At 36.6% G+C, this 62,209-nt stretch overlaps 3 protein-coding genes and 1 non-coding gene across 5 annotated transcripts; 3 read left to right on the forward strand and 1 right to left on the reverse strand.

The window, feature by feature from the left end:
- Nucleotides 1–21,341: 21,341 nt before the first annotated feature.
- Nucleotides 21,342–21,448, forward strand: LOC116143165. The gene has a single exon (XR_004130090.1). It is a non-coding gene; the product is annotated as a small nucleolar RNA R71 (small nucleolar RNA).
- A 5,555-nt stretch (nucleotides 21,449–27,003) lies between these two features.
- On the forward strand, nucleotides 27,004–49,308 carry LOC116143099 (mediator of RNA polymerase II transcription subunit 13-like). 2 transcript variants are annotated; one of them, XM_031428508.1, is made up of 22 exons: nucleotides 27,004–27,108; nucleotides 27,334–27,434; nucleotides 28,675–28,748; nucleotides 28,867–29,015; nucleotides 29,235–29,321; nucleotides 29,515–29,602; nucleotides 29,688–29,768; nucleotides 30,052–30,129; nucleotides 30,254–30,336; nucleotides 30,982–31,060; nucleotides 31,180–31,509; nucleotides 37,786–37,845; nucleotides 37,965–38,208; nucleotides 38,829–39,065; nucleotides 40,994–42,367; nucleotides 42,932–43,308; nucleotides 43,920–44,007; nucleotides 44,141–44,219; nucleotides 44,748–45,043; nucleotides 45,608–46,709; nucleotides 47,477–47,848; nucleotides 48,307–49,308. In XM_031428508.1, exons 2-22 carry the CDS (start codon nucleotides 27,411–27,413, stop codon nucleotides 48,915–48,917), a joined length of 5,913 nt encoding a protein of 1,970 aa, XP_031284368.1. In that variant the 5' UTR covers nucleotides 27,004–27,108; nucleotides 27,334–27,410; the 3' UTR covers nucleotides 48,918–49,308. The 2 variants fall into 2 exon arrangements, with proteins under 2 accessions (XP_031284368.1, XP_031284369.1); XM_031428509.1 differs by having other exon boundaries at nucleotides 28,876–29,015.
- A 1,634-nt stretch (nucleotides 49,309–50,942) lies between these two features.
- On the forward strand, nucleotides 50,943–55,337 carry LOC116143152 (mediator of RNA polymerase II transcription subunit 13-like). The gene is made up of 4 exons (XM_031428571.1): nucleotides 50,943–51,258; nucleotides 51,823–52,924; nucleotides 53,692–54,063; nucleotides 54,522–55,337. Exons 1-4 carry the CDS (start codon nucleotides 51,016–51,018, stop codon nucleotides 55,130–55,132), a joined length of 2,328 nt encoding a protein of 775 aa, XP_031284431.1. The 5' UTR covers nucleotides 50,943–51,015; the 3' UTR covers nucleotides 55,133–55,337.
- A 2,545-nt stretch (nucleotides 55,338–57,882) lies between these two features.
- LOC116143155 (arabinogalactan protein 14-like) lies at nucleotides 57,883–58,534 on the reverse strand. The gene has a single exon (XM_031428576.1). The coding sequence runs from the start codon at nucleotides 58,417–58,419 to the stop codon at nucleotides 58,240–58,242; it is 180 nt and encodes a 59-aa protein (XP_031284436.1). The 5' UTR covers nucleotides 58,420–58,534; the 3' UTR covers nucleotides 57,883–58,239.
- Between the last annotated feature and the right edge of the window lie 3,675 nt (nucleotides 58,535–62,209).

Below are 62,209 nucleotides of genomic sequence, written 5' to 3' on the forward strand. Positions count from 1 at the left end.
CATACCACAATTCAAATGGGGATTTTAGGAGCACAACAAAACAAACCCCGACCCAAAATGCATAGTATGTGATTTTTTACGATTTTCCAGAGTTTTAATCTTCAAAAAATCTATCATGCTAATTGCTACCTTTTTTTTGCGTTTGGTTCCTTGCATTTTTCTCCACCACCATGAAAAATATTTGATCGAAAGGACAACCTTCGAAAAGATCGTCCCTTGGTATGCTGCACGCCCCTGCCATGCACCAAAGGAAGGTTTTTGCTTCACACCAAGGGCGTGCACACTAACTCTACACACCAGAATTCAAATGGGGATTTTAGGAGCACAACAAAACAAACCCCGACCCAAAATGCATAGTATATGATTTTTTACGATTTTCCAAAGTTTTAATCTTAAAAAATTCATTAAAAAAAATTCGCTCGTGCGAATTGCTTCCTTTTTTGCGTTTGGTTCCTTGCATTTTCTCCACCACCATGAAAAAAAAAAGATCAAAAGGACAACCTCCGAAAAGATCGTCCCTTGGTGTGGTGCACGCCCCTGCCATACACCAAATGAAGGTTTTTTCTGCACACCAAGGGCATGCAAACCAATTGTACACACCACAATTCAAATGGGGATTTTTGGAGCATAACAAAACAAACCCCGACCCAAAATGCATAGTATGTGTTTTTTTACAAGTTTCCAAAGTTTTAATGTTCAAAATATCATTTAAAAAATTCGCTCATGCGAATTGCTTCCTTTTTTTTTTTTTTTGCGTTTGGTTCCTTGCATTTTTCTCCACCACCATGAAAAAAAACAGATCAAAAAAGACTATCCCTTGGTGTGCCGCACACCCCTGCCGTGCACCAAAGGAAGTTTTTGCTACATACCAACTGTACACACCACAATTCAAATGGGGATTTTAGGAGCACGTTTCTCCTCAAGGTACCATTCTTACTCTGATTTGCTTACATCTTGTAACTCTGCCTCCATCTCTTCCACATATGCATCTGTGCGTTTGCTACATGCTTTTGGTTGGTCCACAGGCGCATGTCTATCAGCACGATGCTTGTACATGTTAGAAAACTCTGATACAGTATTATGTAAACTGTTTTATAAGATTTACGTTTTTTGATTTACATTTTGAGTTGTATGACTGTCATTAAAGTTTTATGAATGGAGTTTCATAACTTGTTTTTTGAAAAAATTTCACCCTCCTCTCAAGATCATGAGTCCTTTGGCGCACCTGAACCCAACATAATAGAGACCACCGGGAGGGATGTGACATAATCCATATGTGTTGTTCTCTTAATACTCATAAATTGAAAATAACAAGACTGTTTAGTTATTTTTAAACTAGGCATCTATCCATATATAGAGGAAAAAAATAAAGCTTTCAATTGAACAAAGATCCCAAGCATCATAGTTTGAGAAGGAATGGGCAAAACATCCCTCAGATCCTACAGTGCAAGGCACCGTATGCACCCATACAATTAATGGGGAAACCAACCCAATAGCCTAAGCTAGTAGGTGGAAAGGTTGAAAGGGATAACCTTATACAAACTATAAAAACTAAAGATTTTAAATATGTGGTATTTCCAAACGAGCCTTCTAAGATGCAGGCCCAGATTAAAGACATATCTAACATATATAGCATACAATAAGGGAATATTTATCTATGAAATGTGTTTAACAAAAATGATAACATGATGGAGCAACCAATCAAAGTATTCAGTTATAAAGCCTTAGAACACCAATTATAACTATATATAGAAGTTAATACATATACATATATATGTTCTAAGACATGAAGACCTTAGAACATCAGTTATGAACCTGTCCAGAGTTCCCGTGGACAGACCACATCAGTATTCAGTCATATGTTTTTATTATGCCTAAAAATAAATAAAACTTCACAATAACCACACATTAACCGCTCCAATAATTGCCTTCCCAAGGAAAAGCAGATCATCCAATTGCCACTCCATCATCTGGACCAAGGGCACGAACATGGATAATGTAATGCTAGGTCCACAACTCATCTCACAACCCCCGATGTGGCAACTCGTTTGGTCATTCTTCACAAAATGGGTCCCACTTGCTTGTATGGGTCCACGTCAAGTTGTTGTAGTAGGGGTGAGCGTTCCGAGTACCTTGTATTTTTAGGGAATCAGAACCAGAAACGGAACCGCACAGTACAGGTTCCCAAAAAAGGAACTGGAACTGGAACCGACAAGTTTTGGTTCTTAAATTAAAAGAACTAGAACCTGAATGCAGGTTCTGGTTCCTTACCCAAGTACCCTGTAAAAATCAATTACCCCCTATTAGTTTAAAAAAATGACAAAAATACCTAAAAGTTTACAAATACACCACCTAAATTAAGAAAACCTACATTTAATAGTTTTTCAACTTTTGATTACTCATTCATTTGTGTCCAATGTGACTCATAAATCCTCTAATCTCTAGGCAACACTTGTTCATCAATTCACATCAATTCACATAAAATTTCTCAGTGAAAACCAAAACACAATAGTTCCAATAGGTTCCAAGCCAGGTACCAATTCAGGTTCTTTTCCTAGGTTCTGGTTCCAGTTTTGAAACCTGTAGGAACTAACCCGAACCACACAGTGTCATTCCAATAAAAGGGAACCAGAACCTATTCTCACAGTATTGGTTTCGAGTAGGTTTGATCTACCTGCAGGTTCCAGTTTTACCCCATTCCACCCCGTACTTTATGTCTCTGATTAGTTTGAGAGAAAGTTGTGAGATTAGTTTGGCCCTACATTATGAGGGATATATGGTCATCCACCTGCAATGAATTCAAACAATTAGTACTCAAACCAAATGAAATCTTAGAAAAGGTGTAGTAATCTAAAAACCCAGTAAGAACAGAACAAATTACAAGTAAATATCAAAAGAAAAGCATTACCCAATAACACCAAAATAAAGTATTCTTATAAGAAAAAAACTTGATTAGATTTATGAGAGATTACCAAAGGGAGTAACCTATCTAGAAAAACCATGATCATGTTAGCAAAAAACACATCTGACAAACCTAATCAAAATAAAAACCCAATAAAATTTTTTTAATTCTATTCATACCTCGTTGGAGACAATAGCAAACTGGACGACACATGATATGAAGAATGCTAAAATGACGAACCGAATGGGAAAATCTAGACAAGGTGGACGAAGAACGACGAACACTATAATATATATATATATATATATTATATATATTATATATATATATATATAGATATATATATTAGTCGTCGTTCTTCGTCCACTCTGGAGAGAATATATATATATATAATAGGTTCGTCGTTCTTTTCGTCCACTCTGCCTAGATTCTCTCCCATTTATTATATATCTATATATTTATAGTTTTTTTCCGCGTTCTTCGTCCACTCTGGGAGAGATATATATAATATATATAGGTTCGTCGTTCTCTCCACTTCGCCTAGATTCTCTCCATTTATATATATATATATATATATATATATAATTATATATATATATATATATTTGTTTTTCCCAAATGTTAATCGAATTCAGAAACCCCCATTTTAATATATTTTCATTTAGTCTCGAATTAAGGGTTCGGTCTGGTCTGATCTAACACTGATGGAACCGGTATCGGACCTGCATAGTACAATTCCACCAATAGGAACTAAAAGCTGACCACGGTGGGCCATTCTGGGTAGGAATCGGAATCAACACCCGATACTAATCGGTTCCGGTTCTACCCCATTTTCATGCCAACCCCTAACTGGAAGCATATTGCTTGCATTTTTACTAAAATGGAATCATTCTTTGCAACAGAACAATTGTTTGGGGGAAGAGTTACGATCTCAATAGTGACATTATTAGCTAGCAAATTTTAGAGTAAAATATGTCCTTTTTAAGTCATTATACATTTTTTTTTTTTTAAATACCTTTTAAGATTATGGTTATCAAATATATTTTAAATTATTTCTAAACTATTTAGTTTCACTACAAATATCTCAATTAGTAGCCAAAGGCTAATTATATTCTTTATAAACATATCAAACTACCCTGAAGGATAAGTCAATTGTTTACAGCATATGACATCTGTCACTTATTAAAACCCATACATTAAAATTTTGAAACGTTGTATATAGGCATGGAGTTTGAATTTAACACATACAGACACCCCTAAAAGCCAATCCCTCTTCTTAATTATGAGACTAGGGATGACATAGGTGGGACAAGGCCAAATTTCCCATTCCCCGTCCCTGTCCTTGTTACCTTAACCCATTCCTCGTCCCCCAAGGGGTAGCCAAGCACACTCAGTGGGTCACTTGACCCCACTAAATTATGAATTATTTAAAATAGTATATATTTTACAGTAATTAATAATTTTGACTCCACTAAAATTTATATTGACCATAAAAATTACTTATATTTTATGAACGCCACTAAGATATTTTCATTTTTATGATCTCGAGATTCGAAAATACCCATTTTTTTTTTTTTTTTTTTTTTTATGTTTTCTTTCTTTCTCAGTTCCTCTCTTTTCTCCATACTTTCTTCTTTCTTTGGTTGGATTAATCAAGAAAGACTACTCTTTTGGGTTACAAGATAAATGATGCTCATTTTTTTTTTATTTTTGCTTAAAATGTCTTCTTCTCTCTACCTTTCTTAATTAATAAAGATCATGAGCTATGTTTGCATAGTTCTTTTATCATTTTGGTATGTAATTGACATAATTGTATGTTGAATGATTTGTTTTAGTTAATTTTGCATATATTTTGTTTTTGTTGAGTTTAATAATATGGTTTGAATTAAGAAGAATTCTTTCCTCGATTTTGATATGAGTTTTGATTTAATCTTGTTATGTTGAGTATGGATTTATTAGTTGTTGTTTAAGTTGATGTTTGATAAATTTTGGTTATTTTAGTAAGTTATTTTAATGGGTTTAAAGAACTGACAAACCCTAAGTTGAAAGATTAGATTTGGTTTAATTTTGTATTATGTTAATTGCTTGATATTTAGAGTTGGATTGAGAGTTTTCAAAGGGTTTTGAGTTGATTTTATTGGGCTAGTAGCAAATTGTTGAAAAGCCAACTTATATTTTTGGGGCTCTTTTCGGTTTAATTGTTGTTGATTTGATAAATTAAGCTTGTAATTGTGTTTTTAAAGTGAGGATTGGAGGTTTTAAATATTCTTGATTTGTGTTGGTTTTTTGGATTTGTAATTGCAAATTAATTATTTTTCTGATAATAAAAAATCTTTTCTTTTTTTAGTTATGAACAAGTTTGTGGTCAAAATAAGGTTTTTTTAATGAGGAACCATTAGTTGGACAAAACATAAGGCATCACGATAGTGTTCACAATGAGCCTATGGAATCTAGCTCAAGACAAAAATATGTTGACTTAACTTGAGTGGTCTTCCTTATATGTTGAGTTTAACTTGAGTAGTTTTCCTGCAGATCATGGATTAAGGATTAAAATTTTAGAATATCATCTTAATGATAGAGAAAAAGTGAGAAGGGTCTACTTGTAAAAAGGACCTTGCCAAACACACAATCATAATTTTAAAAAACAAAAAACTGGGAATTTAATTCGTCATTTTAATCCTAATCAGTATAAAGAATATGCAAATTGGTTGGAGTGCAGTGAGGAAAAGGAGGTTGCTTTTTGTTTGTGTTGTTATCTTTGTAGACCTGAGATTGGAAAACAAGCAGACGGAGACTATTTTATTAGTGAAGGTTTTGATGCTTGAAATAAAAAAGGCAGATTGGATAGGGGTGGGAAAATCCGGTTAATTGAACTAGTTTGGGCATTTTCCAAACCTAACCAAAAGCCGGTTCAAGAAAAAATCCAATCCAATCCAATCCAAATCGAACCGAACCAAATTATTGATTGAACCGATTTTAAACCGAACTAAATAACCAGTTTGGAAGACCGGTTAACCGGTTTTGAATAAATTTTTAAATAAAAAATTAGTTTCTAATTTTTTTATAGAAGATTGGTTAATTTATATAGTGACAAAACTTAGAGAGTAAGCTTTTAAATAACTTGTAAATTAGTAAGGAAGAAAACACAAATGAACGTGTTTGCTTGAGAGGTTGAAAGGGAAGACTTCACATAAGAGTGCGTGCGTTCAAACCCCACAACTTGCATTTTTTTTGAAAAATCAGTTTTTAAAATCGGCTTCAGTTAACTGGTTTCAAAAAATGACTGAACTGATAACCCAATCAGAAAATCGATTAAGCCAGTTTTTTGAACTGATTTTCAAAAAAACTGGTTTTTTGGTTTGGTCTCGGTTTATTTTTCTAGTTCGGTTTGGCTTTCGGTTTTTTTTCCCACCCCTAAGATTTGATATTCATGTCGGAGGTCCTAATAGTGCCCACAATCAAGCATAGAAAAAATGTGAAGCTTTCATGAGGCAAGATCAACATATTGAAGTGGCTCTTAATAGGCATTCCAACCAAATGAGAAAAAAATATTGACTTCGTTTAGGTGCCTCAGTCGATTGTCTTCATTTCCTTTTAAGGCAAGGTCTTGCTTTTCATGATCCATGATGAATATGATGATTTAAAAAATTAGGGAAATTTCCTTGAGCTTTTAAAGTTTCTAGCTATGCATGGTGAGGAAATTGATGGTGTTCTTGGATGAAATGCTCTAATTAATTTTAATCTAACTCCCATGATATTCAACATGACATTATTAATGCTTCTGTTGTTGAAACTATTAATGCTATTATTCATGATCTAGGAGATGATTTGTTTGCAATTTTGGTGGATGAATCTCACNGGGATGTGACATAATCCATATGTGTTGTTCTCTTAAAACTCATAAATTGAAAATAACAAGACTGTTTAGTTATTTTTAAACTAGGCATCTATCCATATATAGAGGAAAAAAATAAAGCTTTCAATTGAACAAAGATCCCAAGCATCATAGTTTGAGAAGGAATGGGCAAAACATCCCCCGGATCCTACAGTGCAAGGCACCGTATGCACCCATACAATTAATGGGGAAACCAACCCAATAGCCTAAGCTAGTAGGTGGAAAGGTTGAAGAGGTATACCGTATACAAAACTATAAAAAACTAAAGATTTTAAATATGTGGTATTTCCAAACGAGCCTTCTAAGATGCAGGCCCAGATTAAAGACATATCTAACATATATAGCATACAAATAAGGGAATAAATTATCTATGAAATGTGTTTAACAAAAATGATAACATGATGGAGCAACCAATCCAAAAGTATTCAGTTATAAAGACCTTAGAACACCAATTATAACTATATAATAGAAGTTAATACATATACATATTATATGTTCTAAGACATGAAGACCTTAGAACATCAGTTATGAACCTCAAGTCCAAGATTCCCGTGGACAGGACCACAATCAGTATTCAGTCATATGTTTTTATTATGCCTAAAAAATAAAATAAAACTTCACAGTATACACTACACTTACAAAGCTCCAATAATTGCCTTCCCAAGGAAAAAGCAGAATCCAATGCTCACTCCAACCTCTGGACCAAGGGCACGAACAATGGGATAATGAGTAATGCTAGGTCCACAACTCAATCTCACAACCCCCGATGTGGCAACTCGTTATTGGTCAATTCACAAAATGGGTCCCACTTGCTTGTATGGGTCCCACGTCAGAGGTTGTGAGTAGGGGTGAGCGGTTCCGAGTACCTTGTATTTTTAGGGGGAATCAGAACCAGAAACGGAACCGCACAGTACAGGTTCCCAAAAAAAGGAACTGGAACTGGAACCGACAAGTTTTGGTTCTTAAATTAAAAGAACTAGAACCTGAAATGCAGGTTCTGGTTCCTTACCCAAGTACCCTGTAAAAAATCAATTACCCTCCTATTAGTTTAAAAAATGACAAAAATACCTTAAAAGTTTACAAATACACCCCTAACAAATTAAGAAAACCTACATTTAATAGTTTTCAACTTTTGATTACTCATTCATTTGTGTCCAATGTGACTCATAAATCCTCTAATCTCTAGGCAACACTTGAATTCAATCAATTCATCACAATTCACATAAAATTTCTCAGTGAAAACCAAAACACAAATAGGTTCCAAGTAGGTTCCAAGCCAGGTACCAATTCAGGTTCTTTTCCTAGGTTCTGGTTCCAGTTTTGAAACCTGTAGGAACTAGACCCGGAACCACACAGTGTCAGTTCCAATAAAAGGGAACCAGAACCTATTCTCACAGTATTGGTTTCGAGTAGGTTTTGATCTACCTGCAGGTTCCAGTTTTACCCGCTACTCGTGCTCACCCCTAGTTGTGAGAGAAAGTTGTGAGATTAGGTTGTGGACCTAGCATTATTGATGGGATAATATGGTCATCCACCTTGCAAGTGAAAATTCAAAAAGCAATTAGTACTCAAACCAAAATGAAATACTTAGAAAAGGTGTAGTAATTTCTAAAACCCAGTATAGAAACAGGAACAAATTACAAGTAAATTATCAAAAGAAAAGCATTACCCAATAACNAGAGAGAAATTGAGAGAAGAGAAAAGAGGTGTTAATTGCTAAACTAAATGTTAATGGGAGAAGAAAGGGGCAATTTTGTACAAATTGAGACACTAAATATGTGAAAGGAATATTTTGCGAGAGACTTTCTTTGGGCTATTTTTCAATTTAGTCCGTCAGTTAGGGACGTGTAATATAATTTCTCTATTATAAATAATAATGACATTAGCATCATATGTTCAAAATCATATATGAATATCTCCAGCAAATAGTATCTTTGTTGATATAATTGTACGAGATTTTTATAAATGACATTGACGTCGAAATTGCCTTTTTTTTTTTTATGTGCAAATTAGCTTATTGGAATCTTCAGTGCACCATAAATAGACTTGCCTCTCCTCAGTATATGAACAAGCAGGTGGTTGCCTTAAGAGTCCTCTCTAAAGCAAATATGATTGACGTATGATTAGCATTAATTAGGCAAGCTGAGAGAATCGACTTCCCAAGAGTTTCCCATTAATATTAGTGTTATGCCAAAAATACACACTAATGTCAGCACCATCAATTAGAGCTCAACAAGCACTTAAAGGCAAAGTGGTATTAGTTGTCAAAACCCAAACCGCCTCAAAGAGATATTATATAAAATATGTCCCACCTTTATCAAAATAAAGGATTAGGATGAATAAGAATTCTCCATGTGTCAAGGCAACTTGCAAAAGCACTCATTACATTGAGCTCAAAGGTATAAATAAGTACCTCTTTTAATGAAATGAAGAGGTTGGATATATGTGAGCTGAGCATACATTCGAGCTTCAACCTTTATTTTGATTTGTAAAAGAAGTATTACTCCATCTTTGTACGCCTCAAAGGCAATATCAGAAAAATAATCAGAGAATAATAAAATCACAGTGGATGTAGAATTCGCTTAAGCATCCAAACCACTATATCCCAACACTATAATCAACTCTCATAATCATTTCACGTGTAATTTCTAAGACTTTCATAGCACTTTCCACATGCGAAGTCGTTGGTGTCAAAATCCACCATCAACAGTTTGATACTAGAAGGAGGGTATATGATTCACATCAGCTCTCCGTGTTTTTCCAGCAAGTCTCAACTTCTTTCAGTAAGTTTCGACTTCTTTAGCAAATTTCAGTTTCTTTTTCTAGAATCACATTATCAGATGTGAAAATTTGAGTAGGATAAAGTCTGAATCTAAAAACGCAGTAAACACAAGAATTGTAGCTCTTCAAGTTAGCTTTCCAATAGTCTAATAATCATCCAAATCCGAGGTCTACAGCTCAAGTTATTGTCAAAATACTGAAGCCTATACCGTATTAGCTCTCAGATCTCTCAGATCGCGTGCATCAGATCGCTCAACTAGATTGCCCAAATAGCGTGCAATAGAGCTCTTAGTTCGCGTGGTCAAATCGCCTAAATCACGCGCATCAAATCTCACAGAACACGCAGGCAAATGCTGAGATCACATGCATCAGATCTCCAAAATTGTGCTTCCGAGTGCCTAGATCGTGTGCTTTCAATCGTTCAGATCGCATACTCAAATCACTTAGATCACGCATTCAAGATCATTCAGATTACGTGCCTTATACTTTCTAATTCGAGCTCCTTGTGCTCTTTGATCGAGATCCGTGAAGGTTAGTTGAGGATTTCCTTTTTCATGACTAACTCGTGATCGCTTTCTATTCTATAGGCTTCTTGTGCCTTGAACGTTTACTTCAACAAGACAAAGCTCGATGCTTGAGAGAAGAGCAGCGAGGAGTTCATGGAGGAAGAACTCATGAAGCTGAGAGGAGCTCTCACAACAACTAACATGGTCGCGAGAGAGGCTCAGGATCTGACCAGGAAGCGACTAACAGAAAACATTTCTCTTGCCTCAAGCTCTCAAATCAAGCCCCTATCAGAAAGTGATAAGCTCTTAGCTCTCAAATCACGATCAACTCTCAGCTCTCAGACTGTAAACATCCCCGGATCGTGTTCTTAGCTCTTAGATAGCGATCAGTCCCCAGTTTTCATATTGTGATCAGCCGCCAGCGTTAGAAAAAAGTCGTAGAAAACTTGAAACAGCCCCAAAACATGCCAAAATGATGGATTTTGGCCCCGAAAACAACCTTAACTAAGGTCCCTAGTTGCCACAATATAGAGCTCAGAACGAGCTTTCCGTGGATATCTTACGGGCTTTAAAACTCCTCCCGAATCAAAAGTTATGGTTGTTTTATGTTGGCATGTCCATTTAGGACCTTTGAGCTATGTGCTTGGGCTTATCTGACGCTCTACTCTCTCTAAGAATTTATCTACTTGACGGTTTACTCAGTTATTAGATCACGCTCAGCTTCAGATCGCTCCTAGCTCTCAGATTGCAATCCTAACTTTCAGATCGTTATAGCAGATCGAGTCTTAGGACCCTATCACGCCAAGCATAATTCAAGCTCAAGACTGCAGCTTATAGTGCAACAACCATTCAGACCGAAGACATGAGTTTTTTAAGTGCAATTATGCACTCCAAAAACTGAGGGGGTTCTATTGATAAAAGCTTGAAAATACATATTTTGTTAGTTATTCAATTGGATTATTTGTGGAAAAATGTGTTTTTAATGTGAAATTTCAATTAATTATTTCATAAAAAACTTTGGTGGGGGGGGGAGGGGTGTTTGGGTTGGGTTGTGTTATGCCAAAAATACACTGATACTAGCACCAACAATTAGAGCTCAACAAGTGATGCGTGTTTCCTACAACATGTAATATGTTGCAAGTATACTAGTCGCACAAGTAATATAATGATGAATAGAGTATCGTTCCCACGAGGATTGTTAGCTAAGTACTAAGTATTCTATTATTCTCAAGTTGGAGCAATCGACTTCTTTGGATAATGGGAGCAATTTTAACTAAACTGAACGACAGATTTTAAACTAAAATTTAACTAAGAATGCAAGATGAAAATCAAGGATAATCAATTCAAGTAAAACGGCTACGGTTTTGACTTCATTCGGATTTTATGGGTTAAAACTAAAAATTACACTACATTCACATTCATCTGCATTGATTGTAAACCGAACTCACTAAGGTGTAAACATACCTTCTCAGGCTATGTTTTCCTATTCTTCCTTTTTAACTTTCCACACCCAACAAATTGAAAGTTAACAATTCCAAACTCATTAAGCATAAGAATCCTACAATGATTTCATTAATTCTTGAATCTATCTCTAGCATCCAATACTATAATGGTGATTACCCAAGAAGCCTAACATGATTCATTTCTCAATCTCATCATGTTCATCACATAAAGCATTAAAACTCAGAGCAAACACACAATTAAAGCATAATCATATGAACATAACATGATCAATAATTTAACCCATTAGAAATCCGAATTACAATCAAAACCCTAACCCAAAACAGGTTAGTTCATAGCTAAATTAACACTACAAATAATAAAAACGATAATAATCAACTTCAACATAATGAAAAGTAAGAGAGAGGACAAGAAATCTCCCCAAATGATGAATCCTTTGGTTCAAAATCCAATCTTCACCCTCAAAATCGATCAATCTCTCCAAGCTAACTCAAAAACAATGCAAAAGTTGCTAACCCTACTTCCTGGACGACCCCCCGGGCAAAAAGGTTAAGTGTTTCTTTTATACCTCGCCCCAAATTTCTAAGAAAAACACGCACAAAGTAAAACTGTGCGTTTTACAAAACTGAAATTTACGACCGTCGCCGCGGCGAAGAAAGAAGCAGACTTGTTCATGTCTGGCGTACTTCGCCATGGCGAAGGACAAATCTTCGCCGGGGCGAAGCTACTTGAAAAGTTCTGAATTTACAGAACTGCCACTCTGCTTGCATCTTCACTTGATTTTTCGATTCTCGGCGCTCTCTCTTTGGAACAAGCCTCATCGTGCTTTATCCTGCTTCAGAATTCTCCTAACTTCTCAGATCCGCTAACTTCTGAGTCAAAGATTTCCAATTTTGTCCTTATTTGCTCAAAAATGTCCATTTTAACCTGAAACACAAAATGTAAAGAATTAAACAACAATTCAGGTCAAAATGCACCAAAAAGTACCTGAAATCCAAATAAAAAGACTAATGAAATCTGTATAATCTACGGATTATCAAAAATACCCCCAAACTAAAGATATGCTCGTCCCCGAGCATACGGTACAAAACCAACGGAAACAAAAACACAGACAACGAATGAAAACACAAAACACACATAACAAAACTGAAAAATGAACAAAACCAACAAGACTCAAATTCAACAAACAAATTGCCTAGAAATTGCACAAGTCTCAAAAGTTGTTGAAAAATTATTATAAGGAAATTTTCAACACTCCAAGAAGTTATAAGCATTATCGACTGTCTTCCTCAATCAGTCCACCAAGTAGGTGATCCCTACTTCAATCCACATTTCAACTTCCCGGATTATTTTATGCAAAAATGTAAAGTTTATCAAATGGTGACGGACTCCATAAGCCTAAATATCAAACTACTCTCCACTAATGAGGACTAAACAAAAATGAGAATCAAAAGGTCTTTAAAAGGTTGTAACGTTAGGCTCGGGTAGTGGGTTCCAAGAAAAGGATAGGATAAACAAAGTAATAAAACTCGGTTTTCCTAATGCAAACACTAACATCAAATCGAACTGCATTTCTTCTTAACCACCAATTGAAATGTCCACTAATTCACCACCCTCAAAACTTTCATTTTTCTTATTCCCGAAACCATAAATGTGGGGGAGTTTCGTTTAAGGTGTACGTCGCGTTGTTACACCAGAGGTTGCCAAGTACTGCTAGGCAGTTTTTAAGGCGGGTTCTGGTTTCCAACCGGTATACCTTTAAACTAGGCAGACTTCATTTTTTTTTTTTTTTACACAAAACACGTAACAACAATTCAATTGAATTGAGGTGACTACCTCTTTTGTTTTTATTTCTCTTCTCCCAACTCCCAATTCTCTTCTCCCAACCCCCAAACTATTCTTTTGGCTTATTCGTACAACTCTTCTATTTGCATTAGGACCGAATTCTCCTAAGGGTACGATAAAGTATTTAGGGTATAAGGATTGGACAATTTTGTTGTTTTCCAAGAAAAATAAAGCAATAAAAATTAAATAGCTCAAATGGGTGACTAGGGACAATTTCCTTCATGGGTCGGCTAGAAAGGCTCAAACGTTTCGAAAAATGCCTAAATCATCTTCTCAACCATGTCTAATCCTAGAATTTCACCTCAAGCACTTCTCTACTAGGTTCTAAAGTCCACCAACATCATCAAACTTCGCCTAATCACATAAAATGAATCTAAGTATGCTGAAATAAATGAACATTGTGGCTTGAACCACCACAAACCTCAATAAAAATCCAGTCAATACACAAAACTTAAAGCAATGCTTAACATTTCTCAACAATAAGTTTCAACTACCTAATCTCATCATTGATTTTTACAATTCTTATCGGCAAACAAACAAAACTAAAGAAGAATAACTAAAATATAAATTTTTTTTTTTTTGAACAGTTTAAGGTGACGTGGCGTTATTATACCAGAAGGCCAAGTATTGCTAGGCAGTTTTTAAGGCATACGGGTTTTCCAGCCAATATACCCTTAAACTAGGTTTTAAATTCTATTTCCTACCCCCAAACTAAACATGACATTGTCCCAATGTTCATTATGCATAAATCAGGAATAGAGAATAATAAAAACAACAAAGGTACGAGAATGCTCCCTGGTTAATCCGTGAAGTGTCGCTCCACAATGAACACCCGGTCTCGGACTTTCATCACACCATAATCTGTCAACACATTGAAACTGTGGTGTCCCTTATGTTGCACAAATTCACAACAACTTGAAAATATTAAATCCTAATCTCATCCTTTCAACAACTACACATTAAAAGCAACAAACTAAACACACAAACCAATCTAAAACCAAAACAAAACTAAGTTTAATCTTTAGAATGAACAACAAAACCAAATGAAAACAAAAAACAAAAAGACAAACAAAAAAATACGTCCGGCTCAGTCTTCTTCTTCTTTCTTCTTCCTCATCTTCCTCCTCTTCCTCGAGTCCATGTACTCATCTGAGTTCTGTCGGCCCATTGGTATGTGAAGTGTCAATGTTGAGCTCCTTAAAGCCATATCCTCAGCAGCTCATGCATCATCTGAGTTGCTCCACACACCCAATCCTGACGTCTTTTCATATATTTCATTAAACCCATCATTTGCTGCATCATTTCTTTTGTGTAGCTGTGGAGCTGGAGGATGTGGCAGGGCCTTGTGTGGTTCTCTACCTTTTGCCCTACTCTGGTTGTGTAATTTCTGGACGGTCAAGGTGCTTTCGTATAATACTGAATCTAGAACTGGGGCAGCATGAATACGGTGCTCATCATCCTGAACCTCGAATCCAGCTCTAAGGCACAAAGCTATGATGAGATGTGGGAAACCGTAACTTGTTCGCCCTGGTTTGATGCTAGCTTAATGCTATTCAAGATAATGTCTCACATCGATACTCTTCCCTGTGGCAATAGAGTAAAGCAATATGCTTTGTGAGTCACTGTGCTGTAGTGCGATTCTGGCATCAATTTCACACAGACAAAATATTGTCACAGCCGAGCCATCGGTGTCAATGCGTTCCTTGAGCGTCTTCTTCTATTTCTTTGACACTTCCCACTCTGCACCCGGTTTTGCAATGACCGAAGGATGATACTGTCTCTCAATTGTGACCTCTTAAACCTTATGTATTCATCCTGACCAAGGTTAGGCAGGGTGTAGAACTGATGATCTCCATGTCCGTAAATGGCACATCAACCCTTCTCACAAAAACGTACTTCCTGACAATTCGGGAGATTGGCATAGAACTCCCTTACTAGCGGTCTACAGCCGCTTGCTCAGGAGCTCTCATAAACATGTCTCAAACATCTCCCTCTACTCTAGTCAAAGGCCTGACTAGCGGGCAAACCGTGCTCTGGGATATACCTATCCTTTCTTTGAATTGCCGGCTCATACCTTTTACGGGCTTCATCATTAATAAAACGGTTGTCAATTTCCCCTTACTCTTACCCTTGCCCTGTATGGCTGCTTAATTTTCGGAGCCATTGTTCACAATTAACTTCAATCCAAAATGATAACCCAATAATTCAGACCTAGTGTGTCTACATAGCCACTTCAATCCTGCAGAAACAAACAAACACTTCCAAAAATTCGCACTTTACCCACAAACTACAAATTTTCAATTCAACACAAACACTCCAAAAATTCAAACCCCACTCCTAACAATACCCAATGCACGATCTACTCTTCTTCAAACAAAATCAATGCTCAAACTTACCCAAATTCCACAACTCAATCGCAACAAAAATCTTCAAATCTACAACTAAAAACTTGAAATTTTGCGATAAAAAGCTTTGGGTATTCGAGATCTTACCAATATGAACGAGTATTCGCCACCAATTGAACCAGAAACAGCCCGAATTGAAAAGCCCCAAATTTTGGATCCAAAAATTTTCATGAAATTTGCGCGAAAATTGTTGTTGAAAGGGTGTTTTGGTGTTTAGGTATATATAGAGTAAGAAATTTGGTTAGAAAAGCACTAGGGAAGCAAAAGATTGAATTTTGAAAAATTTTCTCTCAAATGGAAGTGAAGGTTTGCGTGAAGAATGAAAGAGAAAAGTTTATATTTATAGAAAAGTGTCGTCGCCGTGGCGAAGAACAAGCTTCGCCACGACGACGTTCTTCGTTCATGAACCCTAAAAATTTCCTAGGTTTCGCCGCGGCGAATAAAAATTCTTTGTCGAGGCGAAAACCTCCAGAGGATACACGGTTACTTCACCCCAGCGAAAAATATTTCTTGCCGCGGCGAAATGCCTTAGCAATTTTCGAAAAAAATTTCCTCACCTCTTCGCCGCGGTGAAAACAATACTTCCTTTTCGGCGAAAACGTCTGGAGCCAACCCAATTTCCAGGTTTCTTCGCTGCAGCGAATAATATTTCTCACCCCAGCGAAGCTGGACAATTTCAAATCCTTTCTTTTGCTGAAAACTTCACCTAAAACACCCAAAAACATACACATTAAAATCATAAACTCATAAGAATTCAAACAAATTCAATAACTTAATGAAAAACAAACAATTAAAAACGCTTGGGTTGCCTCCCAAGAAGCGCTTGTTTTTAGCGATAGCTCGACTCTCTCAATCCTTCAAGTGGGATGTCAAGCCGGAGGGATGGATTTGCAACTCATCACCCATCAATGTATGGCTCTCAATCTCTCTCATTGACCGTGAAAGTGCCATTTTCTATGTGGTAACTCCATTGCTACGGATGCGTGAATCCTTGTAATAGTGAATGGTCCAGACACATCTAGACTTAAGTTTTCCAGGAAATAGCCGAAGTCTAGAATTGAACAACAACACCTTCTGTCCTACTTCAAATTCCTTTCTACGGATATGCTTGTCATGCCACCTTTTTGCTCTCCTTATAGATCCGGGCATTTTCATATGCTTCGAGACGAAACTCATCGAGTTCATTCAAAGTCAGCATCCTTTCTCCAGCAGCTTTCAAGTCCATGTTTAGCTGTTGACTGCCCAGTAAGCTTTATGCTCGAGTTCAACCGACAAGTGGCACGCCTTCCCAAAAACCATCCTAAATGGAGCATACCAATCGGAGTCTTAAAGGCAATTTGATAAGCATTAATGCATATCCAGCTTCCAGACCAATCTTTCCTAGATGCATTAACGTCTTTTCCAAAATCCCCTTGAGTTCTATATGGACAGTTCCACTTCGCGCTTGTTTGTGGATGGTATGGTGTTGCAATCTGTGTCACTCCATACTTACTAACAGTGCATCCATTTGCTATTGCAAAAATGAGATCCTCCATCACTAATGATTGCCCGTGGGACCCCAAACCTTGAGAAATATCTTTCTCACAAACTTAATCAATACCCTAGCATCATAGTCGGCAATGCAACTACCTTACCACTTTGACACGTAATCCACCGCTACTAAGATAAATGTGTTTCCAAAAGAACTGGGAATGGACCCATGAAACAATCCCCCACACATCAAAAGCTAACTACCAAGAGTTGTTCAACGGCATCTCATTCTTTTTGAACAATACCCATCCGTTGACATTGGTCACCCTCTTGAATCATCCGAAAGGAATCCCTAAAGAGGTTGGCCAATAAAACCCTGATTGTAAAACCTTGGGCTGTTCTAGCTCCCCCAAAATGGCCAATACTTCTTCTCGTGACAATGCCTTAGAAGCTTTCCATCTCCTCCTCCGGGACACATCTTCGTATCATTTGGTCAGCATAATGTCTGTAAAGAAAAGGTTCTTCCAAAAATAATACTTCAAATCTGAGAAGAATTTTTTTCTATTGGTATGTCATACCACTTTGGAGCACCCTGATGCCAAATAGTTTGCAAAATCGCATACCATGGTGCTTCCTCCACTCTCATCAACTTCTCATCAGGAAATGTTTCTGTATTGGCAATTCCTCCTCAATTCCCTGTGTTAGCTCTCAATCCTCGACAAGTGATCAGCCACCACATTCTCCGACCCCTTTTTGTCTCGAATTTCCAACTCGAACTCCTGAAGTAGTAAAATCCATCTTATCAGCCGAGGTTGCTTCTTGCTTTGCCAATAGGTGCCGATTGTGAATGGTCCGTATAGACGATCCACTTTGCAATAACAAATAAGAACGAAACTTGTCAAAAGTAAAAACTACAGCCAACATTTCTTTTTCAGTGGTGGTGTAATTCAAGTGCATCAACGAGTGTTTTGCTAGCATACTAAATTACAGCAACATTTGTTTCCTCTGTCCTAAATAATATAAGCAAAATCACTACTATCACACATCAATTCGAAAGGTAGTCCCCAATCGAGAACTGCAATAATAGTGGCAGATACTAATAATTTTTTTAGGTTAGGAAGGCATGCATACAACCACATCAAAGTCAAAAACACATCTTTATTCAACAAATTGCAAAGGTTTAGAATCTTAGAAAAATCCTTGATGAAGCGTCGTAAAACCGCATGCCCCAAGAAACTTCGGACCGCTTTGACATTGATGGTGGTGGCAGCTTCTCAATACATTTGTCTTTGCTCGATCAACTCTATTCCATCCTTAGAGATTTAGCCCAAGCACTATTCCTCTTTGACCATGAAGTGACATTTCTCCAATTCAGCACCAAGTTTGTCTCCTTACATCGTGCAAAAAAAAAGAGAGGGTTAGTTAGACAGCCATCAAATGATGAAACAAAAACTGAGAAGTCATCCATGAAGACTTTATAAACCATTCACCATGTCCCCAAAGATTGACATCTGCATCTGGAATGTTGCTGGTGCATTGCATAACCCAAAAGGCATCCTTCGGTAAGCAAAAGTGCGGTAGGGCAAGTGAAGGTCGTTTTTCTTGATCCTCAGGAGCGATGGCAATCTGATTATATCCCGAATACCCATCCAGGAAACAGTAATAGGCATGTCTGAACTCTCTAACATCTGATTAATGAAAGGTAATGGAAAATGATCCTCCTTGTCGCCTCATTCAATTTATGATAATCAATGCATACTCTCAGCCCGTCACCGTCCTCGTGGTATCAACTCGTCACTCTCATTCTTACCACTGTAATACCTCCCTTCTTCGGAACACTTGTACCGGGCTCACCCATGGGTATCGGAAATCGGATAAATAATCCCCGCATCTAAGAGGTCACCACCTCCTTTCTCACCATTTCCTTCATCGAAGGATTCAATCCTATTGTGGTTGCACCCTAGGCTTAAAAAAATCCTCCATGAGTTCTTATGCGTGCAAAATGATGGCGAGATACCTCTAATGTCCGAAATGGTCCATCCAATTGCTAGTCTATGTTCCCTCAACACCCTAATCAACCGCTCCTCTAATGTATCAAATCTGAACTAATAATCACCGGGAAGGTTTCTGAGGTCTCCAAGATAAACATATTTGAGGTGGAAGGTAAAGGTTTCAATTCAAGTTTTGGAGCTTCTTCATTTTTTTCCTTTCCTTCTCTTTGTCAAAATCAAACCCTCAAATTCTACATCTTAACTCTCGTCAATCGGTTGGAGTGCTTCTAACAATCCTAGCACAGTCATATATCGCCGACTCTTCTACCTCTACTGTTTTTGATTTGGCTATACAAGCTTCTAGAGGTAAATTGTGGGGTGTTTTCTTCCATAGATTCCTCAACCAATTTGTCCACCACATCGACACTAAAACATGAATCCGTTTCAGCCGAAAACTTCATCGCCTCAAAGACATTGAAAGTTACTGTTTCATCTTGAACCCTCAACAGTAACTTTCCTTCATGTACATCAATTAGTGCTCTCCCCGTGGCCAAGAATGGTCGGCCCAAAATCAGAGGAATTTCCTTATCCTCTTCCATGTCCAACACCACAAAATCTACTGGAAAAATTATCTTTCCCACCTTCACCAACACATCCTCTACTATCCCCCTTGGGTGTTTTATTGATCTATCCGCTAGTTGCAACGACATGGTCGTTGGCTTCACTTCACCAATTCCCAATCTCCTAAAAACAGAAAAGGGCATCAAATTAATACTAGCTCCTAGATCACACAAAACACAATCAAACGTAATATCTCCTATAATACAAGGAATAGTAAAACTCCTTGGATCTTTGAGCTTTGGGGGTAACTTCTTCTGGAGGATGGCACTACACTCCTCCGTGAGCATCACCGTTTCCTCGTTGTCTAACTTCCTTTTGTTCGATAAGATTTCCTTCAAGAACTTCGCATAACTCGGCATCTGCTGTAATGCATCTGCAAAAGGAATGTTAATATGCAATTTTTTTAAAATTTCAATAAACTTTGAAAATTGCTTATCTTGATTCTTTTTCTTCAATCTCTGAGGAAAAGGCACGGGTGGGGTGTGATGTGCCAACTCTGGTGGTATCTCGGGAAATGGCAATTTATCCTTCTTCTTTTGCCTTTCATCCTTTTTGTTTTTCTCATCCTCCAAACCACTTGGTTTCTCTTCAGCTTCAATTTCCTCATCAACTTCCTCTTCAGATTCTTCCTTTTCAGTTTCTTTCTTTCCAGCTTATTCAACCTCTTCCAAAACTGTTCCACTCCTCAACATAATGGCATTTGCTTGCTCACATGGGTTAGTAACTATATTGCTTGGTAAGGAACCCTACGGTCTCTCATTTAGCTTCTCGGCCAATTGGCCTATCTGTACCTCAAGATTCTGAATGGGCGCCCCTTGATTTCTAAAATTCGTCCTTGTCCCATTCATGAATCCCATGGTCTCCTGCATGAATTTCCCAAACATGTCTTCCAACTTTGTCACTCTTTGATCTCCCGGTTGATTAGTCACCCCTGGTTGGTTATTTGGAACTGTCCTCTGGTTCCATTAATTATTTTGCTGGTTCTGATTTCCCTAAGCCAGATTTGGATGATTTCTCCACCCCGGGTTGTATGAGTTGGAGAATTGGTTGTTTGGTTGTCTCTGATTCCTTGCCAAGTAATTCACTTGCTCCGTTGATGAAGATGACGAAGCAAATGTGTTCCCAACTTGACATTCCCTACTCACATGGTTTCCTGCACAAAAATCACAAATCAGTTGAGGTGCTTGAATAGAGTTTACTTGCATAGTTCCCAACTGTTTCTGAAGTGCTGTGAGTTGGGCAGAAATGGCTGTAAAGGCATCAACTTCATGAAGACCCAAAGATTTCCTTGATGTTGCTCTCTCATTCGGTCTTTGATAGTTGCTGCTTGCCAAAACCTCAAGCAACTCATAGGCCTCTTCTGGTGTCTTATTTTGCAAGGCCCCTCCTGAAGCTGCATCCACTATGGTTTGCACATTACCCATCAATCCATTGTAGAAAGTTTGGACTTGAAGCCAAACTGGCAAGCCATGGTGTGGACATTTCCTCATTAACTCCTTGTATCTCTCCCAAGCCTCATACAATGATTCGGAATCATCTTGTAGAAATGATGTGATATCATTCCTGAGTTTTGCTGATTTAGCTGGAGGGAAGAACTTGGTGAGGAATTTCTGTGCTAGATCATTCCAAGTTGTTATAGTTCCCAGTGGTAATGCCATTAACCACCCCTTGGCTTTATCCCCCAATGAGAATAGGAATAATCGCAGCCTAATAGCGTCATTCGACACTCCGTTCGACTTGAAGGTGTCACAAATTTCCAAGAAATTTGCAATGTGTTGATTCGGATCTTCCTTCAAATCACCATTAAATCTAATCGACTGCTGGATCATTTGGATGATTGCTAGCTTGATCTCGAAGTTGTTTGCTTGCACCGTAGGTCTAGTAATGCTTGACCCACTACCATTCACTATGGGAACTGAAAATTCCCTCAGTGTCCTGTTTTCTGGTTCAGCCATTTCAACAACTATTTCTTCTGCTTCTACAACCAAATCCTCTCTTTCTCTTATCTCTCTGTTACGTCGTCTAATGGTTCTCTCAAGCTCAAGATCGATAGGGACCACTAGTTGACGTCTCGTTCTTCGCATAAACTGCAAAAACAGAATTGAAGGAAAGTGAGATCACAAACCAACTGAAAATTAAAAACAAAAATAAAAACTCCAGTCTAGCTAACTATAGAAAGGCTCAATGTTAACTTAAAACAAGTCCCCGGCAACGGCGCCAAAAACTTGATGCGTGTTTCCTACAATATGCAATATGTAGCAAGTATACTAGTTGCACAAGTAATATAATGATGAATAGAGTATCGTTCCCACGAGGATTGTCAGCTAAGCACTAAGTATTCTACTATTCTCAAGTTGGAGCAATCGACTTCTTTGGATAATGGGAGCAATTTTTACTAAACTGAACGATAGATTTTAAACTAAAATTTAACTAAGAATACAAGATGAAAATCAAGGATAATCAATTCAAGTAAAACGGTTAGGGTTTTGACTTTATTCGGATTTTATGGGTTAAACCTAAAAATTACACTGCATTCACATTCATCTGCATTGATTGTAAACCGAACTCACTAAGGTGTAAACATACCTTCTCAGGCTATGTTTTCCTATTCTTCCTTCTTAACTTTCCACACCCAACAAATTGAAAGTTAACAATTCCAAACTCATTAAGCATAAGAATCCGACAATGGTTTCATTAATTCTTGAATCTATCTCTAGCATCCAATACTATAATGGTGATTACCCAAGAAACCTAACATGATTCATTTCTCAATCTCATCATGTTCATCACAAAAAGCATTAAACTCAGAGCAAACACACAATCAAAGCATAATCATATGAATATAACATGATCAATAATTTAACCCATTAGAAATTCGAATTACAATCAAAACCCTAACCCAAAATGGGTTAGTTCATAGCTAAATTAACACTACAAATAATAAAAACGATAATAATCAACTTCAACATAATGAAAAGTAAGAGGGAGGACAAGAAATCTCCCCAAATGATGAAACCTTTGGTTCAAAATCCAATCTTCACCCTTCAAATCGATCAATCTCTCCAAGCTAACTCAAAAACAATGCAAAAGTTGCTAACCCTACTTCCTGGACGAGCCCCCGGGCAAAAAGGTTAAGTGTTTCTTTTATACCTCACCCCAAATTTCTAAGAAAAACACGCACAAAGTAAAACTGTACGTTTTACAAAACTGAAATTTACGACCGTCGCCGCGGCGAAGAAAGAAGCAGACTTGTTCATGTCTGGCGTACTTCACCGCGGCGAAGGACAAATCTTCGTCGGGGCGAAGCTACTTGAAAAGTTCTGAATTTACAAAACTGCCACTCTGCTTGCATCTTCACTTGATTTTTCGATTCTCGGCGCTCTCTCTTTGGAACAAGCCTCATCGTGCTTTATCCTGCTTCAGAATTCTCCTAACTTCTGAGATCCGCTAACTTCTAAGTCAAAGATTTCCAATTTTGTCCTTATTTGCTCAAAAATGTCCATTTTAACCTGAAACACAAAATGTAAAGAATTAAACAACAATTCAGGTCAAAATGCACCAAAAAGTACCTGAAATCCGAATAAAAAGACTAATGAAAGTTGTATAATCTACGGATTATCAACAAGCACTTAAAGGCAAAGTGGTATTAGTTGTCAAAACCTAAACCGCTTCAAAGAGATATTATATAACAGTTGTCCCACCTTTATCAAAATAAAGGATTAGGATGAATGAGAGCTCTCCATGCATCAAGGCAACTTGCAAAAGCACTCATTACATTGAGTTCAAAAGTATAAATAGGCACCTCTCTTCATAAATGAAGAGGCTGGATATATGTGAGCTAGACATACATTCGAGCTTCAACCATTATTTTTCTCTGTAAAAAAAGTATTACTCTATCTTTGTATGCCTCAAAGGGGATATCAGAAAATAGTCAAAGAATAATAAAATCACAATGGACGTAGGATTCGATTTAAGCATCCGAACCACTATAAAAATCTCTCTTGTCAATCTTTTATTTATGTTTCTTCAAACTTATATCATCTCAGCACCATAATCAACTCTCATAATCATTTCATGTGTAGTTTCTAAGACTTTCTTAGCAATTTGCACATGCAAAGTCATTGGTGTCAAAATCCAGCTTCAGCAATTAGCTTTACTTAAAATTAATCCATTGAATTATTTATATAGTAAACATTACACGTTATACTTATAAATCCAAAACAAATAAACATATTGAATTTATAGTGTATAATGTAGACACACAAAAAACCAATGTTCTAAAACCCGACCTAGGGTGTCACTCGACCAAGGGGCCGGGTCTTGGGTTGATCGGTTCGACTGGTTTAACGGACAGTCTGTTGGTGATTCAGCAAGTTTGAAATCTAGCAAACACACCCTTGATAAATACGCATTAGTCCCTGTAGGTTTGAAATCCAGCAAACATAACCTTGTGATCTGATCGCATAGTTAGGGTTTCGCTTTTCTAGGCCAAATTCTGGTTAATTTCAATGGCCAAAATTCAATCCGACACCACCACCTAAACCACCGGCCTCCACTCTACAAAATCCCTCTAACCTCGGCACTTGGTAGCCCCCCATTCGTTAGCTATGACTCGCATATACCGTTGTGATTGGGTTGATTTTTCTAGCCAAATTCCGGCGTCCAAAATTCAATTCGACACTACCACCCGAACCACCAGTCTCCACTCTACAAAACCCCTCTAATCGCGACACTTGGTAGCCTCCCGTTCGTCGGTTGTGACTCGCATATACCGCTGCGGTTTGGTTGATTTTTTCACCCAGATTTCGGTTGTTATTGACACCAGGGGGTGGCAACGGTAAGGTGAGAGTGGGGGGTGAGTAGGAGGGGACAAGAGGCATCGAAAAGTAGCTAGAAGTGGTTGGCATTCAGGTTAGGGATTTTGAAATAGTGGAAAGCAGTAACCTAACTTGGAGAAGGCCCGAGTCCAAGTCCAACAGGTTAAACTGGCCGAGCCGGGCCAAGTTTCAAAACAATATAAAAAACCATAAATTTATATAAGAAAAACAAAATTTTGCATATAAAAGGTTGTTTTGATAAGTGAACTTAACGACCTTGTCACTACAAGAATTTAGGTTTCTTGCAACAAAATAATGTCACTATAAGTATCAAATTGTGACCATTTTGCTAATGTGAGAAATTGTATTAGTCACATTAAGCTCGTACTTTTAAGTGTATGGTGACGAAAGAGCGTTTGGTAACCATAGCCTAATTATTTATTGTGACAATAATAATTTGTCACTTTAAACTAGTTTATTGTGATAAATTATTTGTAATAATAAAAAACAATTTTTATCACTACAAGTAATATTTTGTCACAATTAATTTATATCTAAAGACTAAATGATAAACTTTACGGTGAGAAAACAATATATTATGACAAAATTGATTTTGTCAAAACTGTAAATAATGACTAAATTATTTGCTCATAATTTTAATAGTGATAGAAATTTATTTGTCATTAACTTTATTGCGACAATATTTATTTTGTCAAATGTTTGTTTATATGACAATATTATTTGTCAAAAATTGTATAGTGACGGAAATAATTTTGTAAAATCTTTTTCGTGAAAAGAATATTCCAGCCAAAAATAATAATTTATGCGGAAATTAAAATCGTGATAAAATATATTTATCAAATGTTGTTAATAAGGGCAAAAATATTATTAAGAAAGCTTCCTTCTTCTTCATCATCAAAAACATTTTTCTTTTAAACTTCCTCTTCCTCCTTAAAACTATTATATCTATATTCTAATACTTTTCTTATAGCAAACTATCAGCCTCCCTTGTTTTTATTTTTTTCCTACCCTTCTAACCTTGAAATTTCTTTTTCTTTCCTAAAAAACTCCCAGAAGAACAACACAAATTATAAAAGACCCAAAAGTTGAACAGTTCAATAAGTCCACTCCTGCGGCAACCGAATCTCATGGTTCATTCCTTGTTGTTGCCCGAGATTGCGCTTCTGATAACCATTTCGATACCTCAAATTAGCATCTGCAAATTCAAAGTAGGTACCCAAAAACAATCAATAAATAACGTATAATAAATAATGATTACCACAAATATCAGAAATGAAGATTGGAAGAGCATAATATTACCAGTTTCCGGTGCAAGGCTGAAACGGCGCACCCATGTCGTCGATGTTCAGATTCAAGGCCTGCACCACTTTAGCGGGAAGTAATACCATGGAACAAGCTGTTAAAAAGAGAAACAAACAAATACCATCAATATCTCTCTCAAAACGACAATAAATCAACTAATGATTTTAAAACATTATTAAAAAATGTTAATAAATCAACAACCAGATCTGCGAACAAAACGAGTAACTAATTTGGTAATGAATCTTCACTGTACCTGCCGTCTTGCGGGTCTCAGTAGGCGTGTTCACACGACAAGGCAAGAAAGCACCGGTACCAGCACATTCTCTTTTACCAATGGGAGCTCCAAGAAACACAGCTCCAAAAATTTGCAACGAAATATTATGATAGAAATATGTTTCTCCACTGCATTTATTACATATTTTTTTTATTTTGCTAAAGTATTATGATAATATTTTTTTTAATCACCATATAATTTTTTGTCATACTTAATGTGATGTTTATTTATTTTATCATAATATATATATATTGTTCGTGACAAAATAACTTTTAATAAAATTAATTTCATCACAATATAATAAATTTCTTGTAATATGTATGTAAAATTTAAGAAATTAATATAAAAGTGATTAATAAATTGAACAAAAAGTCTTCAACGGAGCTTGGATTGAGTATTTAATCAAGAAGTTTTTTTAAGTTGGTAAATGATGGTAAGGATAAAACATACTTTTGAATTTAAAATTGAATGGAGCCCTAGTATATCACTAAGGGTAGGGGTGTCTTTACCACTTTCTAGTTTCTAGATGAAGCAGATGATGAGAAAAATCTTAATTGATCTTACAAGGGTTGAAAATGAAATGAACCCTATTTTTAATTTTACAATAATAAACTTGACTCGACAAAACGACCGCATATTCGTTGAATAAATAGTGTATTGTATCTTCATGACCGGTCCGAGCCGATCTTAATCTTGATTTGTTAAATAATAATTAATAATCTTAATCTTAATCCCTCACTGACTCAACCCCCTTAAGAAACTCGTGTGAACTCCGCAAAACAAACGACAATCCAAACAGATTCAATTTGCACTCGAGGTGATGACCGATCTCTCTCTCTCTTATTTCATTTTCTGTTTGTTTCTCGAGAAAACGTTGGAATTTTATTTTCAATTTTCGCGACTGAATTCCTCTTCTCATGTTTTCATTACGCTTCGTTTAAGTTCTAGATTCAAATTAGGGTTTATTGCGGTTCCAATTAGGGTTTGTTGTGGCTTTTTTTGTGTTACCGAGATGTTTCTAAGCTTTTTTTATGAATTGCAGGTGAAGTTATGTGTTGAGGAAGGTCCTGGAGAGTTCGGGAGGTTTTCTGAGGAGAGGGTTCAGCTGAATTATAAGTGATGTGGACCAATGTTTTCAGAATTGTATGTGTTTCTTTCTTGCTCTGATTGTTGAATTTGGTTTGTCTGTATTGATTTAAGTTTGTAGTGGTTGTGGTGTTGGCGAAAAAGCTGTCTGCTTTGCTTGCGAAACTTATATAGGTTTGTTTGATTAGACTATGAATGTGGTTGAGCATTGTCTCGTCTTTCTTAGGAGTTTATTGAGTGACTAACATCAGGTTTTGATCAATATGACTGGAGTTATGGTGTTTTGGGGTTTTAGATTGTCTGGGGATGGGCCGACCAACAAACTAACTAACTGTTTAGTATTATTTTTAGTGTGTAAGAGGTTTATATATAGTTGGGAGATTCTAGTTGCTGCTTCTAGATAAACCCATTTTTTGCATATTAATTGCTACACGTAGAGCTGTCAGTTTGTGGTGGTAGACTACAGGGTGATTTGTTTGGGATCAGTTGAGCATAAGCACATTAAGCCCATTAGTGTAATGACCAGTTAATTGCAGCATGTCTATTTGAGAAGGCTTAACTATTCTTGTCATTATGAATCCCAAGGGGTTGGGCTGGTGACTCTTCAACCTGGATCCAGGTTTTCAATGCAGTGCAGTGAGAGTGAGGAGATTGCTTATGCCAGCTATAAAAGTGAAAATTTTCATGCTCCTTATTTATTTTATTTTTTTTCCTAAATGGGGATGGGACCTGTGCTTGAAATGGACAGGTTTATAGATATTGAATATTGATCGGTTATAAGTTAAAATTTCATCTCAATATTGGTAGATGTCATGACTTTATGAAAAATTAGGCTGGATGCATTAACAGAAACCATCTTTATGTGAAGGGTCTACATCTTGGTCAACAAAAGATTTTACTGATTGGTTCTTTCATTCTTGAGAAAAAGACTAATTAACTAAAAATGATAGCCAAAATAGGGAAAAGCATCATGTATAACATGTGTAAGCTTTGCACATATGGATAAATCTAGGATATACTTTTGCTGGAGATTGAGGCTTAAGCATTTGAAAGAGTTTTGACTACCGGATTGCTTATTTATGACAGTTTTATGTGTAATGAATATGGAAACTATAAGGAATACAATGTTCTTATTACTTGGGGTGGTCATGTATGACCTTGTAATCTGACTTATTAGTTTTAAATGTTTCATCAGTGTTGCCATTATGTGCATGTCTGAAATTTGTTGTGATCTAGTCGTATCAACTTTTAATACATCTTCTTTTTATCAATATAATAATACTTACGATTTATACAGGGAGGTCTTCATCATGTATCATGGTTCCAGTTTCTCCCCAATGAATCTGATGTGAATACTCTTCCTGATAAAAGGTTGGAACCTAGGGGTGATTTATATCCTCAGTTATTTTTTATTTCAAGTGAAATGAATAATGAGTAGGTACTTCCTTTTACCTATTTGAAAGACCACTAAAGTTAGATTTCTTTTGAGGTGCAACAGTGTGAAACTGGACCAGAAAGATGCTGCTACCTTCCTGGTACTTACTTCTCATCTTCAGTTGCAGAAGGAGGGATTTCTCAGCACATGGACAAATTCCTTTGTTGGACCTTGGGATCCATCTCAGGGTCTGCACAATCCTGGTAAGAACTGCAGTTAGTGGTTATCAAACAACTATGTTTTTTCTGTAGTCTTGATTTGGAGGAAAAAAGAAATAACTGAAACTTATGAGGATTTTTGTGCTAAAGTTCACAATACTTTTAAATGTATCCTTGGAAGAGAAAAGAAAGAAAAAAAGGGGGATAATTTACCCTTTTTGTGCTATTCCTAACCATTGTTGTTCATCATGTATTTTTGCATAGATGAAAAGATTAAGCTCTGGCTATTTCTTCCTGGGCGCCACTCATCTGTTTCAGAAACCGCTCAAGCTGCTGTATCAAGATTAAGAGGTATTATGTACTTCTGAGTAGTTGTTAATTTTTTTTTCTCTTTATTTATATATATAGTGTGTGGTTTACTCAAGCTCGCAAAAAAAAATCCTCATATTTTCTTTTTTGTTTTTGATAAAGCAATATATCATTTCTAGTTATGGTCTGTGATGGTGATTATATTTTATTTTATCCTCAATTCAATTTTGTGAAGTTGTTGCATCTGGGCTTTGGGTTGCTCCTGGGGACTCAGAAGAGGTTGCAGCCGCCCTTTCTCAGGCTTTAAGGAACTGTATAGAAAGGTTTGTTTTTATTTATTTTGCAGATACTAATCGGTAAAATTTGAACATTGTAATCTCATGACAACTATTATATTGGAATTTACAGAGCACTTATTGGACTTTCCTACATGAGATTTGGAGATGTATTCTCAAAGTATCATCAATCTCAAAGTGAAGAATCTTTCAGGTTTGTTATTGTTTGTTAATTAGTAGTACTATTAAAGGTTGAAGTAGAATTGAATGGAGACATGAATTTTGGCACGAGACTTGAAAATAGCATGTGTTGTCATGGAGTTTGATCTTTCTTTGGTCCCTGTAAAAAACTGATTTACTTCTGGATGTCGTTGTTTTCATTGTTTCTTATACTTTGCTTCTGCTAGCTTTGCTGGCTTACTATGTCTGTGGTAGTTGAATTCAGCAGATAAGGTCAAAGTTTTTATTTGGCTTATTTTTGGCTGGTATTTTTTTAGGAGAGGCCATCCAACAGTTGAGTTCGTCTTTGCTGCCACTGAAGAGGCAATCTTTGTGCATGCTGTAGTATCTGCAAAGTTCGTGAGAGCTGACACTTTTTTTTTTCTTGAGATCCTGGCTTTATAGTGTTGCATTTGGTCTGGTTGATATTTTTCCTTCTATGCGTGTCAAATTGATATCAAGATCTTTGTTTATTTCTAGGCATATACGTGCGCTTTCCGGTGGTGATGTGGAAAGAGTATTAGCACATTCATCTAACAGCAGTTCCAATTTCAAACTTCCAGGTCAGTATACAGTTTATGTTCTTGAATTGAATTTCAAACAGTCTTTTTTTGCCAGGTCATGTTAGTTTACAGTTTGCAAATTCTTTGAATAATTGGTGACATACTGACTTGGTGCAAGTTTATGGCACTATGTGGAGAAAAAAGGCGGAAACGAGTATTGGTTGTTCTGAAATGGAAAATTATGTATTTTCTGTTTAGTAAAAACTATTGTCCTTTGTCCTTATACAATTGTGAAAGAGACTGATTTCAGTGGACCTGAGTAGTTGGTTTTGATGTTCATCATGTCTTTGTGATGTTCAACTATAGATATCTCTGTCATTCTGATGTACAAACCTTTTTTAGTTTATGATCTTACTGATTTCTCAGATCGCAAAATACTCCGCCTCCTATGTACATTTAGCCTAACTTTTGCACCTTTTCATTTTATGTGCTTGTAAGAACTTTTAGCACTTATCCCTCACTACAGTGAGATGACAATTTTATTTCTAGGCCTTCATTCTTTTTTCTACCTCTCTAGGACCTCCTCTTTCCTAATAAATAACGAGGTTGGTCATCACATAACTGTTATCATTTAAGGGAAATTGAAAGGTCTTTGTTTCCTTGTCACCTTCATTGTGTTTAAAATGTTTGCTACTATGCTTGCAGTGATAGTTTCTCCTCATGGTATGCGTGGTAGGCTCACTGGATTTTGTCCGAACGATCTTGTCAAGCAAGTATATTTTAGGTGAATGATTTCTATTTTTTTTATCTGTAAAATTTTCACACCTTTACATTTTTCTTCTATTGGATCTATTTATAAATTATATGTCTCTAATATATTCTTCTACTGTTTTATCTTCTTAGTGCTGGCAAGTCTAGGACTACAAATGGATGTATAGGTCTACCATATAATGTTTCACAAGGTTCTGGTTGCCAGCTGAATGGGCAAAATTGCTACGTTGAAGTTACCCTTGGTTGCCCTAGATCTTGTAGTGATAAAACATCGCAAGCAAACTCAAATTCAGTAAGGAATTTACCCAAGCATAACTCTGCTGAATCTCCTCCAGTTGGAAGAAGTGATCAGAAGGGACCACCAGATCACTTATCGGTGTATGAAAAGACATTTATCTATCCAGTTGAAGCCGTGCTTGTCCCTGTCTTGCAAACATCATTCTCCAGATCTTCTTTGAGAAGGTACAATAAATTCTGTGCTAATTCTGAAGCAGTTTTATTGACTTGTTTAGAAGCATTTTGGTGCTTTTTGGCTAGATATAGTGCTGGTGTTTTTGAAAATTTTGTTAGAAGAACTTCAGGGTCTTGGCCCCAGATTGAAGGCAGTACCTTTGGTGGCACTACCGAAGGTGTCTGAGTGGGCACTCATCCGCCCCTCCCCCCAAAATTGTCTCAAGGCTATTAAGAGTGCTTGCAGTTTAGCTTCATTGCCTTGTCCCTCTGCTTATTCATATAAGTTCTCTGTTTATCACCTTGTTATCTGTTTTGTTGCATCTTTTCTTCCTCATTTTTGTATTCACTTTTCTTATTTCTTTCTTAACCAAAATGCTTTGCCTCACAATTAAATCAACCCAGTGTTTCGTCTTCATGCCAATTATATTTAATCTACTTATCGTTCTTAAACTTCTCGAGCATTGTTATATTTCGAATTTTATATTGAAATTTTTAGTCTTATATTTGTTTCTCGTGTTCTAGGGAATTGATAAATTATCTGGTTTAGATTTAAAATGTCATTCTTGTTATATTTATTCCACTTGGTTAAGCATATGTGATTTTGATTCTTAATAATTGATATCTATTTTTGTTTCCGTATTTTTGAGATCTCTTGGTGATTAGTTCTTTCTTCATTATTTTTAATTAGATAAATTTTTGTTAACTTTCTCTCAGAATTGTTTGTCTTCTATTGATTTTGTATATGCAATTATAACCACAATTTTTTTGCTGTGCTCTATTTTGTTTTATTTGATACTAAAGAAGAGATGCATATGATTTGTGGTTTTGAGTACTTTGAAAGAGTCATTTATCTCATATATCTGATTACTTTTTTGAGTTTTAATATGATTTTTTTTTATGGTGGTTTGGATTTTAAATGTTGATGACTATATGAAAAGGTAATGCTTTTTGGATGGCTATTGAGTTTAAACATTAATTTGGTTTTATAATTCTCTTGTATTTATCTTTTGCTATGATCAGTTTTTTAATCTATATTATACTCTGTATTCTCTGTCCTTTTGGTTCATTGTTGGATTTTCGTTGTTACAAACAGAGAACTGATTGTGATTTTCTTATTTCTGTATTGATAAATTATACATCAATATATAGGAAAATAAAGAACTAATCTAGGAAACAAATAATCTAATCTAGGAAATGAATAATCTAACTTCCTATTTTACAGATTTGTTCCTAATATATATTGATTACAATCCTAATATCGTATTATAGATTTATACATTTAATCATGCAATATCTGTAAGATTTTGCATGATTATCTACAACACTCCCCCTCAAGATGGAGCATAGATATTAATCATGTCCAGCTTGTTACAAATATAATCAATCCAAACCCCATTCAAAGCTTTAGTGAAAACATCTCCTAGTTGCTCTCCAGTCTTCACATATCCTGTAGAGATTAAACCTTACTATATTTTCTCACAAATGAAATGACAGTCAATTTCAATGTGCTAAGTTCGTTCATGAAATATGGGATTAAAAGCAATATGAAGAGCGATTTGGTTATCACACCACAATTTCACTGGCAAAGAGGCCAGAAGACCAACTTCAGTCAAAAACTGATATATCCATATTATTTCACACACAGACTGGGCCATAGCCCTATATTTCGATTCTGCACTAGATCGGGACACAACTGTTTGCTTCTTACTTTTCCATGAGACCAAATTTCCACCAACAAAAACACAGTGGCCTGTAGTGGATTTCCTATCTATCTTGGAACCCGCCCAATCTGCGTCAGAGAAGCACTCAATATTATGATGTCCATGATTTTCGTACAAAATACCACGTCTTGGAGCTCCTTTCAGATAACATAGAATATGTTCTAACGCTACCCAATGGTCAACCGTAGGAGAAGACATGAATTGACTTACTACACTGATAGAGTACGCAATATCAGGACGAGTGACAGTTAGATAGTTCAACTTTCCAACCAGTCTTCTATACCTCTCAAGATCTTCAAACAGTTCACCATCTTTGGTAAATTGCGAATTTGGAAACATTGGCGTACTACATGGCTTAGCTCCCAATCTTCCTGTCTCAGTTAATAAGTTAAGTACATATTTCCTTTGAGAGAGAAAGATGCATTTCTTGCTCCTTGTTACCTCAACCCCCAAGAAATAGTTAAACACTCCTAAATCTTTTTTATGAAACTAGGTGTGAAGAAAAGACTTAAGTAATGGAATCCCTATAGTGTCACTCCCAGTGATGATAATATCGTTAACATATATGACAAAAAGAATTATGCCCATTGCCGATTGTTTGTAAAAGATTGAGTGATCAGACTTGCTCTGTCATTCCGAACTTTTCAACTACCTGATTGAACTTTCCAAACCAAGCACGTGGACTCTGTTTCAAACCATACAACGATTTGCGAAGATGACAAACTTTTCCAAACCTCACCTGAGCAACAAACCCAGGTGGTTGCTCCATATAGACTTCTTCCTGAAGGTCATCTTGTAAAAAGGCATTTTTTATGTCCAACTGATGTAATGGCCAAGAATGAGTAGCCGCCATAGAGATAAATAAGCGAACAGAAGTCAATTTAGCCACAGGGGGAAAAGTATCAGAATAATCCATTCCATAAGTTTGAGCATAGCCTTTAGCAACAAGACAAGCTTTAAGCCTAGCTACTGACCCATCAGGACTTACTTTAACAGCAAACACTCATTTACATCCAATAGGTCTCTTTCCAGTAGGTAAGTCAACCAAGGTCCAAGTACCATTAACATCTAAAGCATTCATCTCTTCTATCATAACATCACGCCAGCCAGGATGAGATAAGGCTTAATAAACAGTTGTAGGAAGGGAGACAGAGTCTAGTAAGGCCACAAAAGAACAAGAAGAAGATGATAGGTGATCATAAGAAACAAATGAAAAGATAGGATAAGTACACTGACATTTACCTTTCTGAAGAGCAATAGGATGATCAAGATCACTCAAGGTTGGATCCAACGACGAAGAGTCTTGGGTAGGACATGAATTCTGAGGGTCTTCTTGACGAGGAACACAGGTATCGAGATCACTGGAGACTGGATCTAACGACGAAAGGACTGGTATAGGAGGTTCCTGTCGACGAGAATAGACAATGCGAATTGGAGGTAGTGGACGGACAGGAGGTGGTGCCGGAGGAGGAACAATAGGTGGGGAAGCCTCAGGTGTAGGAGTAGTCGGTAGGGATGTAACAGTGTAGATTAGTAAGTCATCGTCTTACCTCTGATTTGTATAGGTAGACGAAGTAGGAAAAAAAGGGTGTTTTCTAAGAAAGTAACATCAGGTGACACCAGATATCTATTAAAATTAGGACAATAGCATTGATATCCCTTTTGAAGGCGAGAGTAACCTAGAAAAACACATTTAAGAGATTTGGGATCTAACTTGGTTACCTAGGGTCGAACGTCATGAACAAAACAAATACTACCAAACATCTTTGGTGCAATAGAAAACAAAGGCTTAGACGGGAAGAGGACACTGTAAGGAGTGGAACCATTCAGGATAGATGAAGGCATGCGGTTAATTAGAAAACAAGCCGTGGAAATTGCATCGGCCTAAAATTGTTTAGGAACTTGCATTTGAAATAACAGGGCTCGGGCGGTTTCAAAAAGGTGCCTATTTTTCCTTTCGACGACTACATTTTGGGGTGGTGTGTTAACACAAGAGGATTGATGAAGAATGCCATGCTGACTCATATAAGACTAAAAAGAACTCAAAAAATATTCTTTGGCATTATCGCTTCTTAATGTCTGGACAGGAGTATTAAATTGAGTTTTAACTTCAGCACAAAAGGCACAAAAATGAGAAAATAACTCAGAACGATTTTTCATTAAATAAAGTTAAGTTACATGAGAGTTGTCATCAACAAAGGTAGCAAAATATTTAAATCCAAGTTTAGACATAATAGAACACGGACCCCAAACATCTTAATGAACTAATTCAAAAGGGACACTAGCCCGTTACTGTTGGACTTGAAGGAAGACGGTGGTGTTTGGCAAATTGATATGACTCACAATCTAACGAAGATAAATTATTAAATTGAGGACATAGTTTCTTTAACAATGGTAAAGAAGGATGTCCTAACCGACAATGCGCCTCAAAAGGGGTCGAAATACTGGAACATGCAATGGTTTTGGCACTGTGTGTCAAGGATGTAGAGCCCTCCAGATTCATGTCCTTTACCAATATATGTCTCGTCATAAGATCCTAAAACAAGCAATGATCAAGAAAAAAGAGATCAACTTTAACAGCATGAGTGAGATATACTCCCATAAATTAAATTAAAAGCGAACTGTGGTAGACTCAATACGAGGATGGAAATTAACGGAGTAGGGTTAACAAACCCAAACCTAAGAACACAAGAAGTTGACCCTCAGCTAAGTAACATTAGACGAGGAATTATGTGACTGATATGTTGAAAAGAGACTAGGATTACCTGTCATATGATGTGGTGACACTAGAATCAATGACCATTTGGAGGATGAGGAAATAAGATATGTATTTGGTTTACCTAACTCGGCGAGAGCTGATGAAGTAGATGAGGACTTCAATGATTCTTGATACTGAGAAAACTTGGCAAACTCATCAGCTGAAATCATAACTGTCTTCTCAGAAGTATCAGTAGCGCAACATGAGCTGACTGAGTTTTCTGGGCCTTATTTTGCAACTTTCTACATGTGCGCTTTGTATGACGGGTTCATGACAGTAGTAGCACCACCCTCCTGACTCCTGACTCCGATTATCACGATTATTCGAAACCCCTCCTCATTATTGCTCCTGTTATATGAACGTCCGATGTCATTATTCTGACTTACAAGAGCACTACTCGATTGAACAAATGGAGTGCTTTCTGTACGAAGAACCCTAGTAAATACCTCTGGAGGGAGGTGATCTCAGAACTGGTGAGAACCTGAGATTTAGCAGATTCAAACTCAAAAGGGAGTCCAGCTAGGAAACTCATAACCGCCATTTTCTCTCGTTGAGCTTGTTGAACTTTCCACTCAGCACTCACCGGTAAAAGGACGTTAGTTATTCATATATCCTTTTGAAGTCCATAAATAAGCCGTAAAGACCTATCTGTTTTCAGCTCAATAAAAGGCTTGCATACATCAAAAATACAAGAAACATTCATTTTCCCAGAATACAAAAAATCTAGATAGTCCATCAACTCTTTCACATATTCACAATGATTAATTAAACCAAGTATCTCACTGTTGATGGAGTTTCGTATCTGTAAGAACAACTAGGCATCCCTCTCAACCATATTTGCTTTGAATCGTCTTCTGACGGATCTTTTATGAGATGATCATCTTACCAATGCTTCGCAGGTAGAGACGAATTGTCTTACTCCAATCAAAATAGTTATCAGACCCATTAAGCTTATGATACGTAATTTTTGACATTACAGGAACCATATCAGTATAGGCTTATCAACCATGGTAAGAAGACAAAAAATTGATCTCAACACAAATAGCCAACACAACTTACAGACGAAAATCAACAAACTGACCTCAACACAAATAGCCAACAAAATTCTTCAAGAAACAATCTAATACCAACAGAAATCAACAAAACTGTCGTGAGCTGACTGGAGATACTGAGGAACTGATCACAAGACTTGCCAGAAATACAAGACGAAGCCAGGAAGGGTGATTGAAGCACTGTCCTCTGTCACACGCCCCCTACACACCAGCGCGTGAATACTGCCGTAGATGAAAAGGTGGCGCGCTGAGACTCACGCGTTGCTCCTCCGGTGATCGGACTTCAAGGAATGGTCAATCGGCAGGAGGGGCTTCTTCCTAGGCAAGCGGTGAGAAAAAAAGGCCACTCTACAGGGTGACTCACAAATAATGCTCACTTGGCAGAGAAAAAGAAAACAAAATTGAGAAACAACCTAGAATTGCTCTGATACCATGTTACAAATAGAGAACTGATTGTGATTTTCTTATTTCTATATTGATAAATTATATATCATATATAGTGAAAATAAAGAACTATTCTAGGAAACAAATAATCTAATCTAGGAAATGAATAATCTAACTTCCTATTTTACATATTTGTTCCTAATATATATTGATTACAATCCTAATATCCTATTATAGATTTATACACTTAATCATGCAATATCTGTAAGATTTTGCATGATTATCTACAATAGTCGTAAAGCCTGCTTCTATTTGTTCTTCAAATGTTTTTTTATGTTCCTTAAATTGACGCAGATGATGTAAATTGCAGATTTTGGCTGCAAAATTGGATAGGGCCGTCAATGGCTGGTTCATCTTTCCTCATGCATTGGTTAGTGTTTGAGTCATCAGTTCTCACTGTTTGTTTTCTTTTCCTCGTCACTATAAATGATAATGTTGACAGATGGTCCCTGAATTTTCAATTTTCTGTCATGTTATTCTTTTCTGCAGTTTTGGTAATTTAGACTCAATGGAAGGATCTTGGGTTGAAACCAATGGAATGCATACTCGTGGTTATAATAGTAGTAGCAATAGCAATAATAGTAGCTTTAACTCCGTAAGTGGCAGCTCCAGTGATAGTGATTACAAGATGACCATAGGAACTGGTGATCTTGAGGCAGATGCGGATTCTTTAACGTGTAGGCAGTCTGGTTTATCTTCTAGTAATCAGCTACAAAATGATGGCCCTAAATTGGTACTACTTTCTATCTTCATTCATCAAGTACATTTATTTCATCTTTGATATTAGTACCCTTACATGCTTATGACAGTAGAATCTGTTTTTGCAGTTCAATTGTATTTTTATATATAATGTTTAGATGTGATTCTATGTTTGCAAGAAGCGGTACCTGTTCGTTGTTGGGAATGGGAATTAGGGAATGGTATTTTAGATTTAGTAGCTTGTTTTGTTAAAAAATTAAGGGCAGTTTGTCTTTTCTCCTTTCTACATTGGTTTGGGTAAATGGTGTGGCTATTAGAAGTAGATGTAGTTCGAAACAGGATGTGCTTATCACGTATTTTGCTGTAAATTGTAATTTCCAAGTGGGTATCCATATCCTATTGTTGTGCCTGGGCAGGTTGCCTGCTCTTTTATGTTTCTTCAGGAATAGGGTTGATGGAAAATCTTAAGAATTTGTTCACTAAATTTTCATGTTTTTTCTGCCTTCTGTAGAGATTTATTATTTTAATTTGTTATTGTTATGATTAGAAGTATGCAGTTGGAAACGTCAATACTGTTTTCTAAGTTCTATTGTTGTTTATTTACAATTATTTTCAGATAATCAGCATAATAAATCAGCTGTAATTTCTATGCAGGGTTCTAAGCGCCCTCGAATGGGGATGGCAGACTCATTTGGTCAACTGGGTACAGTTACAAATGCTTCTGATTTAGGTTCTGTAGAAAATAATTCAGGGATTACTGGAGTTACAAATGATCAGATCTGGGACTGGGATGATGATGACAGAGGCAATGGCATGGATATCCAAGCTCTTCTATCAGAGTTCGGAGATTTTGGTGACTTTTTTGAAAATGATGCCTTGCCTTTTGGGGAGGTGATTTCTTTTCTTTTATCTATTTCAAATGTTACCTCAAAAATAGTGCATGCTTTTAAGATATTATATTTCCTCTGCTTCCTAAGAGTTTGTGTCCTTAAAAATAAAACCCTTCTTTTTCAGGAAGAATTATATATTGTAATAATTCTTCACTTCGATTAAGTTCTTTCAAATCTTACCTGTGATGGTTGATATTCTAATAAATTAATATTCTGAGTGATGGGGTTGGTATTATAGAGAGGGTAATGTGCAAAACTAAAAGGGTGTTGACTTTCTTCTGAATGGACTGGTGGTATTGAGTGGGGGTGGATGGGTATGGGACTCTATTGATGGGTTACTTAATATTGTGGTTTCTCCTTCAGTTGGGAAACCTGAACGTCAGAACTTAGAACTCTTACTGTAACTGTAGCTTGATTGGGTTTGAAACTAGCCAGTACATGCATGTTGAAATGAATTGACTGTGTTTAGACCTCTCAGAAGATTTGACATGGCTGAAGTGTGACTCTTGTTTTGACAGGGTTGAAGTGTGACCCTTGTTCTCTGGTTGCGACACAACATCAATACTAAGTTCATGCTTTATGTTGGCAATGCTAATCAATGTTTTGAAAACCAGACCGAACTTTGACTCGGTCAAGTCCGGTTCCCGATTTGACCGGTCTAACCAATTCAACCGGTCGGTTGGACCGCTGACATCATTAAAAAAAATAATTTATTGAATACATAAAAACTTCAATCTTTTTCACTTTCTCCTTCTCACTCCTTTTCTTCACCATTCCTCTCTCTTTAATTAATTTCTTTTCAATACATATTCCCAAATCCCAAGTCTCAACACTTTTCAATTTCAAATCTCCATTCTCTAGCCGCCTCTTTCATCGGCAAAAAGCCTCTTCTTTTTCTCTCTCCTTTTCTCTACCACTCCTTCTTCTTCTCTCTCATTAATTAATTTCTTTCTTTTCATATCCCAACATATTTCAATTTCAAATATCTAAGCTTTTCCCTTTTATCAATAAGTAAAAATAAAAAAAGCAACAATTGTCAATTAATTTTCACGAGGAAGACTGAAGAACGGAGAGGGAAGTGAGGAAGAAATAAAAATAAAATCCATGGGAGAAAGGAAGCTAGGGGAGGCGCGTGGATAAAAAGGTGAGGGGAAAGTTGGGGTTCATTTTTCAGATTTGGTGGCTTCTCTTTTATCAATCAATAAAAACAAAAAAACAGCAATTAGTTCTCACGAGGAAGATTGAAAGCAGCGAACAGAGAGGGAAGTGAGGAGGAAATGACAATAGAATCTATGGGAGAAAGAAGCTAGGGGAGGCGTGTGGATAAAAAGGTGAGGGGAAAGTTGGAGGCCATTTTACAGATTTAGCGAAAATTTTCATAGGGAAGACTAAAATGGATAAGTTCTGAGAATTGGAGAGAGTTAGGAGTGAAGATGAAGATGAAGGTGGGTTTTTTCTTAGTGACCTGGTTTTTCCACTGGACTGGTTAGACTGGCGGTTCGACACTGTTTCGCTGGTTCAAATCCGGTCCAATCCGAGCCAAATGTTATAAACGGTTCTGATTATGTCTTAGACCGGATAAAGGACCGATCGACGGTCCAAGCAGTCCAACCGGCTGGTCCGGTCCGGTTTTTAAAACATGGATGCTAATCTTTATGACATGAATGTAGGTTCATATATGTTATTGTTACTCTAGGATGTGTAATCTTCTTTTGAAAAGTTGATTGCTTATAGTTCTATTTCAGTGAAATTTGGAATCTTTTTTGTTCTTCTGTCTGTTTCCATCTTGTTCTTATCTTTAACTTTTAGAAGTTGATGTGGCATGCCTCCCGTAATCTTATGCCTAACTACTATGCTTTCTTTAATGCTTTTTATTTTGATTTCGTTTAACTTTCTTTCAATCTCATTATTGCTCTTTGTTCTGTGAAGCCCCCAGGAACTGCAGAGTCTCAGGCTCTTATTTTTTCTGCTCCAGACAGTGGAGATGTAGGTAGCAGTCCAGTTGTGCTAATGGATGTTTCAGATCAGATGCTAGTGCCTGTTAATTTTCCCTCTTTTGAGAGCTTTAATTCGCAGCCTCCAGTGGCCATAGAGGAGTGTGTCAGCAAAAGCCAAGAAGTCACGAACAGTGCTCTGACATCAGGTCCAGTGAACCATACTCCAGCTTCTTCCACGGGTGAGTTTGATCATCTAATGAAAGCTGAAGCACTGATGACCTTTGCACCAGAATATGGAGCAGTTGAAACTCCTACAAGTGAGTTGTCCTCAACGATCTTCAGAAGCCCATATCATCCTAAGTCTCATAAAGTAGAAAGTTCAAATTCAAGCACAAATAATTATGTATATGGTGCAACCCCACCCTCCTCTCCTTGCATTGATGGATCAGATGAGAAGAATGGCATGCCTGTGAAGTCGAAACCAAGTACTGGAAAGCATGATTCAAGTGGTTTCCTCCAGTCAAAGAAATATTACACTCATGTGGAGAGCTCTAGAGACCAACATGACAGGAAATCATTAACACATAAAGACAGCAATGCTCCAAGCGAGGGGGTGCTTTTATCCCCATTCTCTAATTTCAGTTCTACAAACGCTGTCACAGCTGTCTCAAGGAAAATGAATGAGGGCACATTAGGAGCGGAGCATTTTTTTATGCCTCTGAAGAATGTGCTTGCAACTGAAGTTGAATGCATTATGTTCCAAGCTTCCATGTGCAGGATACGCCATGTACTTCTATTCTCCAGTAACCCTTCACCTATGAGCTTGAGTAGGTTCGCTGGAAGCGTGGTGTTGAATCAGTTGCCTGGTGACTCAAGTACCATGACAGAAAGCATGTCTGGCAGGTATGAGGTCAAGAAGAAAGAAAACATTCCTGTTAGGATTGCTGGTGATATTGATGGAGGAATACTTGATGGGCACCTTAATGCACCTGTTGGTGTATGGCGTACTGTTGGAGTTACTAAAGCTTCAAAAGCTACTAATTCACCAAGCATTGAAGCTAGTCCATCTATGCCTCATAATTCATTCAGTGAGGAAGGTATGCTCTCCTATGGGCATAGGCAACCCCTTCAAGAACTTCTTGATGGCATGGCATTTCTTGTCCAACAAGCTACCTCCTTTGTTGATGTGGCCCTGGATGCGGATTGTGGTGATGGTCCTTATGGTTGGCTTGCATTGCAAGAGCAATGGAGGCATGAATTTTCTTGTGGACCTTCCATGGTCCATGCTGGTTGTGGAGGGACTTTGGCTTCTTGTCACTCCTTGGACATTGCTGGCGTGGAGCTAGTAGATCCACTTTCTGCTGATGTAAGTTTCTTTGTGTCACTGAAATCCTATTTATGCTGATCGTTGTTTACCAATGTAGTTGATTTAACTTGAGCTAAAGATCATATTGACAGTGATATCTTGTAAACATCATTGTCAGATTGCATGGATAGCTTTTAATGCAGCACTGTGGTAGAACATGAATTTGTATTTGTTAGTAATTGTTATGTGTTACTTCCCATTACATCCCTTTTTTGTACCTTTCCTACATTTATCAGTTTCCAAATCATGTGTAAAATTTGGAAAGTGAATCTATTATACATGGTTAGAGTTTTTCATTATTACATTAAGTTTTTATTATTACATTAAGTAGAGATGTTAATCACTATGAAAGAAAAATGAAATAAAATAGTTTACTGATTTTGCTCATTTTGAAGAAAGCACCCTTGCAGTTTGGTTTTGAGATCTTAATTCTTTTTTATCTTTTAATTTTATTAATTTTCTGTCTGGTATCATATGTGTGTATTTGTGTATGTATTAATTGATGTTTCATCACATAGCTTTCTTGATCTTCACCACATAATGTTCCTTCATTTGCTTTTTCAGATTCATTCTTCTTCTGTAATTAGTTTGCTGCAGTCTGAAATTAAATCAGCCTTAAAATCTGCTTTTGGCGTTTTGGATGGTCCGTTGTCTGTCACTGATTGGTGCAAAGGCCGTGCTCAATCAGTTGATGCAGGAGCCTTAGCTGATGGATCTGCTGAATCTATTGTAAGTGAAGGCAGAGATTCTTCAAGTACTGTTACTTTATCTGTAGGAGAAGCAATGAGTCCATCCCAATCTTCTGGTGGCGGAACTAAGATGGATGAAACAAGCCAAAGGAGATTAAACCAAGATATTGCCAATTCAGAGTCAGAACAACAATTGTCTGCCCGTTTAAGGCCCACACTTTATGTCCTTCCTTCACCTGCTATACTCGTTGGGTATGCATCCTGAATTCTTTATGATTAAATTTGTGCATAGACATCTGAGAAAATATTAAGGAGCCACAAACTTGTAAAATAGAAAGAAAAGAAGCAAAGTAACAAGTAGGAGACAGTAATTGTTCATATTGATAAGTGCTCTAATGTAATGACATTCTTGATGCTTGTTTGTTCATCTATTTCTCTTTCCAAAGGGGGTAGGGGAAGTGGGAGGTTGTTTCAGATAGATCTCTGGTGATCACATTGTATGTTTTTGGGATTATACTTGGATTAAGTTTGATGCAGTGAACTGAAATTTTTATGCAAAAGTAATAAATTTGATGGTTTACTTTATGTATAGAGAAACAAAAAATTCAAAAACAGTGTACAATTAATGTTGAAATAATAAATTTTTCATGATTTATTGGGTTAATTTAGAATTATTACTCGGTATTCTATCCTAAGATGGCTTGCATTTGTTAGCTTAAAGGTTAAACTGTTAATGTATGTAGAGATCACTAATATGCCTTTTATCAAGTGCATGCAATCAGCTGCAAGCATCAGTTGTATCATTTGACTTTATCATATTTTTATCATGCCCAGAAGTTTAATTAGTGACTTTTTGTGAATAGGTACCAGGATGATTGGCTTAAGACGTCAGCAACCTCTTTACAGTTCTGGGAGAAGGCACCTCTTGAACCATATGCTTTACCAAAACCAGTAAGATTCTTGAAAGCAATTACAAGCCACATCAATGAAACACTATTGCTATCTGTTTTTCATCCTTTTAACCTTTTTGCTGAATGAATTTTAAAAAATTGTTTTCCTCTGGTTTGTGCATAAATTGTTGCAGGTCACTTATAGTGTTATATGTCCAGACATTGATCCCCTTACTTCTGCTGCGGCCGATTTTTTCCAACAACTAGGAACTGGTGAGCTAGTGAGATTTTTGCTTTAGTTATATGTATAATTGCTGTTTTTGAAATTAAACATGATATGCAGAACGTTTGTGTATTCGCTCTTCCACTTGTGCAAAACAAAGGAGGTTTTGTATTTTTGTTCTACCGTGGATGCATCAATTGAAACATTCTTTTTGAACTTAGTAAAATACTTCAATCTTTTCTCTTAGAGAAGTGAATCTGCTTTGCCTCTGCCTGATTAAAAGGAATTATCTCTAACATAAAAAAGTCCCTATTATTAGCACTTCATTTTCAACTCTGGGTTCTATGCTATAAGTTTAAAGCATGTGTGCACTTTCCCGTGACTGCCATGACATTGCAAACCAGTAAAACACATCAATTATGTGCTCCCAGGTTTTCACACTTTTCCCTGAGTGCTGATACTTTTTTTTTTTTTTTTTCTGTTGATAATGTTGCCCTTTTTCTTTATTCAGCAGAATGAAAATGAAATGCAATGATTATTTCTTCCTTACTCTTACAATTTGTATTTCTCCCATTTAGTTTATGAGACCTGCAAGCTGGGAACTCATTCACCACAGAATTTGGGAAATCAAATGGAGATAGATTCGGGGAAATCACCATCTTCGGGTTTTGTTCTACTGGATTGTCCTCAATCAATGAAAATAGAAAGCAGTAATGCGTCACTTGTGGGATCGATAAGCGATTATTTTCTCTCACTGTCCAATGGCTGGGACTTGACAAGCTTTTTAAAGTCTCTCTCGAAGGCTCTCAAAGCTTTGAAACTTGGTACAAGTTTGTCCACAAACCTAAAAGAAGGAAATAGTGGTCCTTGTACGGTGAGTTTAAGTTCTCTAATTTCTTCTTGCTATTGTAGTTTGGAGCGCATGTGTCTTTAAAGGGTTCCCACTGGTGTATTTCTCAAGCAGTTGTGAACTTGTGATGCATGAAACATCATTATTGATTATGCTTTGTTATTGATTGAAACCAGGATTTTCATTTGCATTGAGTATCATTATTATTGCTTAGCTTTAATGTAATTTTTTAACAATTATATATGTGGAAACTTTTTCCTTAGAAGGTTAGCATTTTGTATGGACCCATGGTACCTGGAACACTGATATGCTCTGTAGAAAGTATGAAGATACCGGTTTCAGATGCTAAAAGTTTTGCAATTTTTAGTTTTATTCAATAGTCACTTGGTTTGTATCCGACAATGGGCCTATCAAAAAGTTGAATTCTGTTTGCTTGTTTATGGATGGATAGTTTCATACCACCTCTATTACATGTTACAGAATTATCATATTTATTCTGAAGCTTTTGTGTCATACATGCTCTTTATTACTAGTTTATGGCTGAATGATTTTGGTATTGCCAATTATACATCTTTTATATATGTTTAGGTAATCTACGTGGTGTGCCCCTTCCCGGAGCCTATGGCCGTTCTACAAACTGTTATTGAATCTTCTGTTTCTCTTGGATCAATTACAAATTCATCTGACAGAGACAGGAGATCTATTTTGCACAGTCAGGTTGGGAAGGCATTAAGCTGCTCAGCTGCTGTGGATGAAGCATCTGTATCCAATGTTCTAGTGATTTCTGGTTTCAGCATTCCCAAGTTGGTACTGCAAATTGTGACAGTTGATGCCATTTTTAGGGTTACAAGTCCAGGTTTTAATGAACTTCTTGTTCTCAAGGAGACTGCATTCACCATATACAACAAGGCTCGGCGAATTTTACGAGGATCCTCTAATGATATGGTTAATACATCATCATTTTCTGGTAGATCTCATTCGGTTTTAACTCAAATGACTTCTATTCCAGGGATGTGGAAGGATTGTGTTGGTTCTCGAATGACAGGACCTCCCCTTCCTAGAGAGGGTGAAATCGATGCTACCTTGAGGCCTAATACTTGGGATAATTCCTGGCAAACTAGAACTGGTGGATTAAGTTGTGATCCTAACAGAAACGGAGATTTTATTCTTCAAGATGAAATTCGTTTTTTGTTTGAACCACTTTTTATTCTTGCGGAACCTGGCTCCCTAGAGCATGGACTTCAATCTACAGTTTTTGGTAATCCAACTTCTGAATCATCAAAGCAATTGTCCGATGATGTTAGTGGAGGCTTCATGCCTAGTGGAAGTTCGGTGGGAAGTGTTGAAGCTGGATCAAGCTCTCAGCTTGATGGATCTGAGTCTGATGGCTTTGGGTCTGCCCATCAAAAGACTCTTCCAAGCCTACATTGCTGTTATGGGTGGACAGAGGACTGGCGTTGGCTTGTATGCATCTGGACTGATGCTAGGGGAGAATTGCTTGACAGCCATATATTTCCATTTGGTGGAATCAGTAGTAGGCAGGACACAAAAGGTCTGCAATGCCTATTTGTGCAAGTTTTACAGCAAGGCTGCCAGATATTGCAGACATGTTCTCCTGATTCCGGTGCTGCAAAGCCAAGAGATTTCGTGATTGCACGCATTGGAAGTTTCTATGAGCTTGAATACCTAGGTATACCTTTTTTCTTCTCATCATCTTATATTCCGGCTTTCCATATTTTTGCTGATCAATGCAGGAATGATCACTGCCATTTACTTGGTAGCTAACCATGGAATATTATTCAATAAAACTACTATATGATGTAGGACAAGGAGAGAGGTAAGAGAAAGGAAGAGAACAGATAAGAAAGAAGAGAGAAATTTAGAAGAAAATAGAAAGAATTTAGGGGAGGGAGTTTTCAATAATTTGTATTAATAATCAAAGTCCGAATAACATATAAATCTAAGGCCTATTTATAGGCTTGAAATCACACTACTATTAATAGAATATGAAATCATTATTCTAATAGAATAAAAAATCACTCTCCTAATAGAATAGGATAACCTAAAGTAAAAGGAAAACAAGCATAAAATTAAATACTAAAAGAAATAAAATCCAAGAACCTATAGAATCCTGTAACATATTTACTACTATAGCCTTTCCTAATGTCTTTAGGCGGGGGATCTACATCACTGTGTTTTTACTCTTGGCTGTTTTTCACCAGTCACATGCTTTTCATGGTAAAAAAAAAATGAGTTGCCACTTCTGTTCAACAATTTATCACCATCAATGTCAACCGGCAACTTAGAATATTCTCTTGTGAAACCTTCTGCTATGCCATTGGAGACTCGTCACCCACTTAAAATTATTTGTTTAGCCTATGAGGCAACAAATAGTGTTTCTTTCTGTTTTCTTGGCATTGAGTTGTGTCTAATTTGGTGTGTCATATGATTAAACAGAGTGGCAGAAAGCCATTTATTCAGTTGGTGGGTCTGAGATGAAGAAATGGCCTTTGCAACTACGTCGATCTGTGCCTGATGGGATGCCTTCAAGCAGTAATGGCACGTCCTTGCAGCAGCAGGAGATGAGTTTGATCCAAGAGAGGGCACTGCCATCCTCACCTAGTCCATTGTATAGCCCTCACTCAAAATCTTCTGGCTTTATGAAAGGTGGTTTAGGACAACCTGCCGCAAGAAAACAGCTTATTAGTGGACATACAATGGTTGACAACTCAAGGGGGTTGCTTCAGTGGGTACAGAGCATCAGCTTTGTTGCAATTTCAATCGACCATTCTTTACATTTAGTTCATCAAGCAGATTCACCATCTCCTGGTAAGCTTTCAGTCTTTCATCATTTTAATTGTTTGCATTCAGCTGCTGTGAGAACATTAAAGTATTATTGTTGAACTCCTACCTAATAGCTTATGCTTTTGGGTTAACTGGTACATTAACGAATTAAAAGACAAATGCTTAGAAATTTTTAGACATCCTTGGATTTTTGAAATCTGAAGATTTATTTTAATGGCAAGCAGTTTCCATTAACATTTTCTTATAAAAGATATTCAAGTATGATGCTGGAAACAAAGTTCACTCTTATATCAAAGATTGCCTTAAGAAAGATTTTGAATTCTAGTTTCCAAAATGATGTGCTTAACATTTTTTTAAGCACCTTGTTGGCGTTCCCTTGTACCAGCACAGTCATGTAACTTCTTTTGCCTTTTAGATGAACATAATATTCTGCATGATGATGCATTCTTTTGTTTTCTGAATTCCTACCTATATTTCTGCAGGAGGAAGTCAAGGTAGCAGTGCTGTGGGCCTGTCAGGCTATTTGGAAGGTTTCACCCCTGTAAAGTCCCTCGGTGCTTCATCTGCATCATACATATTGATCCCATCACCCAGCATGCGCTTCCTTCCTCCAACACCTCTCCAGCTCCCCACATGCCTTACTGCCGAGTCTCCCCCCCTCGCTCATCTCCTTCACAGTAAAGGCTCTGCAATTCCCGTTTCCACAGGTTTTGTGGTCTCCAAAGCTGTACCATCTATGAGAAAAGACCGCAAGAACAACTTGAAAGAAGAATGGCCTTCTGTACTTTCAGTTGGTCTAATTGATTATTATGGAGGTAATAACATTACCCAAGATAAAATCGTAAGGGGAATTATCAAGCAGGGAAGAAGGACTGTAAGCTCAGAAGCTAAAGATTTTGAAATAGAGACCCATTTGATTCTCGAGTCTATTGCAGCAGAACTTCATGCCCTGTCATGGATGACTGTGAGCCCTGCTTACTTGGAGCGTCGAACTGCACTGCCTTTTCACTGTGATATGGTTTTAAGATTGAGAAGGTTGCTTCATTTTGCTGATAAAGAGCTTACACAGCAGGCAGATAAGTCACAAGTGTAGGATAGTCTGATAGCAGCACATCACACGCTTGTTCTCTTACTGCATTTCTCAATGAAAGGGGAATGTACAAGCTAGCTCTGTTGGTCATGCGAGACTGCTTTTATGCTTGGATGTCCAATAACATGTACATGTATTTATGTATTTAATAGTATCTCACTGATCAGTAGTTGTGCTTTTAGAATTTCCAGAAAGAAATCAGTCTAGGAAGCGAGATAGTTAGGCCTAACTTATGTAGTTACAGTTATCAGATTACAGAAATGTTAATGAGCCTTGTTGGAAAGCTCTATTTTACTCTAATCACTGTGATTAGTAGATTCGCCCATTTTTAAGAGATCTTGTATCATCCAATTTTGTTACTCAATTCTTTCATAGATGTTTGTAAGAACTACAATAATCCTTTTCAGAATCGGCGATGGGTAATCTTATCAGGTGATTATTTAGAGGTCAGAGAACCTCACATTTTCGCCGAATTTGTACTTGATGCTCCTTTGATGGATAGGTTTTTTTTGAAAATGATATTGAAGACCTGAAACAGTCTTCGGTTCCGAGATTATGTCTATGCATGATTGACTTGTCGATCAGTGGAATCACCCCTTTTATGCCTAACATGTGAATCATATTTTGTGAGTGTAGCTGAAGCAGAGCCAGCCATGATTCAGATCACATTATTCTTCAAGGCTAGGGTCCATCTGAGCTTAAATCCAACAAAATATCAGGTACTCATTTTCGAAACACCTTTTCGTAATTAGCCTAATAAAGATGGTAGTTTACTTTAGTTTGAAGATTAATGATGTTGGTCACCAACTGGGTTCATTTTCCAAGTAAGCCTCCTAGTTTCTACTAAAGATGAAGAAGAGAGTAATTAGGAGGAGAAAAAGTACAGGGACATGGGGAAGCAAAGGAACATGAATGACATTGATTTCTGGGTCCCATACAAGTCTTGGAGTATAGGCAAAGGTTACTTCAACCAACTCTTTCTTTGCTGTTCCTGCGGTATTTTCTGCCTTTGATGGGGGCCATGTGCAAAGCATATGATGTGATTTGGCAGGTGTCTGTTTTTGTTTAGTTATTCATATGGAAACAAACTAGAAGAAATATCCTCTTTGATTAGTACATGTGGTGGTTAGAGTCTATAGAAAAATGAGTTAAATCCCTGAGGTTTAGTGTAAGTAACGTTAGAATCTGAAAGGAACACTTGAGTCTTCATCAGTTAACAAAAAATACCCCTAAATCTTGTCTTATATTAAAAACAAATAGAATTACAACAATTAGGGGTATTTTAGACTTTTGGAAAAATCTTTAAATAGTTGATGACTAGTAAGGATCTAAGTGTTACTTTCAGATTCTACTGTCAATAACCTAATAGGATCCTGTAACATATTTCTCCTATAGCCTTTCCTAATGTCTTTAGGCGGGGATCTACATCACTGTGTTTTTACTCTTGGCGTTTTGCACCAGTCACATGCTTTTCATGGTAAAAAAATGAGTTGCCACTTCTGTTCAACAATTTATCACCATCAATGTCAACCGCAACTTAGAATATTCTCTGTGAAACCTCTGCTATGCCATTGGAGACTCGTCACCCGCTTAAAATTATTTGTTGCCTATGAGGCAACAAATAGTGTTCTTTCTGTTTTCTTGGCATTGAGTTGTGTCTAATTGGTGTGTGCATATGATTAAACAGAGTGGCAGAAAGCCATTATTCAGTTGGTGGGTCTGAGATAAGAAATGGCCTTTGCACTACGTCGATCTGTGCCTGATGGATGCCTTCAGCGTAATGGCACTTCTTGCAGCAGCAGGAGATGAGTTTGATCCAAGAGAGGGCACTGCCATCCTCACCTAGTCCATTGTATAGCCCTCACTCAAAATCTTCTGGCTTTTTGAAAGGTGTTTAGGACAACCTGCCAAGAAAACAGCTTATGTGGACATACAATGGTTGACAACTCAGGGGTTTGCTCAGTTGTTTTTCTTTATTCAGCAGAATGAAAATGAAATGCAATGATTATTTCTTCCTTACTCTTACAATTTGTATTTCTCCCATTTAGTTTATGAGACCTGCAAGCTGGGAACTCATTCACCACAGAATTTGGGAAATCAAATGGAGATAGATTCGGGGAAATCACCATCTTCGGGTTTTGTTCTACTGGATTGTCCTCAATCAATGAAAATAGAAAGCAGTAATGCGTCACTTGTGGGATCGATAAGCGATTATTTTCTCTCACTGTCCAATGGCTGGGACTTGACAAGCTTTTTAAAGTCTCTCTCGAAGGCTCTCAAAGCTTTGAAACTTGGTACAAGTTTGTCCACAAACCTAAAAGAAGGAAATAGTGGTCCTTGTACGGTGAGTTTAAGTTCTCTAATTTCTTCTTGCTATTGTAGTTTGGAGCGCATGTGTCTTTAAAGGGTTCCCACTGGTGTATTTCTCAAGCAGTTGTGAACTTGTGATGCATGAAACATCATTATTGATTATGCTTTGTTATTGATTGAAACCAGGATTTTCATTTGCATTGAGTATCATTATTATTGCTTAGCTTTAATGTAATTTTTTAACAATTATATATGTGGAAACTTTTTCCTTAGAAGGTTAGCATTTTGTATGGACCCATGGTACCTGGAACACTGATATGCTCTGTAGAAAGTATGAAGATACCGGTTTCAGATGCTAAAAGTTTTGCAATTTTTAGTTTTATTCAATAGTCACTTGGTTTGTATCCGACAATGGGCCTATCAAAAAGTTGAATTCTGTTTGCTTGTTTATGGATGGATAGTTTCATACCACCTCTATTACATGTTACAGAATTATCATATTTATTCTGAAGCTTTTGTGTCATACATGCTCTTTATTACTAGTTTATGGCTGAATGATTTTGGTATTGCCAATTATACATCTTTTATATATGTTTAGGTAATCTACGTGGTGTGCCCCTTCCCGGAGCCTATGGCCGTTCTACAAACTGTTATTGAATCTTCTGTTTCTCTTGGATCAATTACAAATTCATCTGACAGAGACAGGAGATCTATTTTGCACAGTCAGGTTGGGAAGGCATTAAGCTGCTCAGCTGCTGTGGATGAAGCATCTGTATCCAATGTTCTAGTGATTTCTGGTTTCAGCATTCCCAAGTTGGTACTGCAAATTGTGACAGTTGATGCCATTTTTAGGGTTACAAGTCCAGGTTTTAATGAACTTCTTGTTCTCAAGGAGACTGCATTCACCATATACAACAAGGCTCGGCGAATTTTACGAGGATCCTCTAATGATATGGTTAATACATCATCATTTTCTGGTAGATCTCATTCGGTTTTAACTCAAATGACTTCTATTCCAGGGATGTGGAAGGATTGTGTTGGTTCTCGAATGACAGGACCTCCCCTTCCTAGAGAGGGTGAAATCGATGCTACCTTGAGGCCTAATACTTGGGATAATTCCTGGCAAACTAGAACTGGTGGATTAAGTTGTGATCCTAACAGAAACGGAGATTTTATTCTTCAAGATGAAATTCGTTTTTTGTTTGAACCACTTTTTATTCTTGCGGAACCTGGCTCCCTAGAGCATGGACTTCAATCTACAGTTTTTGGTAATCCAACTTCTGAATCATCAAAGCAATTGTCCGATGATGTTAGTGGAGGCTTCATGCCTAGTGGAAGTTCGGTGGGAAGTGTTGAAGCTGGATCAAGCTCTCAGCTTGATGGATCTGAGTCTGATGGCTTTGGGTCTGCCCATCAAAAGACTCTTCCAAGCCTACATTGCTGTTATGGGTGGACAGAGGACTGGCGTTGGCTTGTATGCATCTGGACTGATGCTAGGGGAGAATTGCTTGACAGCCATATATTTCCATTTGGTGGAATCAGTAGTAGGCAGGACACAAAAGGTCTGCAATGCCTATTTGTGCAAGTTTTACAGCAAGGCTGCCAGATATTGCAGACATGTTCTCCTGATTCCGGTGCTGCAAAGCCAAGAGATTTCGTGATTGCACGCATTGGAAGTTTCTATGAGCTTGAATACCTAGGTATACCTTTTTTCTTCTCATCATCTTATATTCCGGCTTTCCATATTTTTGCTGATCAATGCAGGAATGATCACTGCCATTTACTTGGTAGCTAACCATGGAATATTATTCAATAAAACTACTATATGATGTAGGACAAGGAGAGAGGTAAGAGAAAGGAAGAGAACAGATAAGAAAGAAGAGAGAAATTTAGAAGAAAATAGAAAGAATTTAGGGGAGGGAGTTTTCAATAATTTGTATTAATAATCAAAGTCCGAATAACATATAAATCTAAGGCCTATTTATAGGCTTGAAATCACACTACTATTAATAGAATATGAAATCATTATTCTAATAGAATAAAAAATCACTCTCCTAATAGAATAGGATAACCTAAAGTAAAAGGAAAACAAGCATAAAATTAAATACTAAAAGAAATAAAATCCAAGAACCTATAGAATCCTGTAACATATTTACTACTATAGCCTTTCCTAATGTCTTTAGGCGGGGGATCTACATCACTGTGTTTTTACTCTTGGCTGTTTTTCACCAGTCACATGCTTTTCATGGTAAAAAAAAAATGAGTTGCCACTTCTGTTCAACAATTTATCACCATCAATGTCAACCGGCAACTTAGAATATTCTCTTGTGAAACCTTCTGCTATGCCATTGGAGACTCGTCACCCACTTAAAATTATTTGTTTAGCCTATGAGGCAACAAATAGTGTTTCTTTCTGTTTTCTTGGCATTGAGTTGTGTCTAATTTGGTGTGTCATATGATTAAACAGAGTGGCAGAAAGCCATTTATTCAGTTGGTGGGTCTGAGATGAAGAAATGGCCTTTGCAACTACGTCGATCTGTGCCTGATGGGATGCCTTCAAGCAGTAATGGCACGTCCTTGCAGCAGCAGGAGATGAGTTTGATCCAAGAGAGGGCACTGCCATCCTCACCTAGTCCATTGTATAGCCCTCACTCAAAATCTTCTGGCTTTATGAAAGGTGGTTTAGGACAACCTGCCGCAAGAAAACAGCTTATTAGTGGACATACAATGGTTGACAACTCAAGGGGGTTGCTTCAGTGGGTACAGAGCATCAGCTTTGTTGCAATTTCAATCGACCATTCTTTAAATTTAGTTCATCAAGCAGATTCACCATCTCCTGGTAAGCTTTCAGTCTTTCATCATTTTAATTGTTTGCATTCAGCTGCTGTGAGAACATTAAAGTATTATTGTTGAACTCCTACCTAATAGCTTATGCTTTTGGGTTAACTGGTACATTAACGAATTAAAAGACAAATGCTTAGAAATTTTTAGACATCCTTGGATTTTTGAAATCTGAAGATTTATTTTAATGGCAAGCAGTTTCCATTAACATTTTCTTATAAAAGATATTCAAGTATGATGCTGGAAACAAAGTTCACTCTTATATCAAAGATTGCCTTAAGAAAGATTTTGAATTCTAGTTTCCAAAATGATGTGCTTAACATTTTTTTAAGCACCTTGTTGGCGTTCCCTTGTACCAGCACAGTCATGTAACTTCTTTTGCCTTTTAGATGAACATAATATTCTGCATGATGATGCATTCTTTTGTTTTCTGAATTCCTACCTATATTTCTGCAGGAGGAAGTCAAGGTAGCAGTGCTGTGGGCCTGTCAGGCTATTTGGAAGGTTTCACCCCTGTAAAGTCCCTCGGTGCTTCATCTGCATCATACATATTGATCCCATCACCCAGCATGCGCTTCCTTCCTCCAACACCTCTCCAGCTCCCCACATGCCTTACTGCCGAGTCTCCCCCCCTCGCTCATCTCCTTCACAGTAAAGGCTCTGCAATTCCCGTTTCCACAGGTTTTGTGGTCTCCAAAGCTGTACCATCTATGAGAAAAGACCGCAAGAACAACTTGAAAGAAGAATGGCCTTCTGTACTTTCAGTTGGTCTAATTGATTATTATGGAGGTAATAACATTACCCAAGATAAAATCGTAAGGGGAATTATCAAGCAGGGAAGAAGGACTGTAAGCTCAGAAGCTAAAGATTTTGAAATAGAGACCCATTTGATTCTCGAGTCTATTGCAGCAGAACTTCATGCCCTGTCATGGATGACTGTGAGCCCTGCTTACTTGGAGCGTCGAACTGCACTGCCTTTTCACTGTGATATGGTTTTAAGATTGAGAAGGTTGCTTCATTTTGCTGATAAAGAGCTTACACAGCAGGCAGATAAGTCACAAGTGTAGGATAGTCTGATAGCAGCACATCACACGCTTGTTCTCTTACTGCATTTCTCAATGAAAGGCGAATGTACAAGCTAGCTCTGTTGGTCATGCGAGACTGCTTTTATGCTTGGATGTCCAATAACATGTACATGTATTTATGTATTTAATAGTATCTCACTGATCAGTAGTTGTGCTTTTAGAATTTCCAGAAAGAAATCAGTCTAGGAAGAGAGATAGTTAGGCCTAACTTATGTAGTTACAGTTATCAGATTACAGAAATGTTAATGAGCCTTGTTGGAAAGCTCTATTTTACTCTAATCACTGTGATTAGTAGATTCGCCCATTTTTAAGAGATCTTGTATCATCCAATTTTGTTACTCAATTCTTTCATAGATGTTTGTAAGAACTACAATAATCCTTTTCAGAATCGGCGATGGGTAATCTTATCAGGTGATTATTTAGAGGTCAGAGAACCTCACATTTTCGCCGAATTTGTACTTGATGCTCCTTTGATGGATAGGTTTTTTTTGAAAATGATATTGAAGACCTGAAACAGTCTTCGGTTCCGAGATTATGTCTATGCATGATTGACTTGTCGATCAGTGGAATCACCCCTTTTATGCCTAACATGTGAATCATATTTTGTGAGTGTAGCTGAAGCAGAGCCAGCCATGATTCAGATCACATTATTCTTCAAGGCTAGGGTCCATCTGAGCTTAAATCCAACAAAATATCAGGTACTCATTTTCGAAACACCTTTTCGTAATTAGCCTAATAAAGATGGTAGTTTACTTTAGTTTGAAGATTAATGATGTTGGTCACCAACTGGGTTCATTTTCCAAGTAAGCCTCCTAGTTTCTACTAAAGATGAAGAAGAGAGTAATTAGGAGGAGAAAAAGTACAGGGACATGGGGAAGCAAAGGAACATGAATGACATTGATTTCTGGGTCCCATACAAGTCTTGGAGTATAGGCAAAGGTTACTTCAACCAACTCTTTCTTTGCTGTTCCTGCGGTATTTTCTGCCTTTGATGGGGGCCATGTGCAAAGCATATGATGTGATTTGGCAGGTGTCTGTTTTTGTTTAGTTATTCATATGGAAACAAACTAGAAGAAATATCCTCTTTGATTAGTACATGTGGTGGTTAGAGTCTATAGAAAAATGAGTTAAATCCCTGAGGTTTAGTGTAAGTAACGTTAGAATCTGAAAGGAACACTTGGGTCTTCATCAGTTAACAAAAAATACCCCTAATCTTGTCTTATATTAAAAACAAATAGAATTACAACAATTAGGGGTATTTTAGACTTTTGGAAAAATCTTTAAATAGTTGATGACTAGTAAGGATCTAAGTGTTACTTTCAGATTCTATTGGACCTAGATCAGATGATCAAACCTGAGGCACCATGATGTAATTAATTAAATCAAAGAATAATAATTTTGAAGGTTCATTGATTGAGGTAATCAGTGACCTAAAGAAATACAAAAGCTAAATTTAAAAGGGATTATGGTTCTATTTAGGAACAATTATTAAAGGGAATGAGAGGGCCCACGTTACCTTCCTAGACCCATTAAACATGTGTTTGTTAAAAAGTTTACATCACTACTGGTTTAACCTCTGATTCTTCTACTCAATTCAAGCCTTAATTATTCTCTAGATTTTTGTTTTAACAATAAATATGAAAACAATATTAGGGTATATTGTGGAAATGCTTTAATAATACATATATGATCAATTATTCAATTCTTTTGTTATATTTATTTTTTGATACACATGAACCTCGTGAGGTTTGATTAAATAACAAAATCTTATTGAGGTTTCTGTCTCTTACTACTAGTTAATCATTAAGAAATAGAAACTTAACAGTAGAGGAATTTGTCATTAATTTTCTTTTATATTTTAACTATCGATCACAAAATTGTATTTGTAGTGGTAAAAATTTATATTGGAAGACGATCTCGATCCACAATTTGTTGCAAAGGTTAAGTGCAGTTGTTCAACCATCTTTATCTTCTTCTAATATTATATTTCCAAAAATGGAACATCAATAGAAATGAAATCACAGATTTAAAGGTGGCTGGCTAAAAGCTTTAACCAACTATTAATGTGATTGCTCCAAAGAAAAATAAACAAACGGGTTCCACTTACTGTTGGTAGTTTATTGATAAAGCAAATGAACAAAAATCTTCTAGTCACGATCACATCACATGGCCAGCAAAGGCAATTCTGATGATGTGGTACAGAATATCTTCTTCTTCTTCTTCTTCTTCTTCTTCTTCTACTTATGTGATTGTGCTGCATCCTTACCAATAATAATAATTTAAGCCACTACCCATTGGACCACACACTCTTTACAAAATCTTGCCTGCCTAAATCCTAGCACATTTCATACAGTTTCCGGGCCCCTGTCACATGTTGAGGTGCTCCTTTGATGCCTGTGATTTCAAGGCGAAAAAATACCACCACACACACAACACAAAACAATGAGATCCCCTTGGAAAAATACTATTGAAAATTATATTGTTTTTGCCAAAGTAAAATGATGGTAATTTCATCAAATTTCAAGGCCCACTAAAGCTGTCTATTATCATCACTATCATGTTTATGATCACACACCTCCATGAGAACCTGCCAAAAACTACAGCTCATGTCTCAGAAGGAACCAATTTTCAATATGGGATAATGTAAATTATGCATAAAATGAAATTTATTTAAAACAATAAAATCCCAAATACAAATAAGAGAAGAAGAAGAAGAAGTTACAAGCATCAAATATTCCAATCCACCTCTAATATCTCCTTATTAGCCTAAATAACACAAATTCAATACATAAATTCATATATTAAGTCATATATAATACAATCAATCACACCCACATTAACATTAATATTAAAACTAATTCTCTCAAAAGAAATAAATAATAAAAAAAAAAAATTAAAAATCTCAACCCAAATTCCTCCATGACCCTCTATCTTCTCACTCTCTTTGTGTACTCATTCAACAACAAAATAGCATACAAAAGAGAGATGAGAAGAAACAAAAGAGACAAACCAACCCCATAATAACATAAACAATGGACTGTCTACATGGTTCCCCCCTCTTGAAGAAAGAAAAGCTATCTCAAACTGGCTCAAAAGAAGAACCCAAATGCCAAAGCCATGAAAGAGGCAATGAAAGTTGGCAAAAAAACAGCTGCATCAGAAGTTGGACTTGGAGCAGGAGCATCGGCAGCTTGCACTGAAGAGATGGCCACCACCATCATCAAAGCCGCCATCAACACCACAAGTAAATTCATTTTCATTGCCTCCATTGCTTCAAGTTGATGCAATTAAAAAGCTATAGAGACTCCAACCTTCTCTCTTAAACTGAATAAATGAATCAACTTTGTGGAAAGAAGTGGAATGGGAGGTGGGTTTATATAAAGAGTGTGGAATATGTGAGAGAGAGAGTGAGAGAGGGAGAGAGGTTTGGGAGTCTGTTTTCCCCCTGAGGTATCAATATATGACAAGTTACCCCCTTAGTTATCATAAATGACAATTTACTCCTGATTGTAGATCATTATTTCGGATACCTCACGGTTTGGACAAAATCTCAAAGTGAACGACCCTAATGGATTGTCCTACCGGTTTAGAAGGTTTGCTTTCTTATTGATTTACTGGAACTTGAGGTTATTTAACACAAATTTAATTTAAATTTGTGACTTTTTTAAAATATTAGATTTGTAAAATATTTAATAGGCGAAAGTGGCGATAAAAAAGAAAAAAGAAAATCTCAAAGTGAACGTTGGGAATGGGATGTTGCTTTGTCTGGGTTGGCATACAGCTGGCTTTGTGTCTTTGTGGGGTCCTTGCTGGTGTTGTCTTCTTAAATCTTAACTACTGTTTTGGTTTTTTATGTTCTCTTTTTTCTTTTTTTAATTTTTTAATTTCAGTTAACTTTTTGAGTCTTTTAGATGTGAGTTTTGTTTTTCTATTTCTTGCTTTTCCATTTATCAAAAACCCTTTGATAAAGGTATTTAATACTCTTTCAATAGTAGCAAATTCATTTCATGTTAAGTTATGTTAAAGAGGTAAATGAAATAAACCATTAATTTAAATTTAAGGCTTATAATTTTAATATTGAGATGTTATCTTTAAAAAATGGTCTAAAGTCCTAAAAGGGTTAATTTTAATGACTTTGTTTATCTCCTTTGTTTTTGCTTTTCATGATGTGCTTTTTGATGGGCATACTAACATGTTTCCATCTCAACTTAGAATAATTGGCAATGGGCAGGGCATGTTGTCTTTTCTTTCAAACCATAAATTCAAAAAGATAAATAATTGAACTCAATTAATATAAAAAATTTGAAGGTTGCAAATTGGAAATGCCTCTACAATGAGTAGATTAATATGCTTTAAACATTTCCACAAGTATTTTTGGTCTCTTTCATGCAATTTGTGAGAAAATTAGACAAGTTTCTTGTCACAAATTAAGCCAAGATGGTTAGGGCAAGGATTAGATTTTTATAAATTAAATGTTTTTGAGTAAAAAATTGAAGTGGGGTTTTCAAGAGTACTTAAGATGTCAATTAGCCGTTTACAATTTGGTTAGTCATTAAAAGGATTAATAAAACTTTGAAAGTGACAAACTACCAAAGTTTAGAAGCTTTGTAGAAACAACAATTAAACTTCAAAATCATGACTTTGCTTCATATAGGAAACCTTATAATCAATCGTAATCTAACATAAATATGAATTAAACTTCTTCAAAGAAAGGAAGACACGTATGCATATCATTATCAACTGATTTCTTTTACATGAAGAATGATCTAGGTAGCTTGATGATTCGTTTGAGACTCTTGAGTGTATTACTCAAGAGGTCATAAGTTTGAATCCTCACAATTACTAATAAGAGATAGTCATGGGAGACTTATCTGATTGTTAGCTTTAGAGTCTCAGAGGACTAATTGAGGTACGCATAAGTTGACCCAGACACCCTCGGTACCAAAAAAAAAAAAAATTTAATAAAAATAGTGAGCAATCAATAGTATCTTTTTAAGAAAGAAAAAAAAAGGGCTAAAACTCGAATTTGATTGAAAAAATGGCATATTTTGTTACTTATTTTTCTTATTTGGTTAGTGGCATTAATTTGTGTTTTTCTTTCTGTTAATGTGTTTCAACTTTGAAATCAATGAATTCCCAGCTGTATTTTTTAACTGAAAATGCAAATGACAACTAAACTTCAATATTATGACTTTGCTTCATATAGGAAACCTTATTAATGCACTAATTTGTTCACATAATGTAATCAAACGAAAATAATATTAAGTTCTTCGAGGAAAGAAAGAGATGTGTGCATATTATTATCAAGCGATTTCTTTTACATGAAGAATGATAGAAATGGTAAGTAATCGATGTTATCTTTTAGAGAAAACAAATGGTAAAAAACTCGAATATGATCGAAAAAATGGCATATTTTTGTTCTTATTTGGTTAGGAGCATTAATTTGTGTTGTTTTTTTCTGTTAATGTGTTTCAACTTTGAAATCAATGAATTCCCAGCTGTATTTTTTAACTTGAATTGCAATTGAAAGAGAAATGGTAGCTGGTTTTATTGATATGTGTTTGTGAGAGTGTACAAATGGATGGCTAGAAAATGTTGACTAATTTAGCCCAAAGTTTTGGTCCATTGTCTCCATCCAACTCAACTGTTTTTTTCCTTTAGAATTATTAATTTAAGAAGCCATCAGAGTTGGTTTCAACCTTAACAGCAACAAGGACAAGTTCATATTAAGGCCAAAGAGTTGATTTTAAAGCATGCCCCGCACTCATGAGTCATGAGTGGGGGCATGTATCTATCATAAAGGCTCTTTATTTTGAACTAATGGTGGGCATTGCTTTGTATGTATGTTCATTGATGGTTGTGATGGAATTTGAATGAGTCAAGAACCCACCAACTTGTACTGCAAAAAAAAAAAAAAAAAAAAATGGTGAGACCCTTTTTGCTTTGGGAGAAAAGTTGGGTGTTTTAACCATCAAAGTAAGAGCTTGAAAGAGCAATATTGCTGAAAAGTAGAAGTTGCTTCAAGAAGTATTCATAATTGTTTTCATGTTTTCTTTTACTTTAGTAGCTTCTAGGTCATATCAGATTGAAAATGGATTTAGTCTTAGATAGTTCACCAATAAAGTAGAGTAGTCTAAATAGAAAAACCAATTAAGGAACACATTTTTTCGTGAATTAAATGGATTATATCTTCAATTAACCAATGTTATCATATTTTGATCCTAACGACCGAGAGGTTGGCAACAAAGTAAACGGGTTTGTGTGAAGTTTAAATCGGACAATATCCATTCAGTTTAGGTTTGTCATATTCTTATCCTAACAAATGAGAGGTTGAGTAAGTTTATAAATATTAAGATTAGATGTTTCTGGATGTTATAAACATTGCATTGAAGACATCCAGGCTTAGAAATGAATAAGGTTTAGATGCTAATAAACATGATTAGGAACATTCTTTATGATTACCCTTCATTTATATCTTGGCAGAGAGGGTAGAAATATCATTGAGTGGGTTGCTCAACAGTTTGAAACATTTTCTTTGCTTCATATGTTTGGTTGGCTTTGGGATAACAGAATGGTCCTATGAGAATGATGGTTAGTAGCTTAAATAGAGAGAGTAGTTAATGTCTACATTATATTATCATGATTCTTATCACAAAATATAGAAAAATGGTCCCATACTATCATTCATTTAATTATAACATCAACAAAATTTGTAGAATATAAGATTGTATCATTTGTTGCTGCATTCATACTGCTTATTATTCCATATTCATGGAAGCTGTGTAATATTATGCAGGTGTTGCTTCTAAGATGTGTAGATTTAATATTGTACAGCAAGTTTTTCTCATGAAAAACTAATAAATTCTCTAGGTGAATTTGGACTTATGAACACATTATTATGAAAACATTCATAAATATCTTTTGTATGATAGATACATGTACATCTGATCAATCCAGGGTGTATATATAATTTCAAAACGTCCGCACCTAAGAATTTTTGTATATATATAAAAAAAAGAATATAAACTCTATTAGATTATAGTTCTTAAGATCATGATT

The sequence above is a fragment of the Pistacia vera genome, unplaced genomic scaffold (assembly GCF_008641045.1).
Source record: "Pistacia vera cultivar Batoury unplaced genomic scaffold, PisVer_v2 Contig426, whole genome shotgun sequence".
Classification (NCBI taxonomy): domain Eukaryota; kingdom Viridiplantae; phylum Streptophyta; class Magnoliopsida; order Sapindales; family Anacardiaceae; genus Pistacia; species Pistacia vera.

Bases quoted from the DNA above. Each gene is read 5' to 3' on its own strand.
- LOC116143099 (XM_031428508.1), top strand. From the start codon at position 27,411: ATGTGGACCAATGTTTTCAGAATT. The intron at 30,337-30,981 runs GTCAGTATACAG...CTATGCTTGCAG, and splicing joins TTCCAATTTCAAACTTCCAG to TGATAGTTTCTCCTCATGGT. The intron at 38,209-38,828 runs GTACTACTTTCT...ATTTCTATGCAG, and splicing joins AAAATGATGGCCCTAAATTG to GGTTCTAAGCGCCCTCGAAT.
- LOC116143152 (XM_031428571.1), top strand. From the start codon at position 51,016: ATGGAGATAGATTCGGGGAAATCACCATCTTCGGGTTTTGTTCTACTG. The intron at 52,925-53,691 runs GTATACCTTTTT...ATGATTAAACAG, and splicing joins CTATGAGCTTGAATACCTAG to AGTGGCAGAAAGCCATTTAT. The intron at 54,064-54,521 runs GTAAGCTTTCAG...ATATTTCTGCAG, and splicing joins AGCAGATTCACCATCTCCTG to GAGGAAGTCAAGGTAGCAGT.
- LOC116143155 (XM_031428576.1), bottom strand. From the start codon at position 58,419: ATGGAGGCAATGAAAATGAATTTACTTGTGGTGTTGATGGCGGCTTTG.